This window comes from Camelus ferus, chromosome 6 (genome assembly GCF_009834535.1).
Source record: "Camelus ferus isolate YT-003-E chromosome 6, BCGSAC_Cfer_1.0, whole genome shotgun sequence".
NCBI lineage: Eukaryota > Metazoa > Chordata > Mammalia > Artiodactyla > Camelidae > Camelus > Camelus ferus.
In genome coordinates, this window is record NC_045701.1 from 57,092,055 (window position 1) to 57,154,574 (window position 62,520).

General features: G+C 41.1%; 1 protein-coding gene across 3 annotated transcripts; it reads right to left on the bottom strand.

Annotated features, from left to right (window-relative positions):
• Nucleotides 1–9,945: 9,945 nt before the first annotated feature.
• CCDC198 (coiled-coil domain containing 198) lies at nt 9,946–36,544 on the bottom strand. 3 transcript variants are annotated; one of them, XM_006180801.3, is made up of 6 exons: nt 36,176–36,544; nt 33,803–33,885; nt 21,092–21,178; nt 19,591–19,689; nt 18,667–18,826; nt 9,946–12,003 (listed from the first exon to the last, which is right to left on the bottom strand). In XM_006180801.3, the coding sequence occupies exons 1-6, from the start codon at nt 36,396–36,398 to the stop codon at nt 11,768–11,770; spliced, it is 888 nt and encodes a 295-aa protein (XP_006180863.1). In that variant the 5' UTR covers nt 36,399–36,544; the 3' UTR covers nt 9,946–11,767. The 3 variants fall into 3 exon arrangements, with proteins under 3 accessions (XP_006180863.1, XP_006180862.1, XP_032337992.1); XM_006180800.3 differs by having other exon boundaries at nt 19,591–19,692; XM_032482101.1 differs by having other exon boundaries at nt 33,756–33,885; nt 36,176–36,241.
• Nucleotides 36,545–62,520: the final 25,976 nt, after the last annotated feature.

The window sequence follows — 62,520 nt, forward strand, 5'->3', positions numbered from 1 at the left end:
TTCGTGTTTTTTTGGAGGGATGGGTGTTTTACAATGTAATTGTGTGTGTTACATTGTAAAGCACACTGAATGAAAAATGTCTCTTTTCAAATAGTTATGAAAATATTTACCAATTAAGCTAAATCAGTGTGTATCAAAATCAGTTGATCAACCAGTCTGTCCCAAAGGTCATCTATGAGTGAGGTGGTTATCTCAGTCCCTGTGGGAGAGAGTGTGGCTTAGAAGGTCCCTAAATTCCCCTTCAGTTCCAGTAATCTGTGGTTTAAGGTGCTCCACCTTGATCCCAAGTCTTACCTGCTCTCAATAAGTTTCCCCATGTTTCATGATCTGGAAACAGATGTAGAGAGTTCCCAACTTTACTGCAGTAGGGTAAGACTTGGATTATATTTTGGAGGAAATTTTGGGGGGAATCATGGAAGAAATGGAAGGATAACAGGAATATTTGAGTAAATCCATTGATTACAAAATATCAGATATTCTAAAATCACCTTCTGTTTACTTATGAAATTTGAATTCAATGTTAACATCTTTTTTCACTCCTGAGATTCTCCACATTTTGAGTGTATGCTGATAAATTCTGGGGAAAAATTATTTCTTCATTCTCTTGGAGCCATTTCATGGTAAAAAGTAATGCAGCAGTCCCCTCTTATCCATGGTTTTGCTTTCTATGGTTTCATTACCTACGAACAACTGTGGTCTGAAAATATTAAACGGAAAATTCCAGAAACAAACGATGTGTAATTTTAAAATTGTGTGCCATTTTGAATAGTGTGATGAAATCTCGCATCATTCTTCTCCTTCCTGTCCAGGATGTGAATCATCCCTTTGTCCAGCAAATTCTACCTTTTAGCTGACTTGATTGACTGTTGAGGTATTCAGTTCTTGTGTTCATGTAACCCTTATTTTACTTGATAATGGCCCCAAACCACAAGAGTTGTAATGCTGGCAGTTCGATATGCCAAAGTGAATCCGTGAAGTGCTTCCTTTACGTGAAAAGCGGAAAGTGCTCAACTTAATAGGAAAAAAATCGTATGCTGAGATTGCTGAGATCAATGGTAAGAACAAATTTTCTATCCCTGAGATTGTAAGACAAAAAAATTTGTGCTAGTTTTGCTGTCATGCCTCAAATATGTATGTATAGGGAAAAACATAGTATATATACAGGGTGTGATAGTATCCACAATTTCAGGCATCCACTGGGGGCCTTGGAACTGTCGCACATGGACTAATAAGCACCTGAAACCTCCTCTCAGTCTCCTCAAGTTGTTCTTGGGTAGGACCATGCTACTGCAGAGCTGTTCACCTGTGTGATGTGTATGGAAAATAGCCAGTCCCTAAGCGTCTATTTGTAGTACACATCTGCTGCTTTTTTTCAGTGTCTTTGAGTCTTTTTGGGAAACTACCCATCCCAATTTCATGGGACTCTGTGAGGCTCTCAATACCTGGCCTGCTTTCCCAAAGGGTGGGGTTGTGATTCAGCACAGTTATCAGGTTCCTTGTGGGGATTTGAGTTTCATGCTGGAGGGAAGGGTGAAGGGATTCAATGTGATCTTTTCTTTCTGTTCTTGCTAAACTGGATGAATATGTAACTTTGGTGGCTGATGGTGATGATTCTTGCTATGTGTTATGAAGTCTACTGTGCTGAACACTAATTGGCTTCTCCAGCTTTCTTTTGATTAATGTTGGCATGGTATGCCTTGTTCCGTCCTTTTACTTTCAACCTATCTCTGTCTTTATATTTAAGTTTGGTTTCTTAACGATAACACAGAGTTGATACTTGCTCTCATGTGAAATCTGACCATCTTTGCATTTAAATTGTGTTGTTGACCATTTACATTTAATATGATTATTGATATAGCTGGGTTTAAATACGCCACCTTGGTTTTGGATATAGGTTTTTTATCTCCTCTTTTGTCCATCTTTTCCTATCTTTTTTTCCCCTCTCATGGCATATTTGCCTGCCTGCCTTCCTCCCCCCTCCCTCTTTCTTTCTTTCTTTCTCTTTCTTTTTTCCTTTGCCATAGTATACATATCATAGACTTCATTATATATCGCAGTCTACCCTCTAGTAATATTAAGCCACTAATTTATAGTAAAAAAGCCTAACAACAGTATACTTCCATTTCCTCTTTTCTGGCCTTTATGCTATTGTTGTCAACACATGTCAATACACACATTTTATGTATATAAATATAACATAATATGTAATATTATTATAATGTATAATATACAATATATATTTTATATATAAATAAACCCCATAATACATTGTACTTATTTTTCTTTAAATTGTCAATTAACTTTTACAGAGATTTGAAAAATAAAGTACTTTATATTTGCCCACATATATTTACCATTTCTAGCGCTGTTCATGCCTTTGGATCCATACGTCCTTTTGATAGCATTTCCCTTCGGCTGAAAGAATTTCCTTTGACATTTTTTTCAGTGCTGATCAGCTAATGATGAATTCTTTTAGCTTTTGAATGTCTAAAACAGTCTTCACTTTGCCTTTGTTTATGAAATATATTTTCTCTGGGTATAAAATTCTAGGTTGACAGGTTTTTTTTTTTCTTTTAGTACTTTAAAGTTGTTATTGTCTTCTGGCTTGCATAGTTTTTGATGTAAAGCCTACTGCCACTTGTGTTCTTCTGTATGTCCTGTCGTTTTTCTAAGAAAGGGGAATTATTAAATCCATTATTCATGGTTTACCACTTTTACATTCTTGGAGGTTTTTTTGGACGAATTTTTTAGCTCACTGAGTAATTCTTCAGTGTCAGTTATGCAATTCAGCTCATTTATTGAGCAGCTGTTTTTTAAATTGTATTTTAATTTTCAAGATTTTGAATTGTCTTTTTCATCTGTTTATATTTATAAACACTTGCTTTTGTCAGCCTATTATCTCTGAAATTACTTAATATATTGAAAGTTTTTTGCTTTTGTAATGCTGCACTGAATGTCTTTGTATTCAAATCACTGTTCACATATTTATATCCTAAGGAATTTGTCCTATAAATAGAATGCTGGGTCAAAGAGAATAAATAATTTTGAAGACTTTCTTGGGAGCTTCTAATTTGCTCCTGGGAAAAGTAAAATTATTCCCACAATCATTTATCTATCCCTTAGTTCAAAATAATAGTAATTGAGTGTATATGTTATATCTGGCATATGGCAGGAATGTCTGTCTTACTGCACCTTGCAATGACTCAAACTATGTAAACTATATAAATTGTACCGGATCATCTCCTCATCCTACGCTCTAGCATATACAGTTGCTCCTCCAGATCCCTTTGAATACCTCTTGCCTTTTGGTGTGCCCTTTCTTTGGGGCAACTTGCTTTCACTCTCAGTGACCCTCATGTGGGACTCATCTTCAGCAGACTACCTTCGGGCTATTGGAGATCCTTGCCTCCATGAGCAGAGGGCTGGAAGTGTCAGGCAGGCCCACCCCATTAGAGCTTCCCTAGCCGATGGCTGGAGGTTATAGGGTTATGAATACTCAGCTTCCTGGTGTCAGTCCCAATGACTCTGAGGTCTCGATTATAGTCCAGAGTCTCCTGTGAGATGTTACCTTCTGCAGAACTTTGCCTGAAATTGTACCTTTATTTGGGTACTTCCTCTTCCTTATCCTGCACTCAGATCACCTTAGGGTCTGCTTCTGGGGAACCTGACCTAAGATATGCTCCAATCCTACCCTACAATAAATACTGTTAATTTGGAGTGTTTTGTCTTTTTCTTTTGCTTCTACATGTATAAACATGAAAAAAGTTATAACCTGTATATTTTATCCTATAGTTTGCCTTTTTATCATTTAGTAATATATCATGGGTGTCTAAGACAATCTATAAAAAATTCTCTAATTAAATAATGTTAAATTGATTTTATTGAGGTTCCATACTATAATTTTGCAATTAACACTGTAGATTGACATTACTTCAAAGTTTATGTTGCTACAATAACCTTGCAATCCTGGTTTTCAATAACAAAAGTCAGGTTCTTGAGAGAGAAGAGACTTTTGCATTTTAAAAAGTTCCCTTTAAATGTTAAAGGCCATGTCCCAGAAGTCTGAGAACATAGACCATAAGGCGTTTGTCTTCTGGACATGGGATAAGAGGTTGTAAGGTGATTACTCAGTAACAGATTTCCAACCACATAAAGAAAAATAAAATCCCTTCCTGGCTTGGAGGCAACTATTTTGGAAGAAACTGAGGAAAGAAAGCCAAAGAGCTTAGAAGCTCGTGTGGGGCCTTCTCCCTGGCCTCTCCTTTGGCGTGAAAGCCCGAGGGGTGGGATGACCTAGGCTCCAGGCAGATTCTCATTCAGTGAGTCCTGTTTAGAGGACCATGCAGAGCTGTTCTGATTGGTTGCTGCCTGTTCTCTGAGCAGTGGTTAAATATTCTGACCATCACTCCTGCCCTCAGGAAGATTTGGAAGCAGAAAAGCTACATCTCAGTCTGCAGGGTGGGTAGAAATATTTTCTGGAGGGGAGGGTGCAGGAGATCCTCTATGAAAAATAATAAAAATTATGAACCTTCCTTAAAGCAACATGGGGGGGAGCTGCAGCAGAGTAACAATATATGTTTCGATAGGAAGGGCCTGCACCCCGAAGCCTTGACTCCTGCAGGTAATGGAAGGAATATGTGAAAAATTTCCAAGGGCTCCAAAGAAGGATGGGAGGGAGCTAAGAATTGGGAGCCTTCAGGGATCCTTTGCACAGTCTGTGGGACGGACAGCCCACCCCAGGGACTGTACAGAAAATATAGCTGATTTTTGGAGGAAGAGTAAGCACCCTTCAAACTGAGATGGGGCCCAAGTCAGCAGGAAAAAAACCACAGAGCTTTTTTGTAAGCAATCACTATCTAAGGTCAGGCCAAGAGTATGGTGGGAAGTAACAAAGTGGGGGGCTTAGGGTGCATGCTGAGGAGAGGGAGATCGATGCCCAAGATCATTGAGATGAGTATCTTCCAGTCAAGGCCAGAGAGGACAGAGGACAGCACTGAGGAGCAGTTCCCCACACCCCACAGGAACAGGGCCATAAGCAAGGCCTGTACTTCCCTCAAGCTTGGACCCTGGCTGGGGAGAGAAAAAGGGGAGTGGAGGAGTATCTTAAGAGAATGCACTGTAAGCCAGAAGTGACTGAAGTACTCTGAACTGGTGAGAGGACAGTTTTGACCAGTCATGGAAACAGGAGCTGGAGAGCTAGAGTTACAGAGAGAGAAACAGCATTCCAAGACAGCATACCCTGAGACATTTCCCATATGTCTAGGGAACCCACCCTTTGTCCTTGAACATTTGTCTTTGCATACTGATGTTTTTTATCTCTGTTGGCTAAACTCTCAGAAATGGTTGGCAAAAGCTGTTGATTTTCGAATTTATCTATTATCCAGACCCCCATTTTTAATTCCATTATTCATTCTATAAGTTTTTCAGCTGTTTCCTTTGGGTAGTCTAGGCATATAACCACATCATCTGTGAAACATGGTAAATCCGTTTTTCCTAATTCCATAGTTACGTCTTTCTGGCTTTTGTTTCATGTCTTGTTGAACAGACCAGACTTGGAGAACCACAAAATAATTTTTTTCTCTTGTTTTATTCCTAATTTCAGGAGGAATAAAGCTGCTAGTTAACTGACAAGTATAGTGCAGTTATAATGCGTCAGGCACTGTTCTAAGCACTTCACATGTTTGATCTTGTTTGCGTCACAGCAGCACTGTGAGGTGGGCACTATCATCTCTCCGCCTACAGTGAGGAAACCAGAGAGGTTGAATCACTTACCTGAGACAGGAAGCAGCAGAGCTGGGATGTGAATTCTGGCTCCACAGCCCACTGGTCTTTACCTCTAGACAAGTATGCTGGTAAATGTTTAACATCCAGCTCTCTGGAAAAAAAACCCTGATGTGTAACATTTGCCAATTTTTGTGGTATAACTACTCCCACCACGGCGGATGTGGCATCACTGAATATGAATTTGGGAAGAGAGCCTGACAGTTCCTCTTGGGAACCAGGGCTGGCTACACTTGGCAACTCCCACAGCCTTCAGGCTTCCACCAAGGAGGTGGTTGCTGTGTGAGACCACCCGGCAGACATCTGCTGGTTGAGATTCTTCGGCTTTCAGACATAGAAATCAGGTCAAGTTGGCCTGAGCAGAAGGTGAATTTACTCTAAGTTTATAGTCTCAGAAGGCAGGACCTTCGCGGGGCTGGCCATGAGGGACAGGTGTGCTGTGGGGTCTCAGTGGATCCCTTGTCTCTGATTCTGTTTACCGCACGTCTCTTTTCTTGTTGCACCTCTGGCCCACGGGGCAGAATGCTACTGCCCGTCAGTCCTGAATGTACTCACTGAGGCTCTTGGCATCAGCAGGGACTGACGTCCTTTCTGACTGGCTCAGTTGAGTCAAAGGTCAGCCCCAGGTCAGTCAGCTGTGGCCGTATGACGTTAATGTTTGCCATAGGCTGTTTGCCTCGGTTCACGATCATATTGGAGATGTCAGTCTAGACTAGAACCAGTCCCTTCTGTCTCTGAAATTCTGTTCCACTTAAAACCTATTGTCACACCGTGGTCCTCTGGGCTTCTCACCATCCGTGTCTTGATCACCTTTCCAACGTCGTCCCTGTCAGTCTCCCCTGTGCTCACTTCGTCATCTGGCCTTCTTGTGGGTCCTCAACTAGTACGAGCTCATCTTACCTCAGGGCATTTGCATTTGCACTCATGGGGCTTCCTGTGGCTTTCACACACTTCATTCCAGTCTCTTCCCCAGAGAGGCTAAACCTGTGGGTCAAATCCATCTCACCTGCCTTCACTAATCAAGATCGCTTTAATCGTTGCTACAGAAGACTTGAATGTTCTCCAAGTGGCTCGTAGCCCACATTGTTGTCCAGGAACTTGGAGTCAGCTTTGTCTAGTTCTAGTTGAGCCGGTTAAGACTGGATAGGACCACTGACCCTCCAACTGGGCCTGCGCAAGTGTCCTTTCTGCTGTCAGAGGGCTGAGAGCTCCACCCTCAGACGCTGCTAAGCGCCTACTGATTTGAACATGCTGAGCCCTGGGTCTTGGTTACACCTGCACAGAATGACCATCACAGGACCTTTCTCTAGTCCCCTTTCCCTACAATCCCCATGCCTCAGACCCCCCTGCTCCTTTATTCTTTATCCCATAAATCCCCGAGCCCCCTGCCTTCAGGGAGGCAGATTTGAAACTTGTTCTCCTGTCTCCGCTGCCTTGAGAATAAACCTGCTCTTTTGCTGCCAACCTGGTCCTCTCTGCATTTTGGTTTCTTGTGTGTTGGGCAAAACAAACCTGCTTCCGTTACAAGCCCCTCTGTGAGCCTCCTGCCTCAAACAGTCCACTCTCATGTGCTCGTTCTTACCTGCTCTTTTTGCTACATCATACTTGGTATTACCTGAAATTGTATCATGTATTTGACTCTCTGCTCAAGATCTCCCTACTGAAGAGTAACCTATGGCTTGAGGGACTTTGTCTCGTTTATGGCTGTATTTTCAGTGTCTGGAACAGTGCTTAGCAGTTGGAGACACACAAAACCTATTTGTTGAATGCTTGATTAAGTGACTGAATGAATGAGTTGCAAACTTATTATGAAGTACCACATTTAAAATTAAACCTTAACTATTGGCTTCATTTTCAAATGTGTTTTTGTTTATTTGGTAGTTGAATGTAATAGCATTTCTTTAAAAAGGAGATGTAATTCAGGTTTTTAATGGTCTAACCTTCCCTAATCTCCCTCCTTAGAATATTTCCTCCCAACCCCTCTAAATTAGTGAGGTTTTGCAGTAATATGTGGAAAGAGGCTTTTGTTGTTCATTTGAGGCAGGAAATGGTTGATATTAATTATGATTTGATAATCAGTATGTTTTCCCGGTAAGAAAGGAAGTGACATAAAGAGCTGGTGTTTTGTTTTCTATTTTTAAAGGCTCTATGAGGGGGGAGGGTACAGCTCAGAGGTAGGGTGTGTGCTTAGCATGCACAAGGTCCGGGGTTCAATCCCCAGTACCTCTATTAAAAAAAAAAAGGCTCTGTGCAAGCAGAAAACATTATCCACTTGTTTACAAAACTATTTCATAGGTGACTCCTGCAAGAGTCCTCTTCAGTTAACTCCCAGTACAGTAGCTCAGAATTATCGTCAAAATAGGTAGATGAAGAATGGCCCTCAGCTTAAAAAAAATAATTGAGAAACTATATTTCCAAAAGTATGGTCCAAAAAAGACTTCTCTTCCTTATGAAAAATTCAGAGCAAGAAGAAAAATGTTATTTTCGCAAGTGAAAGCGTGTATTTGGCCATAGACAAGCTCCCCCCGCCACCACCCAACCACCACCAAAGCTGAGGAGATTCTTAGTTGGAGAAAATTGACAACTTTGCCTCAAGGCTTAATTTTAGAGTTTTTACCAGCAGCAACAGCAGCTGTGTTTACTGACAGCCCAGAACAAATTCAAGATTAAGTGAAGGACTGGTGTTCTCAGACAATCACCAGCGCAACGAACATTCTCTTCCTGTGCGTGGAGCTCCAGGCCTCATGTCTTTACTTTTTAAAAAATTACCTCAGAAGTTGTTGCTTTTAAAGATAGAAGTTAGTATATCTGCTCCCTAAATAGAATGTTTGTGCCCCCGAAGCTGTGGTTTTCACTTCAGCTGCACATTAGGTGCACCTGGGAGCTTGAGAGGAAAAACACCAACCTGGTGCTAGAACTCTACCCCAGGACAGCACCAAGTGGGCTTACAAGTCCCGCTTGTCACTGGGTTTGTGGCCACTTGCCAGGTGAGTCCAACCGGGGGCTGGTTCCAGGACTGCCACCCTCTGCCTGCGCCACCCTGTGCACCTGAGCTCCATCCTGGCTGGGGCTCAGCTCCCAGGCCAAACTGTGAAGATAGTTAAGTTTGCCGTTACCCTCTCACCCGTCCTTCTGCACCCCTCGCCCCACTCCTGGAAACTTCCCCTCCAGACATGTTTCTCAAGTCCTCTTACCCTGCTCTGTGCCCACAGTTACGCTCTCTGGTTCCAAGACAGTTCTTTCTTGCTAAAATAAAGCTCTCACCCTTTCCAGTGTAGTATTATCCCTCTCCAGAAAAAAATGAAAAAACAGAAGAGAAATGTGAAATGCTACAGAATGCGACTGGGCAGTTTGAGGTAAAACTAGGGAGAGGAGGGAAGTGGTCCTGGCTCCTGTCAGATCCCTTCTGGTAAGCAACAGTCTGCTCAGAAACACCCAGTTCTGCTCTGTGCCTCAGTTTCTTCATCTATAAAGTGAGGATAACCCATAAAATTGTTGCAAGGATTAAATATGTAAAGCATCTGAAAAGTGCTTGACACACCATAAGCAGTCAGTGCACATTAGCAGTTACCACCATTATTGTGATTATTATTTCAAATTCTTGAATTTAAAAATGGGTGAGGGAGAGTTCCACGTGGAGCAGGTAAATAAACAGAGAAGGCATTCTGATTGATTTTCTTTTGCAGCTAACACTCTGACTGAATTTCAGGAAATAGTCTGAGCTTCCTCACTGGCACACATATGTGTCTCTAGCCTGTATCCCAAAACAATGTCTAACTTATGTCACTCATTTAGATGGATAAATTCCAAGATCTTTGGAAAATTTTTCCTTTTTTTTTTTTAACTGTATAATCAACCTTATACATCTAAGACTCTTGGGAAATGATGAAGATGAGAGTAAGCAGCTGCGTAGCTGGAGAGAAACAAGTCCTTTTCTAATTGACTAGTTAATATATGAATTCCACAATGAATTCCACAAACATTTAATAATAAACTCTGTGCCAGACATAGAAAACAAACTATGGTTACCAGAGGGGGAAGGGCTGGGGAGAAGGATAAATCAGGAGTTTGGGATTAACACATACACATTACTATATATAAAACAGATAAACAACAAGGTCCTACTGTATAGCACAGGGAACTATATTCAATATCTTGAAGTAACCTATAATGGAATAGAATGTGAAAAAGAATATATATAAATGTATGACCGAATCACTTGGCTATACACCTGAAACTAACACAATATGGTCAATCAACTGTATTTCAGTAAACAATTAAATAAATAGACTGTGCCAGATGTTGTGCCAGGAAGCAAGGGGCTGGGGGGAGAGGTGGATACCACAGGGAGAAGGCAGGAGCCGTGCCCTCATGTAGCCCACAGTCCAGTGAGTGTCTAGAAGGAGGTGTCATCCAATTTCAAGTCAAAGACCAGAGCAATGAAGACACGCTTCTGTCCTGCTATCTTCAGTGTTGGGAGATGCCCATCCCACTTTGTTTCAAACCTTCCAGGTCAACCATAATATGAGGATATTATAAATAGGTTGAATTCATTTCTCCTCTCAAGGATCTTAACTTTTTCAAGAAGGCTGGTTGCTCAATCTATGCATTCTTTTGCAGGAAATCTGCTTGTAGCCTACCACAGAAAAGTAAGAATACTGCTTGCATAGAACTGGGTGTAAAAGTGCCCAGGATGACCTAATTAATTGCCTTCCCTCCTTGGAAGAAACATGAATGTTCATCCCCTGACACACCAGTCTTTTTATCTTCTTAGTGACTGATCTGAATGTGCTGAATGTCGAGTTCAGGGAGTGTATCTCTCTCCTGCTTTTTTTTTGAAGTTTCCTAGACAAGTCTTAAAAGGGTGTTTTTGTCTTACTTTGTTTTGAAGTTTGCTAAATTCTTAGAAACCTCTGGATGGCTTAAAAATATTTTTAGGTTATGCTAAAAGTAGGGTCTAATTTTATGCAAAAGAAGCTCTTAGAATTGCCTGAAAACCTAATTTTTGTGAATAGAGTAACTTTTGGATTGAACATTCCTAAGTTTCCTTTCAGTTTTAAAGAGCTCTAAGATCTATGTCATAATCTAAGAGATCTTCATTCAGTTTTGAGCTTTAACTCACAATGATCTTCCACACTTGACATTATTTTACTTCTTTCCTTGTAGCCTTTCTGTTCTGAGATAACAAACTTCTAACTCACCAGAGAGTGACTTAAGCTTAGTGTCTAATGTGGCATTGCTGTGACTTTTCTTTAAAAAGTCATTTTTATTTCTATCAAGTCTACTCTCTCATCTGTTTGTTCTATAAATTCTAATTTGCTGTAAGAAAGTACAGGGGGGTGGCGTGTCTCAAAGATGGACTCCAGGAGACCACACTTGGGAATGCAGGCCCTATGTAGCCTATTTTTTATTGCCTGTGACCTGGCCTATGACTTGCAGTAACCAGCAGAGTGTGGAGGCAGTGATTTGGGGCTGTTCTGTGGTCTAGACTTTAGAGGATTGGCAGCTTCCTCTTCCTCCTCTGGGAACATTTGCTTTTGGGGGACCTGGGCTGACATGAGAGCAAATTCATGCCCTGCAGGAGAAAGCACATGGGGAATCCATGTGAAGAGGCTCTGGGATGGAGAGGGGTGAGGTTCAGCCGTCTCAGTGTCCTGGTTGAGTCTCTTGATGACTCCAGTCTGACCTGCCATCTGAATTCAGCTACGTGAGAGACTTAAAAAGAGACCAGCAGAAGAACCACCCAACCAAGCCCAGCAACCCACTGAAAAATGGGACCAGAATTGGCTGTATTTAAGCCCCTAAGTTTTGAGGCAGTTAGTTATGCAACATAATTTACAATGTGCCTCACACCTTTAATCTTAGGGCTCCAAACGAAAAGAAAGGGAACTGGTGTCCTCCAAATACTTCATACACTAGCCTGAAGACTTCTTACAGGAGAGCAGGCTTTCAGTGCGCTTGGCATCTGCATTAGTGAATAGCAGTATTATTCTCGATCAAAAAACTCATCAAAGAGTGGGATTCTCTCTGTCCTGGTCCTCACCAATGCTCGTGGTTTCTTCTCGGCTTTCCCCAACTCATCTGAGTCAGAGCTGGAACTGTCCCAGGGAAGCTGTCTCCGAGCCTCTTGTTCACAGAGCCAGGTTTCCATTTTGCCAATTTTCCGGGGACCATAGTCACTCCTTGATTGATGTTCCAAAAATTCTTCATTCTGTGAATTTCCTGCAAAGAATTAAAAGTTCATTTAATTTATTTTTCCCTGGCAATGATCTATTTTTTTAAATCCTTAGGTTTTTATAAACACAGAATAATTTGCTTGGTGTTATTTCAAATATATATATATATATATATATATATTTATACATACATACATATAAAGGATTCCAACTGGTGTCTTTGTAAGATTTAAAATAATTTTTCTTGTTATTTAAAAAGTCTTTTTCTGATCTTCTGAAAGTTGCAAGAATGGTACAGTACATACCTGTGTACCCCAACCTATCAACAACATTTTGTCACAGTTTTGCTTCACACACACACACATATACACACACATACTTTTCAGCTGAATCATTTGAGAATTAGTTGCAGAGTCACTTCTCCCCAAAACACATCACCACAAATCTCTAAGAACAAGGGCAATTTTTCCTATGTAACCACAAGACAATTATTACACTTAGGATATTTAACATCGATACAATACTGTTTTCTAATATATGGTCCATATCAGATGTCCATGGTGACCCCAATAATGCCACTTTGTTTGCCTGTTTGTGTTTCATTTTTTAGATCCAGGACCCAACTACGATCATGTGTTGCATTTTATTTTCTTGTCTTTTAGTGACCTTTAATTCATGAACATTCCTCTATCCTTTTTGTCTTTCTTTTCTCTTTCCTTCCTCCCTTCCTCCCTCCCTCTCTCCCTTCCTTCTTTCCCCTCCTTCCTCCTCCTCCTCTCTCTCTTTTCCCCTCTCATCCTCCAGCTCAGATGGAGTCATCTGGAGGTTCAGGAAACTTTCATCCTCCTCCTCCACCTTCATTATCTTCTTTTTTTCCTGAGACTGACATTTTAAAGAATCCAGGCCAATTGTTTGGCAGAGTGACCCTAAATTGGGGCTCTGATTGTTTCTTTGTGATTAAATCCGTTAAACATTTTTGGCAAGAATGTTGCACAAGTGGTGATGCCTAGTGCCATTTATTGAACATTTACTATGTTCTAGGCACACTGTGTACACTTTTCCTAACCCTCCCATCAGCTCTGACTTTTGTATCAGAATCACCTATGGAGCCTTCTAGAAACACAGATTCCTGGGTCGCACCCCAGACCTACAAAACTAGAGAGCTCAAAGGGTCAGGGGCTTTTTTTTTATGTTCTATTTTTGGGGAAGAGATTTAATGTATTTTTTGGTGTGGAGTTTTATGCATGTATGTCTTTATTTCAGCTTTTTATTTAAGCAGTACCCAGAGCCCTCTTAGAATGCGCTACAGAACAACATGGCTTTATTCCAGGAAGGTGGCCTTAAGAAAACAAAATCTTAACGATCACTTCCAAGCTTGGAAAATCATCCTGGATGAAACATCCAGGTTTATCCCCCAGTCTGACGGAATCAATCAATCACAACTTTCTGAATGTTGTCTTAGCGACAATTGTTGATCAAATCTTATGGCATATTTTATTTAAGCCCAGGACATCTGAAGTTGTATATTGATATAAAAGAAAAATCAAGCATTTCAATATGAGGATTCATGCCTTGGGATTCAAGAGATTCCTTTCAGCCTCCCTGAAGGGCAACCTTGTTCTCCCTTTGAATATCACTGTACGTACTAGATTGTCTATTTACATAGCGCTGAAAGTGAACGATAGTGCATTTATGCCCTGAGCCCTAATCTGTCTCCTGAGCTTTGATACACTTTTTTATACAACTGGACACCTCCTCTTTGATGTCTCCTGGCAATATGTCAGCTGCACTATCTCTTTCTGTCACAAACCTGCCTCTTCTCCCAGTTACCCTAGTCCTGCAAATGGTCCTTCCTTTGCCCCATCATTTGTCTAGTTCTTCAGGAGAACCCATGAATCCTCTTGGCCTTCTCATTGTCTCCACACACCTACATCTAATTTATCACCAGATTCTGCCAGTTCTCTCTCCTAAATACCTTGTGTCTGGCTCCTCTCCCTCCCCATTGTCACCCTTCTCCCCTGGTCCAGACACCAGCTCTCACTCGCACTGCTGCTACGTACTAACAGCCTGTCTCCCCGCATTCTCTTGTGTCCCTTTTCCATCCATCCTCTGCAGTGCAAACAGAGTGATATTTAGAATACAAACCTGATAGTTCACTCCCCTGCCCCTTCAAAAGCTTCCCATTGATTTTAAGATGGAGTTCAAAGTCCTTATAGGACATGATTTATAAGACCCTGTGTGCACTGGGCCCTGACTATGTCTCCACAGTCATCTCAAGTCAATTCTGTCTGCATCTCTCTTCTCCATCCAGTGTCTAGCATCCGTCAGGCTCCCTCCCACTCGAAGGCTTTTGCACCTGCTGTTATTAATCACAGTTTTGAATGTCCCAGCACCCTGGTCCTTACACTCATGTGCTCACCTGCCCCCTTCCTTCAGCTGCTTCCTGTCTCAGCTTAAATATCACTTCTTCCCAGAAACCTTCCATCTCCTCAGATCATTAGATCTCCCAGTTAGATTCTCACTGGACTTTCCTTTGTTTGTTCTCTGTACTGTTGTGTAAGTACCACATCTACCCAGTTCAGCAAGTATCTGTTGAATGAGTAAATGAATAAATGAATGAACCAATGAGCCGTCAGAGAATTTTGAAAGGCAGGAAGTGTTGGTAATTGGGACCTGGGAAAGGCTTCATTCATTGGGGCCAGGGGGTGTCAATTATCTCTGCTCTACAAATGAGCCCAGAGCTACTAAAAGCACCACTCAGACTGGGAACAGGGATTTTCTGCCGACTAGAGGCAGGAGCTTTGAAACAGGAAAAGAATGTTTGTTAATGGTGGGGTCTAATGTAATATTAACAATAGTATGAGTCTCGCAATACTCTTGGTGTTATGATAATTCTGATCAGAAGTTAGTGGGTGAAGCAAAAGTCACATGTTCAGTTTTATCCTTGAAAATCCCGTAAGCCACTCATAAAACATAATATACAAAGTTTTATATACAAAACATTAAAGTTTGAGAACTTCCGAGCTAGATATCTTATTACTTGTTACATTTGGATAAATCTCCATTTGATTCTTTATGGTTGCTAGCTTTTAAAAAAAAAAGAAAAGAAAAATATAACCTTTAAAACCTAAGTGGTTTTTGGGTGAGCAAAGTAGAGGAAAGTGTATTCAAAATTAATTTGGGGAGAGAGGAAGGAAACAGAGGCCTATTGGGGAAAACAGGAAGTGACTGTAGGATCATACAAAGCATTAAAAAGATTTGATGGTTTTGTATTTTATAACATGTGTTTTAAAAAAATGTATTACCACTATATCAAACCCATAATTCCACAGTTAATTCACAGACAAGACTAAATGTTAAAAATAAAACAAGATACCTTAAAGGAAAATACTAAGTAAGTAATAGTATAAGTGACCAGAATTCTGAAGGTGACATTCAAATGATGTATGTAGAGTGACACCTCCCCTGAAACAGTTATTTTCACTATCAGACATCAGTTCCATCTTTCTTCAGTTTGGTCCATAGTCATATGGTACTTTACATTTTATATATACTTTCACACATTATTTAAATTTTACATAAACTCTACATAATGGACATAATGCATTATTCCCATTTTACAGATGTGGAAACAGATTCATGGAGGTCAGACGACTGAGAGTTAGCTATAATCTTTCTCTGTGTAGAATAAATCTATATGGACAAATAGAGCTAATACTTATTGAGAGGCTACTGTGTACCTCCTATCTACAGTAGGAACAAGAAAAGATTATAGCTCCCATGGAACTTAAATTTAGTAAATGTACTGTCAGGGCTCAAATAAAGGACTCTGATTCTAAGTTCAGTGCTTTTCTCCTCACTAGACTCATATCATGGCTTCTAGAAAGGGTAGGGGCCATGTAAACATGTTAAAGCTCATAGAGTTGTATGCCTAGAAGAGTGATGTTCCCTTTGTGTAAGTTGTACACATTGTATATGACACAGATATATGCAATTTATTATATAAGTATATGTAGAATATATGTAAAGCATGTGTGATTTCATTTTAAGGAGGCAGCAGAAAACGGAGACTAATTTTTTTACCTCACAAAAGACCTGAAACTCTCTACCTTCCAAAAGAGGGAACAAGAATATAGCCTTGACAATATATAGGACAAATATAGCTTTAAATAAAAGGAGCTGGGTACAGAGGAAACTTAATTACTAAAACTTCACTAGCAGAATGCTCAGGGAAGTCTATGATCTTGGCTACACTCCACTTTGAGGAGAAAGCAAAGTGAACTGCTTTTAGAAGACAGAGAAAGAAGTCAAAGATCCCACTTGGAGATAAGTCACAAGGAATTTTTCAAGTACATGCCTAGCAAGTGGTGAGGTCTGTAGGCATTGCAAAAGGAAGCCTTCTCTTGAGAGATAAGTTGGAAGAGTCACCATCTCTACGTTTACAGACTTTCCCAAGATTGTCCTGACAGAGCTCTGGGCCCCTGGCTCCTGATGAGGCTCTATGAGGGGGTGGGTGGGGGTGCACATGTTGGAGTCACAAAGACCCGGCCTTGAATCCTGACTATGTCACATGGGGGCTAATAGTAACTCCTACGTTATAGGCTGTGTGAGGCTTAAATGTGATAATTCATGTTAAGGGTGAAGCACAGTGCTTGGCTTAGAGTAAGCATTCGATAAACCTTAGCTGGAACAAAATAAAGCAGCTTTAATTTTTTTAATTTTGTTTTATTTTATTAAAAATTTTTTTGAGGGAGGGAGGTAATTAAGTTTGTTTGTTTGTTTATTAAAGGAGGTACTGGGGATTGAACCCAGGACCCCATGTATGCTAAGCACACACTCTACCACTGAGCTATACCCTCCCCTCAAAGCAGCTTTTAAAAGTATCAGGAGAGCAGAGGAAAACCCCTTCTCCACGTGCCACTGCCTCCCCTGGTCCCTCCAGACCTGGGGCATCTTCCAAAGGCTTCACCAATGCTGGCTTTTTTGGCCTAATCTCAAGCAATGACCCTTAGGTACCTAACTTCAGCTGAGGCGCTTTTCTCATTATTTTGCCCGTATTTTTTACATGGCAAACACGGTTTATCTGTGTGACTACACAGCGTATCTCATTCTGGAACTTGGGAGTGTGGGTTCAGTAGATGCCCCAAGTAGATTTTCCATTCTTCAGCTTTTTCTTACTTAATTAACTCATTGATGAAGCATCTTGCTCCTTGAGCAGGGGCAGTGTCTCAGCTGGCGACTTGGCCTCTTAGAAGCTCAAGACCTCCAGAGACGCAGCCAGTATTTCCGTAGATTCCACCAGTGGTCAGTCTCACTGGCGGGGGACTTGGCCCGCAGCACAGCAAGCTGTGTGTGTGAGCAGTATCAGACATTTGCTAGCGGTGGGTTTGCTCTGAGGGGACACAGACAGGGAAAATTTAATGAGACTCTAATTGGTGGGGCAGCACAGCGCAGAGTTTATGAAAGCAAATGTCTGTTAGAAATCACAGAGCAGTCTGAGGCCACTGAGCAACCTGGCCTGGCTGAAGGGTTAGCGCATCGGGGTTAGGAGTTTAGACTATGTCCTCAGGCTGATGGAGACTCACTGAAGGATTTTTTTTTTTAAGCAGGAGAGTGATATGGTCACATCTACATTTCATAAGATTATTCTAGTGTAATTGCAGTGCTTCTAGACCCGTATTGTGCTTGAGAATCGCCTTAGGATTTTGATAAATGTAGGTCCTGATGTAGGAAGTCTGGGGTGGGGCCTGAAATTCTGTCTTTCTGACAAATCCCCAGAGATGCTGCTGGTCTGTGGACAACACCTGGATGACCAAGTGGAGCAGTGGTTCTTAAACTATCAGGGCATGAGAACCATGGGGGCGAGGGGCTGTTAAACTTGGATGGCTGGGCACCCCCCTGCAATCACTCCAGCTGGAGCCGTGGCTAGTTCCCACGTAAGGCTGGTGCTGGTGGTCCGGGGCCTGCACTGAGGACCACCGAGGTGGACGGTTGATGGACAGAGGGTAAGGACCTGAGGGAGGAGTGCAGTCAGGAGGCTGCATCAATAGCCCTAGTGTGCATCACGACCTAAGGGTGGCACAGGGAACAGGGAAAGAGGGGAGGTTTCAGCACCAGGCAACATCAACATGACTTTGTGGCTGACTCTCTGCAAGGAGAGGGAGCAGAACGGCTGCAAAGGCGCACTGTCTCTGGATGAGTGACAACAGCACTTGGAGGCCACGCCCACTGAGACAGCGGGAGGCAGCATGAACAAGCCTGGAGAGGGCAGTGATGCTGGATTCAGTTTTAGACGTTCTCTAAAAGGGAAAGGGTGGGTGGGGAGAGTGTCTGCACACAGCACCAACCTGGCTGATACGAATTTGCTGTTTACTGTATCTCCCCGTGTTTCATTCTCTTTACCCACGAGATGAGGCTCTTTTGCCTTTTCTCCTCCAAGGGATGGTGCAGGGATTGCAGTCGTGCATGTACAGTACAGTGTTTTTCTAAAAAGAGACACCTCACCACAGCGCTTAAGCTGCTGCCTTTTCCTCCCGGCCATCCAAAGTTAATGACAACGTGCCCATTATACCCCAGGGAGCAGAAAAGCAGCGGGAACCCAAGGATACCTATTTGCTGTCCTTCCCTACTCCACCTCAGAAGTTTATTTGATAAAGTTTTAAAAACACTTGAAATATATTTTTTTAACTAATAATATTACGTGACTCACCTGGACTTCTGTTCAAGGTTTCATCAGGCAACAAGGTGAAAAAGTCCCCGCTGTCATTTCTTGGGATGCTTTGAAGGATTTTCTTGGCTTTATGGTCCCTCTGTTTTTGCTTATTAGTTCTTGCATCCCTGTGAAGACTTTTCTTCAACTCCACCTGGGCCTGAAAATGATCCACTATAATCAGTTAGTGTCCTCCCCTAGAGCAGAACAGGTCAACAGATCAGCCACTTTGCAGACTGTGTGCTTATCTGTAGACATCTGTGGTCCCTTCAACAGAACACAGTTCTGTGTTCCTCTTAGATGGTGTGGACACTTTCTTCATGTGCAGGTTTGTTAGGAGAAAGGGGAGCATGCTTACAGTCTCAAAGAGGTGAGGACCTTTGTAAGAAACATTTCTCCGTTGGCTAGCGGATATATTCAGAATTGCAGAAGACAGTGACCTCAGGCTCATTCAGTAGGGTGAGGAATTTGGAATATGACATTTACAAGAGACATTACTGTAAAAGGGTTTGTTCTCAGAGATTTTTCTGTAAGATGAGTCTATGGCATAAATTGTAGAGAGATGCCTCGTTATCAAAATAAAGATCAACTCACCCCCCACCTCCTTTTTACTAAAACAAAAAAAATTAACCCCATTTTCCTGCTGAAGCCAGAATGTCATAGAAGCAACACATTTAAAGGGGGGCCTTGAGACATAGATACATCCTTGAGCTGACTGAACACAGAGAAAAGACTCAGCAGGGCTGGTAGCAGGAGGGACCTTGCTGTCTCTTCTCAACTCCAGCAGGTGAACCTTTGGCTCCAATGACTAAATTGAAAATGCTAGGTAAAGACTGGAGATGGATGCTGAACTATACTAGGTACCAGGGCAGTGATTATGCAGAGTAAATTTGATAAATATGACACTCTTCTCCTCGTATTTACCTCTTGTCTTTTACGGTTCATTTCCAGCATCTGCATCTTGTGTAAATACTGCCTTTTCCCAGAAGGATGCATTGGCATTTGCATCTTCTTTTCCAGTTCCTGCTATGAAAGATGACACACTCATTAGCATGGGGTAATTATTTACTGACTCTGCAATCCACGATTTGAAATCCGTTTTGGAACAGAGGGAGATCTTAATCAATCATTAGTCAAAATCCATAGAGATCTCTTGTGCTGTCAAAGGTGGACAATTGCAGCTCCCTGACGAGTCCTTAGTGCAGCTTAGTCAGTAAATGAAGTCACAATTTGCTATGTGTATAATGTAGTTTTTAAGGTTCCTATAGAGTTTTGCAAACCTTGAATGGAAATATCTTCCCGTATCTCACTTTGGCAAGATATCACTTCCTATCAACAGATGCTTTTACTGTCATCCTAGAGTTGTGTTCTGGTTGGATGAGACCTGCTTCTCTCTCCCTGCCTCTTCTGCCACTGAATAGTTACCTGGCTATGAAATTAGAGGGGAGCCACTGCATGGTTAAATGGAACCTATTTCTGTAGGGTGTACCCCCATATTCCAGTATAAGCGCCGGTACACTGAAGTTTAGGAAGGATCTAAAGTTGATTATTTGTGACTTGGGTGACCTCCCCCAGTGCATCATAAATTCCAGAAGCACAGTGTGGACAGTTATTGAGGGCAGCTGGGGTGAATATACCCTCATTCATCACTTGCTGTGGCCATGAAAGGGAAGGGACGTGGTAGCCAAATGGTCCAGTGATACTTCTCATGTTGCCCTGTGGACAGTGATCGTGTTGGCTGATATGAGCCTCAGGGAGGGGCCCGTCTCCGAGGGTGCTGTCAGTATCACAAACATGGCCTTGAGGATCTAAAAATAGCTGGACATCTTTTATCAAATCAGCCAGCCACATGGCAGCATCTAGATGACTCCAAAATGAAATCAGGAGAGGAAAGTGTTGAAAATCTACTCCTACCTCACAGTCCTTATTTCCACGTGAGGGGAGTTTTCTCAGCAGAGTGTGGCAAGTGTATAAAAGGAAACAGCTCTACAGAAGACCCTTTCCAGGGTTACTTTTTGGTGAGGTTGTGGTCTATAAGCCAGGACCCACTCATAGATAGGATTTCCCCTGGAAGCTGAGAACAAAGAGCAAGTTTTAAACCGAGAGGAAGAATGAAAGGGGATAGTTATGCTGGATTTTTCACAAAAATCACTTGTAGAATCACCAGTGTCCAAACAAAATTCTTCTCTCATCTACATCTCCCTGTTTGCACCAGGCAGCAGAGAAAGGCTCAGAGTTCATCAGAGAGGCAAGAGTAATTGCCAGTTGGAGGTAGGCCCAGGAGAGAATGGATAGCTTTGGAAAATTCTACCTCTGAATGACTTAACGGCTAGCTTTGCCTTTGAAGTCTTCTGTGCAGGGAGTGTGGGGAAAGCAAGGCCCGCCCCCCAGTTCCTTGCCCCCTCCGGGTTCTGCTGCTGCTCACCTTTGCTCTGTGACTCCTCCCGGCTTCTTGCTGGCTCAGGAGCCTTTCAGAAGTAATTACTTGTGGCAGGTCAATGGGTTCAAGCTTCTAGAAGTCCAACATTTAGAGCACTCAGCATTCCTCATGCCATGAGATGATGAGACATAAAAGCCAGACATTAAACTATCTTAACACCCTGTATGTGTCCCCGAGAGCACACATGGGAGGCGATTCCCACACGATTACCATCATGTCTGTGCAAAAGGCTCTTCAGCCTATCTGGGTTCTTTAGTGTCTGTTGCACTCCTGCCAGTGACTCATTGATCCAAATGTTGGTCGGAGAGTCAGAGGACTAAGAATCCTTTTCTGTCTGCACTGAGGGACCACATCCACGGTTACCAAATAGGGGTCTTCGAATTTTAGAGACAAAAGAGGCACTGGGAAGTTACGTTACTTTATTCATCCCTTAACTACCCAGGTAAACTGTTCTGGTCCTTAGGAAAGTGACCTGTTTTTAAGATCTCCAGAGAAGCTCCCTCAGCCTCCTCAGTGATAATTCCTGGTGCTTATGAGGCACATTGAAAATGAAAGTGCAATGTGCTAACGAGCCTTAGTCGTGGATTTTTCTAGCAGAGGCTTGGCTTTATGGGGGAGGTGGTACTAGAGTTTCACGAGGTCACTAAGACTAGGCAGCAGCTGATGAACTAGTAGATCTGCCTCCAGCCCCACTTGTCTCAGACGACTCAATGCTGGAGTGCTGGGAAGTGGCTGTGGAGGCTTGGGACACCAAGGCTGGTCTCTTCGCATTGACATGCAGTCAGGGACCTAGAGGGTCACAGAGTTTGTTCACTAAGTACTTTTTGAACGACTGCTACTTGCCAGGCATTGGGGTACAGTGGTTCATAAAAATGGGCATGGTCTCTCACGGAGCTTACGATCTATGGGGAAACATACACTTTTGCTTGTGTGATTATTTGATTAATTACAAACTGTGTGATTAGTGCTTTGGAAAAATCTACCATGATAATATATAACTAGAGGGCTCCATATTGGAAATGGGGGTGTTACGAGTTAAACTGTGTTCCTCTCAAATGCATATGTTGAAGTTCTAACCCCCCACCCCCATCCCACACCCCTTGCTGGCCGCCCAGTACCTCATAGTGTGACCGTATTGGGAAAGAGAGATCTGGCGGATAAAATTAGTTAAGATGAGTTCATGCTGGAATACAGTGGGCTCTCAGTCCAATATGTCTGGTGTCTTCATTAAAAGGGGAAATCTGGACTAGACACGCACACAGGGAGAACCCCAAGTGAAGATGAAGGCAGAAACTAGGAATGATGCCCAGGAATGCCAGGTGGTCAACAAGCCACCAAAAGCTGGGACAGAGGCATGGAACAGATTCTTACACATGGCCCTTAGAAGGAACCAATCTTGCCAACACCTTAATTTTGAACTTTAACTTCTAGAACTGTGAGACAATACATTTCTATCGTTTTAAGCCATACAATTTGTTATACTCTATTATTGCAGCCCTAGAAAATGAACTCAGGGGAGAGAGGGGCTGAGGAGGTAGTCCAAGAAAGTTTCCTGAGGGAGTAATTTTTCAGCAGAAGTTGGAAGGTTGGGAATTTTTAGGGGACTGAGGTGTTCCAGGCAGAGGGAACAACGTGAACAATAGCCCTGAGGCAGGAGAGAGCATGATCTTTTGAAGCAAGTGCAAGAAGTCAGTTGGCTGCAGTTGAGAGTGAGAGGAAGAGTGGCTCAGGCGGGACTGGGCAGGTAGACAGGGGCCGATCCACGCACGGCTGGACGGGGCATTCCTAAGACATTGCCTTCTTAAATGCTGCGGGCAGCCATTGACATGTGTTAAGCAAAGTAGTGACACGATTACATTTGCTTCTAAAAAATGGTCACTCTAGCTGCCTAGGAACTAGACTAAGGAAGAAGCAATTACGGATGTGGGTGAGCAGTTAGGAGGACAAAGGTAATGGGCTGGAGGCTCATTGGGGGAAATGGATGGGCGTTACAAATATTTAAAACTGACCAGGCAAGATTCATGATGGTTACTGAGGAGAATGAAGTGCCCAAATGACGTCCAGACACAAGGGACGGGTGGCGCTGTCATTCGCTGAGACGAGGAATCCCACAAGAGGGCCAAGTTTGGGTGGAACAGAGAGGAGAGGTCTGTGCTGGAGATGCACGTTTGGGAACCATCCCTGGGGAGAGAATGACTGAAACCGTAGGATAAGTGAGGTCAGGAGTGAGAAGAGCAGAGCCAAGGACTGTAGACTTGAGGAGCTCCAGCACTGAGAGGCTGGTGGATGGGGATGAGTTGGCCAGGGAGACTGAGAAGCTATGGCTTGAGAAGCAGGAGGAAAACCAGGAGGATATGATGTAGCAGCAAACAGTGCGAGCACTGCTCCCACCTTAGTCTGATACTAGAGGCAAATCCTAATATATTTGGAAATTATTGTTCATTGTAGTCTGACTTGTTGCATTGGCTAGGGATAGGCCTGGCAGTCAGCTTGGCTTTCAAGGTGACCAGGGTGAAAAGAGAGGGAGAGACCATGGAAAATGGATGCTGAGGGTCCAGCATTCATAATGGGGAGCACGAATGGTGCCTTGTGCTCCATACAGAACAATTTCCTGGTCCCTGGGCGGGGCCTGAGCTGCTGGAGGGAGAACAACCAGCAGTCCTTTCTGGCGGAGCAGCCACAGGGTGACCGGGCAAGGAAGGGAGAAGCGCCAAGGATGTGGAGGCAGGAGGAGAGACGAAGGGGGAAGAAGTCATCTTTATGTTACATATGTGCCAGGTCTTTACACTTGTGGAAGGACGAGGCTTGGAAGTGGTTGTTTTTTTTTTTTTTTTTTTAAACAAAATAGCCAAGAGGTAATCAGTACTAGTTAGAAAGAGGATTATTGTTGTCCTGGCTCTCAACTCTGCAGAGCACGAAGATGCAGGGCACATGAGACCTGCTGGCACAGGAAGCAGCCGCTGATCAAGTCAGCACCCTGAAGGAATGGAGAAGAAAAGGAAGGCGGAGGGAGGCTAGGGGGAGGGATCTCCAGGGAGGGAGACTCAGTAATGACCGAGGTGGGGTTTCAGGGTTAAGGAGAGAACAAGGAAGTGTTTGTGCCATGCATCCCCTGGACTTGGTTCAAGATTCGGTTCTCCCTGGTGATTAAGCCCATACACCTTTGCAGACACTGCCGCCCATCATGTCATGCTCACAATGTGTCATTCAATCCTCCAGTGAACCCTGTGGATAATTATGATGATTCTCCATTTCAGAAAGGTTAATGGCTTGTGCAAGTCTGCATAGTTAGAAAGGGCCAACTCCAGGATTCAAACTCAGGTCTGCCCAATTCCAAATCCCATGCTCCTTTCTCCATACTTGTTTCTAAACTTGGTTTATCATCAGAATCTCCTGGAATTGAAAAAAAACAAAACAAAACTTCCTGGGCTATTCACTGGGGATTGAGATTCAACAGGTCTGGGACATGTCCTGGGAGGACGGAATATATATATTTATATTTATGTAGATATATTTGTATATATTTACATGTATATATATTTAATTAATAAAATTTATATTTTAGAGAGATTTAGGTTCACAGCAAAACTGAGTAGAAAGTATAGAGTTCCCATATACCCCCCACACACAACCTCCCCACTATCAATATCCCTCACCAGCGTGCTACGTTTGTCACTGTCAATGAGCCTACATTGACACCTCATTATCACCCAAAGTCCACAGCTTACATTAGGGCTCACGCTTGGTGTTGTACATTCTCCGAATTTGGACAAATGTATAATGACAGGTATTCACCATTATAATATCATACAGGGAGGAGTTTACCTCTCCCCCAAATTCTCTGTGCTCTGCCTGTTCATCCCTCTCTCCCTCCAACCCCTGGCAACCACTAATATTTTTATCAACTCCACAGCTTTACATTTTCCATAATGTCATATAGTTGGAATCATACAGGGTATGTAGTCTTTTCAGATTGGTTTCTTTCACCTAGCAATATCTGTTTAATTTTCCTCCATGTCTTTTCATGGCTTGATAGTTGGTTTCTTTTTGATGCTGAATAATATTCCATTGTCTGGATGTATCAGTTTATTTACCCATTCACCTATTGAAGAACATATTAGTTGCTTCCAAGTTTTGACATTATGATTAAAGCTGCTATAAACATCTGTGCGTAGATTTTTGCATAGATGTGAGTTTTCAATTCATTTGAAAAGTATTGGCTGCTAGATTGTATGGTAAGAGTATGTTTAGTTTTGTAAGAAACTGCACCCTGTCTTCTACCACTTTGCATTCCTACCAGCAATATATGAGGGTTTTTGATGCTTTGTACCCTGGTCAGCATTTGGTGTTGTCAGTGTTCTGGACTTTGGCCATTCTAATAGGTGGGTAGTAGTATTTCATTGTTGTTTTAATTTTCTATGTCCTAGTGACATAAGATGTTGAACGTCTCTTTGTTTGCTTGGTTGCCATCTGTATATCTTCCTATCGTCTCATTTTGTTGACATTGTCTTTCACAGAATAGAAGTTCTTAATTTTAATGAAGTTCAGCTTATCAATTGTTTCTTTGACATATATATTTTTCAAAACTCTCCAGAAGGTTCTGAAGATTTCCTATGGTAGGTTCCACTGGCCTCCATACTGCCTTGACTCCAAAAAGGAATTACATCAAAATAAATCATGGAGGATTTGCTTGTGGAGCATTATTGAAAAGCTGAGTCTGAAAAAGCCAGCTATTTAAATACTCTCAGCTATTTAAGTTAGGCTATCCATAAATTCTAGGGCCAGGTTTTTCTTTGAAAGCATGAATATATATTATTCTACTTTCAGCCTCATTTTATTTGGATTCACAGTTCTGATGAAGGTTAATGAGTAGGTATCTTTAAGTACTCTCTCCAAGCAATTACTTTCTTCCTGGCCTTTGAAAAGAATCTAAAGAACACTATACTTCCACAAAGGGCACTAGATGGCAGCAACTAACATTGCAAAAAGAATCCCTCTGTTACATCATTTGCATTTGGCCTGAGAAGCACTGCAGGAAAGAAGTGTTGGAAAATTGGCTTCTCCAAACCAGTCAAATGAAATTGCCTTGGAATTCTGGGTTCATATCAATGTTCCTTTTCCCTCCCAGGGAAACAAGATGCCTCACTTTATCATCTTCAGAGAGAATACAATAGGAGGAAATACAGGAGAATTGGCAGAATGACACCTTTTAAAATTTCATGATATAAACAAATAATTACTTGTCTAAAGATTTCTGGATTATTTGGCTTCTCAAGCAAAACAAATGGTCAGGATAATCAGTTGGAGTGTCAGCTGGGAGTTTCAGGAAAGGAGATTAAATCAAGCATAAGTCACAGATCTTGGTGACAAGCATTAATCTGAGATGATTGCTTCTGTTTACTAGCAGGAAGAGAAAGGTGGGCAGGAGCAACTCAAAGACACTGTAAAGTTTATTTGGCATCATGACTTAAGAATATGTCCTTAAAGTTTCTGGGGAATAAGGTCAAGGTGTCCAAGTCAGATTAGAGCAAGGAATCTTAAGGCCAAGGAGGAATTTCTGATCAAGGCATTGCAATGAGTTCTTATTTCAATAACACTATTTGCTTCAAATATCTAGCAATGAAAAATAAAACATAAAACCAGGGACTAAGTTAAACTTAAAAGCTTTTGCACAGCAAAGAAAATCATAAACAAAACAAAGCAATAACCAGACTGGGAGAAAATATTTGCAAGTGATGTGACCAACAGGGCTTAATTTCCCAAACATACAGATAGCTCATATAATTCAGTAACAACAAAACAAACAACCCAATCAAAAAAATCAGCAGAAAATCTAAATAGACATTTCTCAAAGAAGACATACAGATGGTCAACATCACTAATTATCAAAGAAATGCAAGTCAAAACCACGATGAGTGTCACCTGACACCAGTCGGAATGGCCATAATCAAAAAGACTGCAAATAACAAATGCTGGAGAGGGTGTAGAGAAGAGGGAACCTTCCTACACTGTTGGTGGGAATATAAATAGGTGCAGCCACTATGGAAAACAGTATGGAGATTCCTTTAAAAGCAAAAATAGTTACCATACAATCCAGCAATCCCAGTCCTAAGCATGTATCTGGAAAAGACAAAAACTAATTCAAAAAGATAAGTGCACCCCAATGTTCATAGCAGCACTATTTACAATAACAAGACACAGAAAGAACCTAAGTGTCCATCAACAAATGAATGGGTAAAGAAGATGTGGTATGTATGTATGTATGTATGTATGTATGTGTACACACACACACACACACACACACACACACACACACACAGTGGAATATTACTCAGCCATAAAAAGAATGATATATTGCCATTTGCAGCCACATGGATAGACCTAGAGATTATTTCATGCTAAGTGAAATAAATCAGAGAAAAACAAGTATCATATATATGTGAAATCTAAAAAATAGTACAAATGAACTTATTTACAGAATAGAAACAGACTCACAGCCATAGAAAACAAACTTGTGGTTACCAAAGGGGAAAGACGGGGGAGGGATAAATTAGGAGTATGGGATTAACAGATACACACACACACACAAACACACACACAAAACACACACAACACCATGAAACCAAAAGAGGTGGTCGGGCTTTAATACAAGATAAATATCTCTATGGGCTAGAAAACAGAACAGAAAACTTGAGGGGAAACTGACCCACAAGGCATTTAGGGCTCCTGATAGTTGTGAGTTATTACTGTCAGCTAAAGGAGACTTTTAAAATGCTCCATATGAGAACGGAAGCTAGAGCCAGGCTGAGTTGTTCTCATCTCTTTAGCCAGTACAAAAGCTGCATCAAAATGTAAGCTGAAAGATTTGTTTTACAGGCATTATCAAAAAGTTGAATATGAAGAAGCTAAGACTTTATAACAATAAATTCAAATCATAGATAAATGAATAGTTTTCTGAGAAGTATAAATGAGCGAAATTGAATCAGGAAGAAGTAAGATACCTATATGATGCGGGAATCAACTGAGGACCATAAAAGAAATTAAGTTAGTAGGAAAATTTCTCACTCCCCCCAAAAGTCCAAGTGGCCAAAGATGATTTCATAGGCCTGTTTTACTAAATTTTAAGGAACAGATAACAAATATTTTAGAGAACAGAAAAGAGGGAAAGGTAATCAAACTCATTTTACAAAACTAGTACAATCCTGAGAACAAAGAGAAAAAGACAGCGTAGGGAAATTGTACAACAACTCCACTTATGAAAATATATGCAAAAAACTTAAGCATATACAATTGAGCAATGTATTTCTCATGACCAAATAGGATTTATACCAGGAATGCAAGCACGGTTCACATCATAAAATCTATTAGTGTACTATATTGTATCAGCTAGTTAAATCCATGAGATTTAATCTGTAAGATTATTTTAATAGATTATTTAATAGATGGAGAAAAAGAATCAATAAAATTTAACACTCTTAGCATACTAGGAATAAAAGAAATGTCAATAATTTAGTAAATGGCATTGTGCCAGGTATCTTCCACTTATTTCTCTGGATCCATTTGCCACATGTCCCTACCCTGTTCTCTGCCTGTAAGGACTAAGCACTTTCTCCTGCCTTCTGGCTTCTCATTGACTTCATCCACGGAAGAGCCCTGGTGGGAAATCTGAGAGAAGAAAGAGAATGAGGTCAGGCTATTTCTTCCTCTGTTTCCCTCCCTGCAAGGCCATATTGGGTCGGCTGTGTCCCACTGTTCCTCTCAAAGCATCTTCTTCTACCTCAGTCTCCCTTTCTGGGTTCGAGGAGTCCCTTGGTCTAGATGTAGTTACTTCTCAGCTGCTACCAGTGGTTACTGCAATATCTCCTGTGGTTCCCCTTATCCAAACCTCCATAAAGTTTTAAAGAAAACTTCCTTGAATTATCCTAGTTTGAATGTGCCATCTGTTTTGGGACTCTGACCAGCATCTATCAAAATCCTGTTGCAAATGTATTTTCTTTTAAAAATCAGTCTTATTAATGTTGTAGGTAAGACAAGGATGCCTGTTACTACTGTTTATGTTCCACATTGCAAAGGAAGTCTTAGTCAATGCAAAAGTCAATAAAATCAGTACAAGGGACAAGAATCGGAAAGAAAGAGAAAAAAAAATTCTTGTTTATAGAAGATATTGTCTATGTAGTCTAGAAGAATCTATAGACAATTAGAATTACCAGTATATTTCAATCAAGTGTGGAACACAAAATTTAACACACAAAAATCATTAGCTTTCTTATTAACCAATAATAATCACTTAGAAAATTAAATGGGAAAAATACCTCATTCATAAGAGAGTGAAAAAACATGTTTTGTGTCAACTTGGCTCGGCCACAGTCTCCAGTTATACAAATACTAATCTAGGTGTTGCTGTGAAATTCTTTGTAGATGTCATTAAGGTCTATAATCAGTTGACTTTAAGTAAGGAAGATTATTTTAGATAATCTGAGCGGGCTTGATTCAATCAGGTGAAAGGCCTTTAGAACAAAGCTGAGGTTTTCCTGAAGGAGAGAATATATTTCTGGACAGCAGCTTCAACTCATGCCCTACAGTTCTAGTCTGCCCTTCCTTAAGGCCTGCCCTGTGATTTCAAAGTTGACTTGCCAGCCTCCACGATCATGTAAGCCAATTCCTTGCAATAAAGTCTCTTAATATATATCTATTTCTATAGGTTCTGTTTCTCTGATTGAACCCTGACTGATACAGGTCCTGAGAAACAAACATAAAAATATCTCACACAAGGCTGTGTGAGATTTCTCTCACTGTGGAGAAATCATGAAACATTATTGAAAGATGTAAAAGAAAATGTGAGTAAATGGAGATTTATGCCACGTTCATGGTTTAAAAGACTCAATGTTGTTAATGTGGTTAATTTTCCCCAAATGAATCTATGAATACATTCCAATCAGAATACTGACAAAGTTTTTTTGTGGAACTTGACGAGAAGATCCAAACTTCACGTGGAAGAACAAAGGACTATAAATAGCAAAGACAATTCTGAAGAAGAATAAGGTGAGGGACTGACCATATTAGATATTAAGACTTAGTTAAAGGTACATAATTAGGACAGGGTAGAATTCCTGTGGATACACAAATAGACCAATGCAACAGAAGAGAGAGCCCAGAAACAGACTCATGAAGCTCTGGATATTGGATATATGGCAGAAGTAACATTTCAAATCAATGGTCAAAGAGTGGATGATTCCATAAAGAATGTTGGGGCAATAGATTAATCAAATGGAAAAAAACCCATAAAATTAGATTCCAACTTCACAACTGCTTACAAGTGATTTTCAGATGGATTAAGACCTAAATGTGAGAAGTTAAAGATTATACACTTTAGAAATAAGAATGTCTCTAAGAGCTTGGAGATAAAAATTTCTTAGACAAAATATGAGATATAAAACATAAAGTTCAGGTTGAGAACTTTGACAACGCTAAACACTTTGTGTATACACAAACACACACATACACACAAACAAAATGAAAAGGCAAACTATAGATAGGAGATACTTGCAACACATATAACTAACAAAGGACTAGATCTAAAATATATAAAGAACTCTCACAAATCACAAAGAAAAAAAGATAACAGAAAATGGGCAGGAATTAGAAAAGGTAAGGAAAGGGAGTAAGTTTGTGACAAACTGTCTTAAGACCAAAAACAGTATCATGAAACCATCCAGGTCAGAATCACTCTCCTTATCTCTCACTAGCTGTCCTTATGCTCAATTTTCTCTCCTCTCCATTCATTCATTCAACATTGATTAATACAATCTGACTAATCACCTGTTGTGTGCCAGCTACTGTTCTAGGCATTTGGGTCTATTAGTGAAGACAACAGACAAAAGTCCCTGCTTCTGTGAAGTTTATATTCTACCATTGGGGTGGGATGTGGTGGGGAGGTGGTTAAAAAAAAAAAATCAAAAACACAATGAACATAATAGACAAGCAAATTTCTTGGTGTGTTAAATAGAAGTAAGTGCTCCAGAGAAAAGAAAAGATAGTGAAGGGTCAGGGAAATCTGGAGTCCCAGGGTAAAAACTGCAATTATCAATAGGTTGTCATATAAGTCTCACAGGGAAGGTGAGATTTAAGCAAATCTTTGGAGATGCCGGAGTCATCCAAGGAGATCACCTGAGAAAACTCTATGGGGTAGGAGCAGGCACAGGGCACCATCTCCACCTTAGGCTGGACCTGACGTGGTTGGATGAGAAGGTGCATCAGGCCAGAAGGAACAGTGATGATCAACTTTTCAACAGTGGGGCAGGTACCTTTGATTCAGGGTGCCTGGCCGAGCTTCTCACATCTTAGCAGTGCCAACTGGAGAACCTTAGTTCACGACCTGCTCCTTACTTGAGGAGTAGATGTTCAGGAAGTGGAGAGTGCCAAATATGAAACTCAAATTATTTAGGATGCAATTAGATTTGGTTTAATAATTTAAAATACTTTTATAATTTTCTTTGGCAGAGGTTGGACTATTAATTAGCATGTCATGGGAACCCAGCATTTATTATTCTCTCAAAAAACCCATTTGTGGTGGAAAATGTGCTGAGCTTCATTTGTGAAGATAATTATAGTTGAGATCTTTGGGAGCGTCTGCCAAGTTCCCAGTGATTTCCCTCTTTTCTGGAAGCTGCCTGTAGAATCTACAGTGAGTGACGGTTGGTGGGGGAGTTCCCCTGCCCGCATTTCTACTGTGTGAGCATGTTCCCTTGTCATAGCTCACTGGAACAGAGCAGGAATCATGAGCAAAGCTGAGCCAAGTAATATCTTTCCTCCCAGGAATTTGGAATTGGAGCCAAGAGGGCCAGGCTAGTCTATCTGTTTGGAACTGTAAGATGCAAATTCAGAGTGGCCATATTTCATCAAGTGGTGCTGAGGATCAGGGAAAGTTGATCTGCAAGGAGAGATTAAAGCAAATGCACATAGAGAGTTCTGCCTTTTAGGTTCCGAGGCACAGCTCTTCACTGAAGTCTAGGTGCCTCCCAGCTCTTGAGCTCAATAAAATACTCCTATATCCTTGAAATTTATCTCATTGGTTGCTTTGACTAGCCACTTCGACTTCCAATACAGTGATGCTACAGGTCTGAAGTAGCAGGGAGTGGACTTTCATTAATTTTTTTCCCCACCAGGGATAACGAGTCCCATTCATCCCTCTGTTCATTCATTCATTTATTCATAAACTCTCGTGGGATACATATAGTTAGTAACTGATGATATAAACTGAATGAGACATAGTTTTTATGCTCAAATAATTCATTTGTCTTGATTCTTAATTTTTAAGATGGCTGGTTAGGATGTGGGCATGCAGTCTTTGACTCTGAAATACTAAATTTCTCTTTCTAAGTTTGATTGACTTGAGAGCATCAAAGCCTAACGTTAGCTTATTTAGAGTTGGCAAATATAAAAAGTACTTTGTGAACTATAGACTGCTACACAAATATTTTTCACTGGTTACAGGAATATCTTCTGTTTGAGTTATTGAGCTTAGAGGCTCTGCAGGAAGATATATTAAATGAGCTCCTTTGAAAGGATACTTTTGGTTTAGGAATAAAATACGAGTTTTAAAATTGTCCACTTTAGAGATATGCTCAAAAATTTAAAAATTAGATATCATTTTCATAGAATTACACTTTATTTTCCATTAACTAAACAATATTTTGAGGTTTCTAATATTTTGGGAAAAGTTGCTTTTTTTTGTGACCAAAAAATATAATCACTTCAAATAATGACTGTGAGCTTCTGGAGGAGACAAGTAAATAAAAACCAACTGAAACAGAAATAATCCCCAGCAAATGAGCTCAAATACCCTTGGGATTGTTCCAGACATCTGAGTGAGTTCTGCAGCAGGTGGGGTTTGGCTCCAAGTCCCTTTTTCAAATGTCAGTGATAGACCCTGCTCACAAGAGAGCCCCAAACCCTCCTTTAGCTGATGCTCATTTTTAAGGATCCACGCAGATCTCTTTCCCCTTCTAGGATGAGTGCTCTTAAAATTTATAGTCCTCTACAGGGAATTCATTAAATATTTATTAAGGTGAATGCATTTAAAGCTCTTGCTTTGCTGCCTTGGAATCCAATGTCCTCAATTTCAACACTCAGTTAGCATTTGGAATGATGAAAGAAAGGTTAGGGATAGCAGGGCTGTAGAGATCACTATACTGATGGTTAAGAGCACAGGCTTCGGAGGCCTGGTTGATAAGTGGCCTCTGTTGTCCTTGGGTAGGTTACTTGACTCCCTGAAGCACACGTATAAAACAAAGATAATACCTCCTTTCTCACAGAAGAGTATGAGAATTAAATGGATGACATAGATCAAGTGGCCTAGAGTGTATCAGACTTGTAGCAGGTGGTCGTTAAATAGCAGTAGTGGTTGTTGTAATTATTTATTACAGTGACTTCCCTACAGTCACCCAACTAATCAGTGCAAGATTCAGGCCCATCATGCCTATGTCTTTGGTACTATACTCCCTTCTTTTGGTGGTAGTCTTAAAAGTGAAATCATTACAGAAGGAAATCCTAAAGAAATATGGTCTTGCATTGACAACACTGTCATTCTCGTTAGCTTAGTCATTGTCAGTATCCCTCTTTTATGCTTATAGTTGAAAAGGGATGTTACCATTAAATCCAAGAAATTCCTTATGAAGCCTTTTAAATTCATCTTACTTGAAGTCTTCTTGGTGGATGCCTTTTAATAATACTTGTTTCCCTCTGTTCCAGTGGGATGTCAAAATACATGGCCCCAGGCACTTGAAGGATTGGGGAGAAACAAAAACAAACCATTAGAAACAATTTACTCTTAAGTTAGACTGATCATTAGTTATTAGAAGTTGTTAACACAATCTTGTATCTTTTCAGTTCTGTATGTCTAACCAATAGGTGGAATGTGGAGTTGAAACATGTAAAGCAGGGGCCCTACGTAAATAATAAAATATTCTCTTAGACCCAGGATTTGATTTCTGCTTTCCTCATTTCTTCCCCAGATTAATATCCAGAGGACGGGCTGAACATTTAACAGTGTATTGACTGCAAATATTATTCAAACATAGAATTTGGCCTGGAATATAGAAACGTAGTATTGATTTGTTTTAATTTCATGAAATTGCCCCCAAATAATATAGGAAATCAGAGAAAAATATAGCTCTAAGAAATGAAGGTAAGTTCTCTTTTCAGGTGGAATAGATAAATAGATGGATAGGTATTAGGTAGAGAGGTGATAAAGAAATGGAGCTTTAATGTATCATAGGAGTATCTAATGCTTAGTGTTGTATGTTCCCAATTAAATAGTCCCCCTAACTAAGGAAATGAATTCCCACAATTGTTCCTATAATACAACATACCAGTAATCTTCCCTGATAAAACAATCCAGGGCTACAGAGTTAAGCCTCATTAGGAAACAGGATCAAGAGATCCATGTGGACTTCATTTTTCAGCTTGGTTATCCTGGGTCCTTGAGACGACTACCAGGACCAGTGCTGCATGAATGATGGTCTTGTCCTTTTCTCTTAACAATCTGGAAGCATTCTGATTTCTAGATTGTTATGTAGACTATCCTAGAGTCCCCCTTTGCATTTTAAAAGGCAAAATCCTTGGGTAATTATGTGTTTCTATCCTTAAGACATTAGCATGATCACCTTAAGGGCTTCTCTGTGTCCTTATTTTCTTTCAAGACCACTGAGCAAGTTGGGTCAGGCAAAAAAGTTGGATTTAAAAGTGTAAATTTTTTCAGCAGAATTTTTTCCAGCAGTCTGACAACTCCTTAATTTTGTGCCATGATTTGAGTAATATCACTCCATTAGTTAATTTGATTCTCCTGAAATGGCATAGGCTGTGTTATTTTTACCCCTGATTTATCAGTAAAGAAAATCGATGAAGTAACTTGCCTAAAGACATACCATTTGGTATTTGTTGGAGCTGGGGTTAGAATATGGGCCCCTTGAAAATAGTGGTCAGAATGCACATTATTTTTAATGTGATTTTGCAGTTTCAAAAATGAGAACATTTCCCAGTTCGGACCTTAGAGTCAGCTTTTACCATTCAGTACCAAAATCTTAAAACTCCAGATGGAAGATTTGGATAAAAAAGGAGTTCTTTGATGAAACTAAGAGGAATATTCCTACTCACATGCTTAGGAAGTTGAAGAACATAAAAATATAGGCCATAGAGAACCAGTCAAAGGTTGTCAGTTCTACAGCAAGTAGCCATGAAAATCATTCTAGGTAAGATCTACTAGGTACCAAAAGAGAACATAGCTTCCTGGTCAATAATGGGAGCTTATTTGTGTTAATGATCCAGAATGTGACGAAGAGAAATTAACATGCACGTATACATGTGTATACATCATATATGTATATGTCTCTTCCCAAGTTAGAATGTCTGTTTAAGTATCATCATCATCATGGCTGTCATAAAACATGTTATATCTTGTAAAGTATTCCAGGAGAATTTACAGTCACTTCTGCCTCAGGGCTGCCAATCATAAAGGGAAAAAAATTCTCCTAGTTCTGCAGATGACCATGCAGAATATGGGGTTAGGGAGAGGATGTCACATCTGCTCATCTGTACTGCGATAAATCAATCCAGTTTGGTGTGGTTTCCAAATTCACATTAGAATGGATTCACTGCTAAAGCACTGCATTCAACACAGTAAAGCCTGATGCATCAAATGATACTGGAGAGGATGATTTAAATTTAGAATCTAATTGCAACATACGATTGTCAAAATTTATCACATCTTTATCTATAGAATTTTAATTGTCTGGCAGAGCTATGTACAGACATCAAAAGCACTATACACCAAGCTGACACAAAATGGTTTCCTTCTCATGTGGAATGGTGAAAAGCCCTTAGTACAGTTTACACACCCATCCTAATGTAGCCAGAATACTTTCAGTTGACAAACATTGTCTCCCCTCAAAAGATGGCCCCTTATATTTTAGTAATTTAGAAACTTTCTGAAATTATAGAGCTAGTCAGGAAAATCTATCAGTAGCTCTCCTTGGCCCAAATCCATTAATTCATGCTGGATTTTACATTTACCTGCAGAGTATCTCCCATACCCGGTCTCTCGTAGAGGTGGCAGCTGCCGTTCCAAAGCTTTATTCCGGTCCTGCGGTCTTGCGAATGAATATGAACTCTTTTCTTCCATATTCTGAGTGAATGCAAAGTCCACAGGGCTGGCCGAGGGAGTCTCTTCCTCTTTGTTCTGCAAAGGTGCTACCTTGGTCACCCTTGGGTGAGCCTTAGCGTGGCTCAGGCCCATTTCACATTAAAGATACTCAAGGTAAAACCATGTGTGTGTAGTGGTTTGGGGCCTTTAATGTAGCTTATTTTAATCAAGGTATTTCCAAAGTTAACCCAGCTCTACAAAGCAGTCGTTTCCTTCATGACATTTCTGTAGCTTTATTTCAACACACTCTAACCCTCTGGCCACTTCCTGGGAGGCTGGTTTCCATGGAGACTTCCCGTCAACTGCTGCTTTGCCATTTCAGACCCAAAGAATCCAGTTAAACATTGACTTGGTTACGCTAATTTCTGAAAGACTTAGTGGTAGGAAGAGAAACCGCTATTGATCATTAAACAAATCTCTAACACCAGGAGGGCCATTAACAGAGATAGAGAGCAGAGGTTCAGAGAAGTCTTAAACTTGACCCTTTCATTGTACATACCTATAAAAACCATCTGACCAACAGGGAGGTCACCTTTGGAAATGAAGGGAGCTAATCATCCAAGGCTTTGTTAATCTTTCATTTTAATTGAAGAATTCATCTTCCAAATAGGAAAAGAAACAGCTGACTAGCTAAAATAATTTTATTTTTCTGTCAATAATTTGAATTCTCTTTGAAGAAAATGAATACATTACAAGAGGGCAGGGGGCAGTAGGACTTTTCCCCTGGGGATGAGGGGACCCACTTCTTAAATGGTTCAAGTAACCTTGAGTTTTCAAAGATAGCCCACTTACTATGTTTTAAAAAAATAGAAAAAAAAAGAGTGAAAAGAAATGTGTTGAAATGTTGAGTAGTGATTTTTGAATGGTGGGATTATGGGTAATTTTTATTTTATTTTTTATACTTAGAACTCACTTTCAAGTTCTAATTATTCCTGACCACAGATTATTTATGTTTTCATCATATCACTACAGAGATACAGAGAAGCTCAAAGAAATCTATTTTTCATTTTTGCAAAAGTCATTTGCTAAGAGGCTAATATGGGTTTGGAAATTCTAGTAAGCCAATACAGTTCATCTAAAAAGAAGTCTGAGTTTAATTTTCTCCTACTTACTCCCTTTGCATTTTACGCAAAATTTTCTCTGTGGCAGAAAGACTTGTAAGAAAGATTCATATATTAATAGTCTTTGCAAACAAAATTACCTCTGGTAACTAGAGACTGGTTTAATTATAAAGATTAAAATGCTTGAATAGTATCTAGTCAGATTTATTTTTGGATGCAATTAGTTTAAGCATTTCTAAGGGCAAGGGAAAGTTTTACAAACTAACAAATGAACTAGAAATTGCACTGAAAACCATGAACTTCATGGATCTGGAAGAGTGAGAAAGATTCAACTCTGATTTTTTTCTTTATTATTTAACTTTGAAAGAGATATCTGTGGAGAATATGAGTCTTTGTAGAGGAATTTTGTTAGTTGTTGAGGAAATGATTAAAGGAATGGAGATTTGTATCACATTTGTTCCTCTTTATTCTTAGCCACTTCCAAGCTTTGTTAACTCATGCAGATTACTTAATCAGTCCATGCCTGAATTTTCTCATCTGTAAAATGGGGATAAGGAATGCATCAACTGATTCCATTTATAGCTTTTAGAATAGTACCTGACATATAGCTAGCTTGATATAAACATTAGCCAGTATTCTTCTCCTCCTGAGGAAGTATTGCTACATGTCTGCATGTAATAGGATGGTGCTCATTACCCATTGGTCAGAATCCACTAACATAGACATATTCCTGTTTAAAAGAGTTTATGCCTAAGCAAAGAAAAGACCAATGAAGGAAGGGCCTTTTAAAAATAAATTAAATTAATTGGACCTTTCTAACTAGGAAAACAAATGTGCTTAATGTCTATTATTTTAAGTCTTCATGTGCTAAAGGGATTTCATTAGAATGATTGTGAAAAATAATTTCAATTTCATTAAAAGAGGAAAAGGAGAATTTAATTTCACCTATAGAGTTACATATAAAATATAATTTCTTAAACACAAGAGTTGGAAAACATTAAAAAGCTCTTATTCATAAAGTCTTGCCAACTCCTCAGACTCTCAGTGATACTTTATAATGATCCTTCCCCAGTTCAAGAAGGGTTATGAATATGCATTATAGTGTATAAAGATGATAAAATACGTTGTTTGTAATAGTCAGAATTCATGAATATGAAATGCGAATCTAAGTTTATAAATCTATTAAGATGAGGTGGAGAAGGGATTAGTTAAACTTTCTAGAGCTGAAGATACTGCCCAGAGAAAACTTTATTAAGACAGAGAGCACAGAGAAAAGAGAAGGTGATGAAGCACTGAAAGAGATGGAGAGAAGCAGGCACCAATAGCCGGGTGGGCCTATTTCCACATGTAATGGATAGAAGCCCCAACTTGGAGCAGCTCCACAGGCAAACTGACCGTGGAGTTCCCAAGGAACATCCTTGCGCAAGCGCCAAGTGAGAGCTCAGATCTTTCTCAGAACACCATCCTTTAAGGCACAGAGTAAGCCAAGTACCTGTGAACCCCATTCCTAACCTCCTCTTCAGCCTTTAGATCCAAAGGCAGGAAGGAGAGGAAAACAAATGTTACGAGGCTGCTTTTGCAGCAAGAAATCTCTGCTTTTGTTCTTGGTTCACTCTTATCTTGGGTAAAACCATTAAGGAATCTTGTTTAGTGGATTTAAATTCTATAGAAATTCAGTGAACATTCATAAGCGATATGTGGATTTTCCTGTTCTCTAATAAGAGAAAATTTTGCATTTGAATGACGGAGGGCTGCATTTGGTAACAGAGAGCATGTCAGGTGCTCTCTAAGTTTCCTTGCAACCTTTTATAGTCCAGTTTATACTACAGTATCTCACCAGAACAAGCAAGATTACAACTTTTTTTTTTCTTGGGTGGGAATGTTACTAGAGAGTAGATTCTTGTCTCATCACAGAAAGAATTCAAAGATGAGATATGGAGGTCAAGACTAGTAAGGCAAAGATTTATTATTAGGTGCTAATACACTCTCAAGGAAAGAGCAGAGGGACTTGGGTGAGTAGCTGTGCTGAGTTTCTTTGGCAAACTTCTTATTAGGGTATAAAAATGAATGAGTGAAATATTATTGGGGAGGGAGGCGTTTGGGGTCATATTTCCTGATTTTCATCCTATCTCCACCTTCCTGAAGGAAGGAGGGATTTTTGTCCTTATTTAGTCTTGATCAGAAGTGTCATAGCATAGGTGCATGATCGGTACTTCTAATCTGCAAGGCTACTTTCATTGTAATGAGGGCATAATAAGCAAAAGGTTACATTTGGATGCCAGAGATGGCTGCCTTTTCCCACCTTTCTTTATCTGCCTCCAGGACACTCGTCAACCCAAAATGTGTGGCTTCTCATTGGTCCAGAGGTTCCTGCTTTTCTTTGCCCAAGGACCCCCGTTGTTCACCAGATGTATGGTTTCCTGCCATTTGATCCATGCCCCCCTTTCCCTGCTCATATTTAGCTATCTGCCTGCTTTAACAGAAACATTGCCTACCTTTGTTCATAGAATTGTGATTTGATAGCTCTTGCCATAGTTTTGACGGACTTCCCACACTCTCTTGGCCCCCACCTTGTTAAAATGGCTCTTGGAGATCAGGGGTTGCCATGAAGAAAGGCAGATTTTTCTGAAGGTAACTCACCAGGTACTGTGTGAATCTAGTAGAAAATGGTGACTGCAGCAGCAATAGGCTTTAAGCAGCTACAAACAGAAAGCCATACAAATGCTCAATGGCTGAGGATACTAATGAGTAGTAAAATTTAAAATGTAAACATCCTAATATTGGACAAACAAATTTATTTTTTAATGGGCTATGGGTTTATCCATTTGGATATTTTATATTAAACAGATGATGAACACTAAGGTGATATTCCTTAGAATAGGATGGTGGTGGTCTGGAGTCAGATTGATTCAACTGCCCTTTTTGTGTATATATATATATATGTTTTTATTGAAGTATAATTAGTTTACAATATTGTGTCAATTTCTGGTATACAACACAATGCTTCAGTCATACATAAACATACATATATTCGTTTTCATATTCTTTTTCACCATAACTTACTACAAGCTATTTGAACCTTCTGCATAGTATTTTCTTGGAAAACCTTCAGACAGGATTAAAAACAACATGTTTATAAATATTCCTTAGGGTTGGATTTAATTTCACACACGGGTTAATTACTATGCCTTGGCCATTTAGTAAGTGGGGTTTAAATCCTAAATGTTTACAGGATTCCTAAATTATGCATTTAATAAAGGCATAGCCTTTTCTGCAATTGATCTGTAATGGATAAGCAATCACGGGATGCTTTTCAGCCATGTGAATTATGTGTTTGGATGCCAACTAAGCAGCGTTGATGTATGACCCAAACCTTAGTTTTCCTCCCAGTGATTATTTCTTTCTTTATTTATCCATACTTCGGGTGTGAGGGTGACAGTGGAACCAGACCTGCTTGGTTTGGAAGTGCTGAAGCAAAGCAAATGGAAAAAAATGTGAATTGAAGCTTCTCGTATAAAGTATTAAATGAGATCAACTGAATAAAATTTATATCTCTGCCTTTTAAATATAATCTGCAAGTGCATCACTGAATTAAATGCTAAAACCAAACCATCACATACCTGCTACTCTGAAGAGAGCCAGTGTGTGAGTTTCTTAAAATGCATTGCTAAAAGATTTAACTTAGGTCAAAGAATTTTTGTCTATTTTATCTCTCACTGGGAAAATACCAACTTTTGGTTATAAACATAATCCTTTTTAAGACATCTTTAGAAAATCATCTTCTTTCTCCCCTTCCTTCCTTCCAACAAGATTTCATCTTAACTGTTTAGTCCATAGATGTTTATCTCAAGAATTCACACTGAAATGTAACTTTTAATACATGGTCTCTATCTGGTCTAAATAGTCACTCAGGATATTGGCCTAAATCCAATAATACGCATTTTTCTTTTCCTGAGGCTCTTACAGATGTCTGCTAAAAACAAATTATAGAGTTCCTCTTTTTTTTTTTTTTTTTGAGAACTTTAAGTCGTGAACCCAGAGATGAAGATGTGAGCTTCTAGCGTTCAAGGCAGCATAAGAACTGGGTGGAGGGGAGCATGGTGAACCAGGTGTCCTAAAGTTCAGGGTGGGCCCAGGTGGCCTCAAGTGAAGCCTGAGCTGGTGTCACTGAACTAAATGCTACCTGGCCAGTGCTAGTGCCCCTGCTCAGGAATCTCAGTTGTCAGCCATGTGTTTTAAGGTCCATCTGCTCTGGGGTCTGCCCAAATCAGGGATGTCTCCCTCTCCGGGGACAGTCTATACTTTGCTTCTTTAAAGATTGTACTGAAATGAAATTTAGAGGATACCAATTAAAGAGACTTTGCTCAAAGATTTCCCTCTCCCTCATTCCCTCCTTTATTACCTTTACTTCCCATCAAATATGATACCCAGCAATACTGAGATGCACCCTCACTGCTCTGTCCCTCTACCTGACAGACTCTTCACCTGTCCGGGTCGCCCAGGAACCCTGATCCAGCTTAGATCCTGTTACCGGAGGCTAAGCTCCTGCCAATGCAGTCGGGTGACCACGCTGGCCTCATTTATTACTTTCCTTGGGGCAGAAATTATGTGGCCATGATGATACCCAGTCTTAACTATGAGTTCTGTGAGGATCTTTACAGGGCACTTTGCTGCTTTTCTTTTTTTTTTCCTTCTTTTTAAAAATACAAACAGAAAGCACATTAGTGGAATTGCTAAATAAAAGGATAGAGGCAAAGGATTTCTCAATCATAAATTTATTTACTTGCTACCAGTTTGTAGCCTAGATATAAATCTTGGAGTATCTTGTTTTACAACAATAGACTAATAGAACAATAAGCTCAGTCTGTTTAATCCATCTGCTCCTCATGAGGAGGGAAAAAAAATATTACCCAGAAGTGCTGTGGGGATGATCTCAGGTTCTACTGGAAAGATCTTCCCAAGGATCTTCCATCATAACACCCACCTGGACCTATACACTTTCTGAAGTAGTTCCAAGAGCAGTATGCCAAGCCTTGGCGCTGCGCTGGCCAGCAGCCTGGTCTCACTGCTTATGGCTTGATCTGGTCTCCTCAGCATGCTCACGGGCGCTGCCCCCGAAGCAGGACAGGGGGCTTAGGATTCCCTTTGTTAGAGCAGCGCAGCTTCCCACAGCTCTTTCCCTGGGCTCGCTCATTTATCCCAGGGAAGGCAGGTCCCCTGGCACTAGACCCGCAGGTAGCCGGATGCTTCCTTAGATCTTCAGCCTTTTAGAAGTTTCTTGCTATAAGTGGCATGATGTCCTCTGCAGGACTTTACACGTAAACTTCAGACATCTCGAAGTGGAAAGCAGCAGTAAATTTCTATGTAATTGTCTGCAGCTAAGGTGGCTACAGTGCACAGGCTCTGTGTGGCAAGGCCTCTGGAGTTACTCCAGCCTCCGTACCAGTTATTTCTGTTGGGAAGCAGGGTGGAGAGTCTGCTGTGAAGGAGAAGCTGGAGGCAGTCCACTGTGACAGGCACTCCATGGGCAGTATCTGACGTTAGTGAGACACCATACTAATTACTCTTACTGAATTCAGAGTCTAGCACTGATGGTGGAAAGTCCGGAACTGGGTTTGGATTTCTAGAATGATACAAATATTTGCAGTTTAACTAGTATTTCAATAGCTTCCTGCTGCCTTAGGGTAAAATCCAAACTCATTTATGTGGTGTCTTAATTTGGGTTCCTTTGAACAAAGCTTCCAGTGCAAAGTGGTTTATTTGGGAGATGATCCTAGAACACACAGGTGGTGGGTGGGGAGGTAATTCAGGGAAGGGAAGAAAGTTAACGGGGGAGGGTGTTATCTAGTTTGTTTCAATGTGTCTGAGTAGAACTTAATCCTGCCATGGATTTCTGGGGAACACTGTAGAACACATACCTCATAGATATCCCAGCAGAGGGGTGAGGGAGCTGGGATATCTATACCCCAACTGTGTGGGGTCACTAGGGGAGAACTGCAAGGGGGTGTTAATTCCCTGGCATTTCCAGCTGGCCACACTCCTGAGGTCAGAGCAGGCTCTAGAAGTCCGAGAAAGCCCTGGGACAGTGTGATGAGTGCTGGTGGCATGCCCTGCAATGGTAAAGGCCCAGGAGACAGGGTGAGGTACCGACAGTGTCTGTTCAACACGTTCTTCATATTTCTGCACTAGTAGGCCTCTGGTGCCTTTTCTGGCCTCAACTCAGGAAAAGGTAGTATATGAAGGGGTGATATATGGGAGTAGTATACGGGAGGCGATATTGCCAACAGGTTAGGCATCATTATGTGGGGAATCTGGTAAGTGGTAAGCAGGGAGGCCCGGTAGCATCAGGCTGCAGGGTGCTCCATAGGAAAGCTCAGTTAATAAGCAGCTCCCTAGGATGATGCTGATAGCTGCTGTGTTTGAGTGCACAGTATGCCCAGGCCCTGTGCTAAAGGCTTCATGCGTTTTCCTCAATTAATCTTTACAGCAGCTCTGTGACTAGAATGCAGTATTCCCTTTTTGCAGGTAAGGAAATAGGGCTCCAAGAAGTTCAGTGAATTTTCTAGGGCTACATGCCTATAAGTGGTAAAGACCAAACGTAAGTAAGCCCTGCCTGTCCAAATCCACAGCCCTTTGCTTTGTTCTTTTTTTTTTTTTTCTTTTTCCTGGTTGGTATATCTCTAAAATGTCAAATCTTGTCATCCAAAGCAATCCCCCCCATCTTTTACATGCCGCTCCCTTGCAGAAAAAGAATCAGCTGTCCCATGGTATGCGTCATATTCTGGTTCAGATTGTTTCCCCCTGGTTTCATTTAACACGTCCCTCCAGACCCTGGGTTTTGTGTAACTGGGAGTTAGCTCAAAAGGCTCATTAGATGCAGGTTCAATCCTTTAGTGACATGGATGCTAGCTGGCCCCATGCACAGCATGCTGCATCCACGGGGAGGCTGGATGCCAAGGTTGATTGGTGGGCTCAGGACATGACAGCGGATTCCTCCATGCCAAGCTGCTTTTCCACCCTTGCAATCAGCGAGTAATCCAGGCAGTGATACTTTCAATGCCTGTGCTCTTAACCGTAATATAATGGAGCCCCCTCAGCCTGCACGTTGCTAATTAGATGTGGCCATGATAAATCTGACCACACCAGGGTCTTGAGCCTGAACTGACAGAGAAATCTCAGACTTCAGACAGCCCTTCGTTTAAAAAGAAATGGACTTTATATATGTATATAACTGAATCATGATAATGTACACCAAAAATTAACACAACACTGTAAACTGACTATACTTCATTAAAATAAATAAATAAAATCAAATCAAATAAAAAGAAAGAAAGAAAAGAAATGGAGAAGTGGCAGGCTGTGCCCTCTTAGCTCTTCCGTAGACCTGATCTGTTCAGGTTCAGGATGGAGATAACAATTGGACTCTTGAGGGCTGAAGAGGCATCAGGAGGTCAGGACAGGAGATGGTGTGGGGCCCACGGCACTGGCGCGGCTCCCACCTTCACGTGGTAGGGGCAGCCCCTCCTTTCCGGCACTTTCCCAGATTGATTCGAGATGATTCTGGGCCCCTCTGTCTCGCGTACCAGCCACCACGGATTCCAAACAAGCAAAGAAACTGCCAGCTTCCACTTCCAATTATGTCAAATGGGCCTATTATGCAATCAGATCTGGTCTAGCCCCAGAATAGACCCCAAAGCACCGAGTGATTGGATGACATTCCCACGTACTCTGCTCTCATTAGCACCCTGCCGGGCCTGGTGAGCTGCCCTACAGCAACCAGATGTGTCCTGAAGCTGGAGCCTTGCGGGAAGCACCCAAGGCTGAACTGCTGGGCTGCTCCCCTGGGAGCCCTGAGGCAGTCCCCTCTGGCAGTGCCTGTCATCGCCCCTCCCTTGACATCCGGATCCAGGGGAAAAGTTCATGGCCCTGTCCATTCTGAAAAAGGGATAATGTGCTGTGCCCTAAAGGGCAAGCACAGGGGCTTGAAGCATGTGAATGCTGGGCTACCCCACCTAGAAGGGACTCCTAACAAACTCCCCCCACCTCTCAATCTTGCAAGGTCATCAGAGGACACACGGAAATATCCTAAGAGAGGAAAGTAGTTGCCCAGACTTCTGGTCACATTTCTGTTATTACTGTGTTCCTGGAGGGCAGGAAAAGAATCTGCATGAAACAAGCATTTTTTTTTTCTTAAGAAGAAAAGATTTTAAGGCTAAATGAGGATGCAGTGTGAACAGTGGGTAACTGGCATAGGCAGCCCTGTGGTCGGGGAAGCAGGGACGTTGTTTAGAAGATTAAGATCCAGGAAAACTGCTTTTGCATTCAGAAGGACATGACCCTAGAAAGCAAGGCTACGAAGTCAGATCCGGAGCTGAGGGTGGCTAGCTCCAGGACACATTGGGGTTAGGACAGGTAGCAATCTAGAGACTTCAGGTAGCACTGAAGAGAGAAGTATCCTTATTTGCAGAGAGCTTATAGCTTTCATTCTTGTCAAACGTTTTCTGCAACTTCAAATCTTACAGGGGACCAAACCTCTCCAAAGTACATTCCTATTCAGAACACTGCATTTTATCTTTATGAATACCATGATTAATGTGATTCTTACCTGCTTTGAGTTATTTACAATAGTAACTAACATGTAATGAGTTCCAGTTAGGTACTGGAGACTTACACGAAAGTTCTTAAATGCAGTATTTCATTTCTTACAACAACATGATGATGACAGCCTATCACTGTCTGCATTTTACCAGCGAGGAAGCGGAAGCTTGGAGAGACTAAGTCACTCACCAGAGTCACAAAGCGTGGATTCACTGGGCTATGAATTCAAGCTCTGTGACTGGGCTAGAGTCCTAGCTCTGTCTTCTACTGTGTAGTGAATCATAAGTTCATGAAGAGGAGCGACTATTCCCTACCCTCGTCTTTGTACCAACTCTCATGCCCACCCCCTGCATAATCCAGAACCTTCTGTGTAACAGGCCCCTGTAAGTGTTTATTGGAAGAACGAGTTACCTTTCTGGACTGCCCCTCTCTTCTGTCCCAGGCTCTGGGGAAAGAACTCTGGGTTTTTAATCAGTGCTAGATCTTTGGAATAACATAAAGAAAAAAAAATCCTGAAATTCTCATTAAGCTCCTAATGAGTTTTATTACAGGCACAAAGAAGAAAGCCATGTACCATTTTGGGGCTTGCAGCTGTAGGTCTGTAATTGTCTCTAGTGTCACGTACATTGTGAAGACTCCAGTGAAGCATTTTGAGTCCTCCCATTTGAGGAGAATCTTGGATACAGAAGCTGCTTTTTATTTATAAAAGTTTTAAGGGAGATACTGGGGATAGAACCCAGGACCTCAGTGCATGCTAAGCACGTGCTCTACCACTGAGCTGTACGCTCCCAGCTGCTTTTTGAAAGACCAAATGCGTGTTGGCGAGAATGTACCATGAGGACCGTGGCCTGTCCCCTACCCAGAAAGCTGCAGGACCACTCCCCTCCCGTGGTTGGTCTGTGCTGCACCTACCCCAGCTGCTCAGCTGCAACCTTTACTCCATCTCTGGCCCTTTCACCAAGACCCCTGAGGGGACATCTGTTTTGTCCAGGTGGAGACTTTGTCACTTAGAAGGGGAAGGAGTGCTCCAGTACACTTCACTGCCTTTAAATCGAGATGATTTTCAGCTGCCGCTGAGCTGGGTGGGCCAGCCTGTCGGAAAGCCAGCATCATTTAGAGCTACTCTGTCCTGTGTTTGAACACTCAGGATGAGGTACCAGAATGGAAGATAGAAAAATCAGTTGTGTTGCAACTATCAAACTGAGTGAAGAATCTCCACATAACCAGAAAGATTACCAAATGGTGAATCATGATCCCCCTGTATTAAGCAATACTTGACTCAGCCGGATTCCAGTAGAACGAAAGAGGTTGGAATACACCCTTGAAATGGGGTTTGACCTGTGGGCCATGAGGCCCCTATGCTTGGAAAGTTCTGAGTTTTCTGTCATTCTGAGACATTTGGGGCTTGATTTCCTCTGTGGGGACAGTGGCTGTTTCTTTTTGTCACTTTTCCTCCTCCAGGGTGGTTCCGAACAAGATGACCAATGCGGTGTCATGTAAAGGAGTGATCCTGCGTGCCGAGCAGTGCTAGCTCTGTCTCTAGCCAGCAGTTACGGTTACTGTTCTGTTCACCTCTTCCCACATGCAAGGCGTTGTATCGGGCACTTCACATGACCTGATTTAGCGGCAGTAGCGAAATAATTAAGAGCTTGGACGCAGAAGCCAGCCTGTCTGCTTCAAATCCTGGTCCTATCACTTTCTACCTGTGTGAGTTAATGTCTCTCTGTGCCTCAGTTCTGCATTGTAAAAAGGGAACACAAATGCTTACCTCATAGGATTATTATGAAGATTAATGAGTTAATATGTGTGAAGCAGAAGAGGGCCAGGCATGGTAGGTGTTTATAAGTGTTTATCAACATCATAGGGGTGGAAGTCAAGCCTCACAACTCTATGAAACAGGCAGGTTTTTTTTTTTTTTTTTTTTTTTTTAATGTTTCACAGATGAGGAACTGGTGGCTCAAAGCAGTTACTAAGTTACTAAGAGTTGGAGTCTGGATTCTAAACCATGATCTTACCCACCACACTGCCCTAGGCCTCGGTTTCCTCAACTGTAAAATAAGGGGGGTGGGTGGCTCTGAGGTTCCTCTCAGACCCTAACATTCAGCAAACCCACTGCCCTCTGGCTCTGTGCTCTCTTCAGCATCTGCATTTTCTCTCTTTCCAAGGGCTTTTCCCTTCCAACTGCAAGTATGCCTGGATCGCCCTTAGTCTAAAAATCCTTCATGGTACCTTTCTGTCTATGCCAGCCTCAGCATTCCTCCCCTGTCTGTGAAGTTCGAAGGCAGAGAGACCACTCCCACTGCTCTCTCAACATCTCCCTTTCTCTGCAATCTTTTTCTCACCTCTGCTGCTCAGCTGGTAGTGCTCTCATGAAGGTCGGTGATGACTTCCTTCTACCCAAATCCATTCACCTTTTCTTACTTCTTCCCTGACTTGGCATCTTTGCAGTACAGAAATTGTCAAGACGTAATGCTCTGGAATGACAGGTTTCTTCCCTGCAGAACCCTCTACATTTGGCAGACCTCTTTCTCTCTCTTGCTTTCTCTCTCTCAAAGACATAAACAGTTTCACATAGTTTATAATATTATGCCACTCCCCCCACCACCAAAACTCAACAATATGTACTGAGATCGTCCCATGTCAGTCACTAGGAACTACATTGTTATTTCTGGTTGCTGTGCATTATTTCAGTATGGCTACACATACTCAGTTATTCCTTTATTGATGGACGTGTTCTTTGATTGCCAACAATGCTTTAGTGAGCATCCTTGAATATGCTTCTTTGGACACAGGTGTGAGTATTTTTCTATAGTAAACCCCAAGATGGACTCGTTGGATTATAGTATATTAAATGTTAATAGATTAGTTGTCCTTACTTTAGCTGTCATCTTTTAGCTCAGCCCAGCTCAAATCCAGGATTAAAGCATGTTCCCACAGGGAGGCTCTTCAGAGATCCTACTTCAGACCCTGTGATTCACCTGACTAAGCTGGTTCTGCCGCGGTGCCACCTCTGACCATGGTAACTCATCGTCTGAGCTCCTGCTCTTGTGTTTCCTTCTTTCGCTCAGGGACTTGCCCTGATTTCCCCCGTGTCTGGGTCTCTGAACCCTGTACTTGTATCTCTGAGACATTCAGTACCTACCTGTCAGAATCTCCACCAGTCACTGCTCTTCTCTCTTCCCTGCACACTGGCCTGGATGGAGTCACCAGGTCTCGGCCTCTGCTCTGACCTTGACTTGTAGGATTCTGATCTCACCTGTCCTTTTCCCTTAGTCTAGTGTACTAGTGTCACAGGCCGCATTAGAGTCCATATTCTTCAGCTTAATTATGATATTAATACTGTAAAATGGCCCTTTTTTAGGCCTCCTGCTCTGTGCTGAAATTCTGTCTGGTCTCAGCTATTTCCTGGCCTGGTGGCTGCCCAAGCTTACACACTGTCACCGGGTCTCTCAGTACTGCACGAGACTGGTTATTTTCCATTTCTAACCATATCTCTGTTTTTTTTCCCCAGTGAAAAAGCTTCCTTTCTTTGCCCTTTTGTTTGATAGTCTTCAAGACTAGGTCTTTGGTCTGCTATCTTTTTTTAAACATGCTATTTATTATTTTTAAAAATTTTTTTGGAAGGACAGTAATTAGGTTGGTTGGTTGGTTGGTTTAATGGAGGAACTGGAGATTGAACCCAGGACCTCGTGCATGCTAAGCATGTACGCGACCACTGAGCTATACCCTCCCTCCTCGTCCTGCTATTCTTTCTAAGCACCTGCTTCTTCAATATTTTCCTGTTCTCACTTACCTTAATAGACTAACATACAGTTTATTCCCAAATCTACATGTGCAGCCTTTACCCTTCCCTACACTCCATTACTGCATTTCCAATTGTCTACATAACATCTCCATTTGAATGTTTCCCATCGCATCAATTTCAATATGTCTAAACCCAACAGAACCATCTGCTACCATCTCACCCCATCTGTTCCCTTTCCAGTTTTCTCTGTCTCTCTACATGACATCACATTTTCTTGATCACCCAGACTAGAAATCTTGAAATTATACCTGATTTCTTTCTTTCTTCACCTCTTATAGACAACCCGTCACTGAATCCTGCTGAACTTTTCTCCTTTGAAAATAACTTTGTGAATGATTTCTGGATGAAAAGTGGATTGCGTATATGCATTTATCTCTCTACTCTTTCTGAAATGTCACTAAAATGGCAGTCAGGGTATGTTTTAAAAAGCAAAACCGCATTCAAGACAGGAAAAGGAGAAAGCCACAAATTGGACAGTACCTGGTGAATGATAACTTATTTGGCACACCCCTGAGAAAGCTAAACCGTAAGCCAAAAGCCAAAAAGATCCTGAGCATCCCATTTTTTTCCTCTTTGAGCAACTCAGTGACTCAGAAAGTTGGAGGTACAAGGTACATTGAGAAGTGGCGGTGAGGGCAGGGCGAAAGAGCAGGAAAGCTTCTGAGTCTTTTCAAGGCAGTTAGAAACCTAGTTGCCCTTCCTCGGTCTTCCCCACTCCCAGAAAAAGACTAGAAACTTATTCTTCAGAATAATGGGGACACCAGCAACTGTTGTAGGTTAGTGCTGTATCGGAAACAGGGTGATCAACTAAAAGTTAATATGCTGAGTGCTGGGAGCATTGATTCTCTTTCCCTGCTAACCCCCAGAGCTCAAGCTTCTCTGAGGCAGGAAATGAAGGATACCTCTCAGGGAGTCTGGCCAGATCAAGAGAAAAAAACCTAGAGAGTCCCCAGTGACATGGCTTGGCGAGATTTCTTTAGGATGAAATCAATGCCTAATTTCTCCTGCTCCCCATTTGTCTCTTTTTCCTCCTTCTTCTTCCTTCTTCTTCCTGTATTATACTTTGGTTCCTTTAAAATTTTTGCTGTAAAATATTTTCCCTTTATTTATTTTAAAACTACTACTTGATCACTATAACAAATCAAAATACTAATAATAGTTAAATTAATCAAGTCTCTGCTAAGTGTCAAGCACTGTAAGGTGTATTATATAAAGACTGAGAGAATCTTGATCCCAACCCTGTGAGGTCGGAAGCCTTATGACCTCCACCCACAGTAAGAGAACAAGGCACACAGACGTTAAGGACCTGCCCAGAGACACACACAACAAGTGGGAGGGTTGGGATTTGAACCTAGTCTGACTCCTGAGTCTAGGATTTTGACTACTGTGCTAAGTTTTAAAGGAAATTTAAATTCTCCCCCATTGCCTCAAATCCATGAGGTACTTTTCCATAAAAGTTTGGCGTGCATCTTGCCACATTTTTCCATGTTTATATGAATATATGGAGTTCTTTTCTTTTTTTAAAAAAGATGGAGCCATATTGCATGTTTTCACTTTACTTCAATTACAATTCATTGAATGCACATTTTGTGCTTGGCCCTGTGCTAGGTATTGAGATGAAATAAGAGTCAAATAGTCCCTGCTTCTAAGGACCTCCTAGATGAATAAATTGAATATCTTGGGTTATGCAGAGTTATTATCATAAAACATTATTTTTTCAAAGAATTAGAGTAAAATAAATATATTCAATGTTAAATTAGACTAAATCAAAGCTTTTCTTTGATTCAGACACCACTTTACTCTCTTGAAATACCTTTGTCTTTTTAGTATGAACATCAGGTATCTTTGAATAATAGAGCAAAAAAATCTGTTATTTGAATTTTCAGGTGTTAGCATTCTGGAGAAGTCTATACTATGCATTTAATCAACCTCTCTGCCAACCCTCTTCTCTTAAGTGCCATCCTCTCTGTGGCCTCACGCTGTGCCAATTTAATATCATTTTCTTGATTCCAGGACAGATCCCATGTAAATTTTTTAAAAAGCCCTAGATAATGTTGTCTAGGTTGTTGGTATGTCTAGTTCTTGGACTAGTGACAAACTTTATGGTCTATTTAACAGAGATTTTGCTTCTTGCCTCACCCCTGAAAGGATAAATTGGTAATAACTAAAAAATAAAGCCTATTTAGTCAAAGACAAATTGTTGCCTCAGGATGATGCTTATGATAGGGCTGAGTGTAGCAAGGAGAGAGTAGGGAGTTCTTGCAACAGATTTGTCTTGGAAACTGCTAATTGCTTGCTTCTTGTATGCATTGGTGAAGCTCGGGTAGAGACAGAGCTTGAGTTACAGCTATTTTTACTGGAATTTGAAGATTGTTTGGAATGACTTGTCTCAGGAGGTGATCAGCCACCTTTAAATCTGAGTACAAATCTGAGTACACTTCCTCATTTGTAATTTTTATCTTGCATAGCTTTCCTACAGCCTTGTATTTTGTCTGACAGCAGGAGAAAAAGCATTGATGTTAAACTGTGTAAGAGAGTAAGATAATAGATCAGTCTCCAGTTCTTTGTAGAGTGCAGTATTCCATTGTAGGTGGTAGTGGCTTGTTTAAGGTCAGGGAATATATCAAATCCCCCAAACAAGAGCTGAAATATGACCTCTTCAGCGTGACTGATGTTCCAGCATCTGGGAGCGTGTTTACTGGCTGTAATCCAGTTCCAGAGGCTGCTGCGGAACAGCTGTGATTGCAGTCCAAGAGTGATTTGTGAAGAGGGATGTTTGAGCATGCTGGGATCACAACGCTTTGTTCTGCTTTTCTTCTCTGATCAACTTTGCCAAAGTATAGTTTACAAAAAATAAAATCTGTAAATTTTAGGTGCACATTTCAACAAGTTTAGGTAAATGTATATGCCTATGTAACTACCCCCTAAGTCAATGTATAGTGCTTCCATCTCCCCAGAGAGTTTCCTGTGCCCCGTGCCAGTCACTCTTCTCTCCATTCCCCACACCCCTAGCCTCAGGCAACTGCTGATCTGCTTCTGTCACACTGGAGACTGGATTTGCTTCTTCTAGGGTTTCATGTAAATGGAATCATATGGTACCTGCCCTTTTGCATCCATCTTCTATAACTCAACATAATGATTTTGAGACCCATCCATGTTGTTGCACGCATATGTAGTTTATTCCTTTATAAAAAAATTTTATCTGTTATTTTGTTTTGGAGGGAGTTAATTTTTTTTTATTTACTTACTTTTTTCAATGCAGGTACTGGGGATTGAACTCAGGACCTCATGTTTGCTAGGCGCGTGCTCTACCACTGAGCTATACCCTCCTGCAGTTTATTCCTTTTTGATGTTATGTAGCATTCTATTGTATGAATATACCACAATTTGTTTATCCCTTCACCTGCTGATGGAATTGTTTTGCATTTTTTTCCAGTTGTTGGCTATTATGACTAGAGTTGCTAGGAACATTTAAGTACATGTTTTTTTGTGTAGTTTTGTTTCTCTTGGGTAAGTGCATAAAATAGAATTGCTGAGTCATATGTTGAATGTATATTTCACTTTTTAAGAAGCTGACAACTTGTTTTTCAAAGGGGTTTTACCATTTTACATTCCCAACTGTATATGAGAGTCCCAGCTGTTCCACATTCTTGCCAACATTTAATATTTTCAGCCATTTGAATTTTAGCTACTCTGGTAGGGATGTAGTGTTATCTCATTATAATTTTAATTTGGATTTCCATTTGCTTATTTTGTATCCATCTGTCTTCATTGGTGAAGTGTCTGTTCATATCTTTTATCCATTTAAAATCTTTATTTACACATTAAATTTTTTTTCGGTTTTCTCTAAGGAAAAATTCTTATTTTTGAGTTCTAAGTGTTCTTTATGTATTCTGGAAGAAAAGTCTTTTTATCAGATACATGCTTTGCAAATATTTTCTCCCAGTCTGGGCTTGCTTGCCTTTCCATTTTCTTAAGATTATCTTTTGAAAAGCAGTAGTTTTTTAAACTTTGATGAAGTCTAGTCTTTCAAATTTGTTTGTGATTTTTGCTTTTTGTATTATGAGAAATCTTTGTATAACTGTTCTATTACTTTTTTATTGAAGTATAGTCAGTTTACAATGTTGTGTCAATTTCTTACGTACAGCATAATAGTTCAGTCATACATATACATACATATATTTGTTTTCATATTCTTTTTCATTATAGGTTACCACAAGATATTGAATATAGTTCCCTGTACTATACAGTATAAACTTGTTGTTTATCTATTTTACGTATGTTAGTATCTGCAAGTCTAGAACTCTCAATTTATCCCTTCTTACCTCCTTTTCTCCCAGTAACCATAGTTTGTTTTCTATATCTGTGAGTTTGTTACTGTTTTGTAAATAAGTTCATTTCTCTTTCTTTTTTTAGATTCCATGTATGAGTGATATCATATGGTATTTTTCTTTCTCTTTCTGGCTTTCTTCACTTAGAATGACAATCTCCAGGTCCATCCATGTTGCTGCAAATGGCATTATTTTATTATTTTTTATGGCTGAGTAGTATTCTATTGTATAAATATACTACAACTTCTGTTGTTGGACATTTAGGTTGTTTCTATGTCTTGGCTATTGTAAAAAGTGATGTTGTGAACATTGGGGTGCATGTAACTTTTTGAATTAATATGTGGATATATGCCCAGGAGCAGGATTGTTGGATCATATGGTAAGTCTATTTTTCATTTTTTAAGGACTCTCCATACTGTTTTCCATAGCAGCTGTACCAAACTACATTCCCACCAACAGTGTAGGAGGGTCTGCTTTCCTCCACAACCTTCTCCAGCATTTATTGTTTGGACTTTTGAATGATGGACATTCTAACTGGTGTGAGGTGAGACCTCATTATAGTTTTGATTTGCATTTCTCTGTTAATTAGTGATATTGGGCATTTTTTCATGTGCCTGTTGGCCATTTGTATGTCTTCATTGAAGAATTGCTTGTTTAGGTCTTCTGCCAATTTTTGAATTGGGTTGTTTTTTTCTTATTAAGTTGTATGAGCTGTTTATACATTCTGGAAATTAAGCCCTTGTCAGCCTCATCTTTTGCAAATATTTTGTCCCATTCCATAGGTTGTCTTTTTTTTTTTTTTTTTTTTTTTTGCTTATGGTTTCCTTTGCTGTGTAAAAGCTTGTAAATTTAATTAGGTCCCATTTGTTTATTTTTGCTTTTATTTCTGTTGTCTGGGTAGACTGCCCTAGGAGACCATTGCTGAGATTTATGTCACAGAATGCTTTGCCTATGTTTCCTTGTAAGAGAGGTTTATAGTGTCATGTCTTGTCTTATGTTTAAGTCTTTTTGAGTTTCTTTTTGTGTACATGTGAGGGAATATTCTAACTTCATTGATTTATATGCAGTTGTCCAGTTATCCCAATACCATTTGCTGAAGAAACTGTCTTTATTCCATTGTATATTACTGCCTCCTTTGTCAAATATTAATTGACCAAAAGCCTGTGGGTTTATTCTGAGTTCTCTCTTCTGTTCCATTGATCCATTTGTCTGTTTTTATACTGTTCTGTTACTTAAAAAAAAAATTTTTCCTTTTGCTGATCAAAATGTTGATGGTATAGCTATGTACCCAGAAAGACCAAGGCAATCAACTTAACAACTATGAGAGCTAATGAGAAAATTAAGGTGACCTGAATGAGATTCAGATCGCAACTGCTTTGTATTAGTCAGGGAGCTGGCAGGATGGCCCACATACTCAAAAGAGGTGACTGAAGGGACTGTTTATACAGGTGTGAGTAGGGTTAAGTACTCAAGATCTAACTACAGCAGGAAGCCAAAAGGTCAAAGGAAAGCCGCATTTTCTAGAACTCAGGGAGACTTAGAGCTGTGTGAGAGGTCCATCTAATGGGAGCTGAGGTTTTTGGTACAGGAATGCTGCCCCATCAGCCCATGGCCCAGCAGGGAGGGAGTCAAATGAAGAAATACTTCAATGTCTCTCTCCTCCCATCTTTTGAATCTTCTGCCAATGCCTCCCATTGGCCAAAGTCAACCGAAAGCCAGATGGTTAAGGAAGAGCAGTTGATGGAGCCAATAATCAGCCTTGCAGAGCTGACAATTGGTTCATTGGCACAAAGAACCCAAATTGACTAGAGGGAAATCCCAGCTTCCAATTTAATGGAACATCGACTGTGTTCACTGGTGGAACCACTTCTCCCTTGGGCAGGATGTCTTTCAGAACCATGAAGCTCAAGGTTGCAGCATCAACATAGAGAGTCAGGACTCCTAAAGTGGGTTATTAAATCTAACAGTGAGAGGAGACTCTTCTGCTTCCACCCCTTGCTTTCCAGACATGAGCACTCTGGCCATGAGGAGGTCGCACTGTATGTTTACCTTGGATTTATTGCCTATATTCTGTCTTGCAGAAAGGCACTCCATCTGCAGAATTAGACTCTAGGTTTGGCTTTCGGAAATCTCAGCTCTGAGTCTATGGGGATATGGTTTCTTTCAGAGAAGTCATAGGAGCTTTCTGATAACTTATACAAACTTTTACCTAGAAATGCAAAGCCTAAGCTCATCAGTTTTTTTCTCCAAGCACTCCACCTCACTTACAAGTAAGCAACCACCCCACAGTTTATACCTTATTTCCAGTAACATGTTCTCCAACAGCAACTACTTAGTCATCCAAAGCCTTTACCTTCTGTAGGTTCTTGACTCTAGGTGACTACAGAGAGTACCTTAGGCAACTGTCTTGTCACTGTATGCCATGTGTACCTTTTACCAATAGAAATGGCCATGAATGCCTTAGATCTAGTGAATCAGAAAACCAATTCCAGATTCCCATCCTTACTCTTCTGCTTCCCCAGAAACGTTTCTGGTATCAGTAACTTTTTCAATCTAGGCTTAGGCGGGAGAATTAGAGTCCCTGTGAGAATGCTGGGACAGGGATTTATCACAGGAATTAGACCTTATGTAATTATGGAGGGAGACACAGAAGTGAAGATCAGGAATTGGCAGTGCCTCCTAAGACAACAGCCTTTCCAGTCTTTACAGTAAGTTTTATCCATCCTCCCTAAATATTCTTGCATTGCAAATCCAGCCACCAGAGGGAACTGTGTTTTGTTTGTTTCCACAGCCAAATTAAAGACTCTATCCATGAGACAAAAGGACATTGTTTCAACCTGCTGCATATTATTGAATCTGTTCATTCATTCAACAAAATATTTCTTAGGCACCTACTGATCTGGGGACTGGAGATACAATAGTCAACAAAACAGATAGAAAATGCATGCCTCATGGAGCTCACGCTCTAAGAAGGAAAGACAATAAACTGGGCAATTCAATTGTTACAGGAGGTTGGGAGATGAAGGGAAGGGCTAGCAAAAGGAAACTGACAAGGTTGGGGCCCAAATCCCCCAAACTGGGCGTTGCTGCCTCTGGCCTTGCTGGTCTCCCACAGTCCTGCCTAACCTCACCTTATGTACATAGTCTTTCACTGCACCCCCATACTAGCCCCACCTTCCTATCAGATGACTCCTTTCTCTCTGTTCTTGCAACAGGCCTCGTCTTTCCTGAAAATTGAGCATCCCCACACCCTCAGCAGTTTCTGCGGGAGCTGCTCCCAGCGCCTCCCCGAGGCCTCCCTCTTTGCTTCTGGGCTATGACGCATTCTCAGGGTGAGTCTGCAGCCTCATATATTCCTGGCACATCTCCTTCTGCTGCAGGACCCCTTCGCCTCTTTCACAGGCACGCAGCATCAGTGGTACAGTCACCGCCTCTGGTCCTGATTTGCAAATTTACATTTTCCATGGGGTGAATCTCGTGCCGAGTGAGCAAAGGGAAGCAGTATCCCACTTGACCAAAAAAAAAAAAAAAAAAAAAAAAAAAAGTGTCAGGTTGCCAGGGCAGAGAGAACCTGCACAGTTGGGAAATCTAGATAAGAAGGGCTACAGAAAATAGACTGAGGTTGGGCAGGGCGACAATTTGGAAGTGGACGTCACATATTTTGCCTTGGAGAAATGGACAAATCTTACCTCCCACTCATAACAGGATTGGGGTATTATTCTGCCTCCGGAAGAAAGGGTGATTGTCAGGGTGCAGCTCAGACACTCCTCCTGGGGATGTTGACGTTTCCCAGTGCTGAGGACAAGGGCAAGCTTAGTCCTGGTTTCAGAACACATGTCATAGGACCCACCCTTCCTTTTACCCAGGGGCCCAAGGGCATGCTAGGTGTTGTGTGTGTGCGTGCTTGCAAAGTCTAGAGGCAGCATGTGGTCTAAAGCTTTGGAAATTGTGCCCCCAAAGCCTAGAATCATGCTTTGGATCCTGTCTGACCCTGTTACTCAAGGTGATTAGGGGCCAGCACTGCCTGCTGAGCACACCAGCAGAGGGTGGGCTGTGAAGCTGGTGTGGAGCCGACTCAAGCCTCACTGACTGTCCAGCTCCTCCAGCACAGTCAGTCTTCAGTGGTCACATCACCTGCTGTGGGGGTCTAGGTTTCCAGGCAGAGTGGTCAGGTTACTTTTGAGTAATCGCTGGTCTGATTTTTCCAGTCAAGGCTGATTTCTATTCCAGAGTCAACTCTCAGTAAGTTCTCCTGGGAGTCTAAGGAAACAGTTGTAAAGCACTTTTCATGCCTACAGCCCTGAGAGTGCTTCACAGGTGAGCAACAGGCTCAAAGAGGTCACACAGGAAGTGTACGGAGGATTCAGATATCCTGACCCCAAAGCTTGTATTTTCATACTACATTTTGCCCAGTGGACTGCAAAATATTTGTCCAAAAGATTTTTTGAGTTTATTATTTACCTGGGAATTTGTTTGTAATTCTGATGTGATGGAAACCTTTCTGTAGAATGGTACAAGGCAGCATATTTTATTGGAAAGAGCACTAGATTTAAACTCATGAGCCTTAAATTCAAGTCCCAGGTTGGCCACTAGATGGCTTTGTGACCCTGAACCAGCTTCTTAACCTCTCTGGCCTTAGAGTCTATTATGTAAGGGGCTCAAACTTGACATTTGTGCTGTTTTATAGCTCTCGGATTCTCAAGGGAATCTCATCCTATAGGGGAAAATCATGCAGGTGCCACTGAAGACAGACCTTCTTTTGATTTTTTTAAACAATTTTTTTAAGGTACTAAGCCATTATTTTATTTCACTTTTTTGTTTTTTTGAGGGGGGTAATTAGGTTTGTTTACTTATGGAAGTACTGGGGTTTGAACCCAGGACCTCCTTGCATTCATTTTTTGGGGGTTCCTTAAATGAGATTTCTTTGCTTTCTCCATGAATTACTAAAGATTTGATATCCAGGCTGCCCTCTTCTAACTGGTTCTGCAATCTTATGCAAACCTCCCTGAGTCTCACTTTTCTCATATCTAAAATGAGGTTAAGAGAAGAAAATCTCTTGCATCCATCCCAGGTCCAAAAGTCTATAATTCTTTCATATTATATTGGTTCAGAAAATGGGAAAAAGTACTTCATTCAAATATTTTCTAAGTTTCAGAATCTGTTTCTCATTGTTTGAATTTTGGAGTTTAAACCCTCCTGCTACAAGAAAAGAAGCAATCAGTCATTCTTGAGACACATGGTTGGGAAGTTATGCTTGAGCTGAGGAAGTATACTGCCTTGTGGTAGCTATTGAGTGTGGGCCCCTGTGGCCAATTTTTATGCTACACAGCCAAATCTTGGAACAAATGGAAGTTTGGGGAATGAGAGAGTCAGAAACAGCCTGTGGGCTTATAGAGCAGGTCAACTATTGAAAATATAGTTCATTTAATAGATTACAAGATAGACCAAGAGACTTATACACTTGAAGGTTGTTTCTAGGCACTTCCTGAATATTCTGCAATGAATGTGAACAGGGACCTAGTGTCTGGCATCGAACTGATACTTAAAACTCTGCTGAGTGAGTAAATGCACGAATCAGTGAGCGACCTATGCTGATTCATTCGTCTTTTCTACTTAATAGGATTGAATCAATTGCATCTTCTTCATTCTTTCTCTCTTCTTCTCTCCCCTGGTTTGAAAGTTATGCATACTTTTCATATTCTTTTAGTGGCTGCCCTTACTTCTGCTTTCCACCAGACACAGAAGATGTACGTCTCCTTAAATTTAATTCCTGGTCCCGTGTTCCCCTCCAAAGAGGCAGCCGCTGTTAGACTCTCATTATTTTTCCTGAGATATAGAGATAGATTTTCTATGGGGCAAATGAAGCTCAAGTTCAGGGTCCCTCATTTGCACACTCTAACATTTTAGTACATATTTTCCAAGAGTGAAGTTAATTATTATCTCCACCCTCCTGCCATAAAGAGATGCAATTCACACATAAAGAGTTGCATGATCTTTCTAGTTTATATGGACAGAGGTCTGGAGAATATGTGTGGGAATGGATATTGACAGAGTGTAATTAAGGTAGAAGGAATATAAAGTTGAAAAGTCTTTAAAGTGAGGCTGAGGTTTTGAGAGGGGGAGCGGATAGAGGAAGGAGGAAGGAGGAAGGACAAAGAGAGAAAAAATTCCACCTGTGCACAGCCATCTTGGTGCATGCCCATGGCTTCCAGGCTTCTCTTGATCTTCCCATCCTAACTGCCTTTCCTATGGATTTTGAACTTGTTTAGCCAGCCCCTACCATTTTATAAGCCAGTTCCTTGTAGTAAGTCTCTTAATATGTTATCTCCTATCAGTTCTACTTCTCTGGTTGAGCCCTAGTGTTCAGTGTGTCCCCTGGTTTCAAAGTGCACGTTTCCAAGTTGTTCTGTTCCTGCCTTCCTGATGGTTCTGCTCTGAATTTATCTCTTTGAACATTTTGCAAATTTTTATTTGGGAGTCTTTCAAAATGATTCCCTTATTTTGAGTTCTTGGTTGCATCTTCTCCCCTCTGCTGGATTGATACCTCTTTATTCATGTGCCGTGCAGTTTTTGAGTATGAACTTCGCTTCAGCAGCAGTTGTTCCTTCTGAAGACCTGCGTGACTTGGGTCATGAAGTGTCCTCTGGTTGAATTGTCCCTGTAGTAACGTTTCTCTGAGTTTTAGAATCCCAGCCTCAGAGGTTCTGGGCTAATCTGACAACTTGGTGAACTATTTGGATCCTGTTTCCTCTCACTCCTCTAACTTATAGTTGATTCTTTATTTCTGACTCCAGAAGATTTATCTTTTCTGGTTTCGAGCTTATTGTAATGCAGCATTTGAAGAACAGGGAGATTTCTGACATCAGTTTAATCCACCACATTCACTAGGAATGACCCTTAATGTAGTTTAAGAAAAATTACAATACATCCTTAGTGTAGTTTACGTTCTTTATGTCCAGACTCTCTGAACAGATTCCCCATTTATCCTTAAAGACTATTTCAAAGGCTTCCTTGGAGAAGACTCCTCTCCTCCCCGCAGAGTCTGCCTCTTTGTCCTCATACAACACTCTTTTCATCTGGAATTTACTCCTTACCCTCAGGTAGGCAAAGATATGTAGTTTATTTTCTGCAGTGAGTATGACCTTCCTCTTTTCCCTAGTGCCCATTTTCCCTAAAATTGGGAAGGAGAGAAGGCAATACTCTGGTCATCTGAAGAATTTAAGATTTATTTCATCCTTAGTGAAGTGGTCAATTTTGATTCCATTTCACTGAGTAGCCTGAACTATAATGTTCTTTATTTCCCTCTTTGTTTGTCAAGGCAATGGCAGGGAAAGGGATGCTGAGAAGAGCAGAGATTGAGAGAGGAGCTGTTTCTATTCCTTCCCCTCTGTCTAGCCTCCTGCATCAGCCTCTGCCCAGTTCCCTGAATATAGACCCTCTCGTGCTGAATGAGGCTCATTGAAATGTAAGTGACTCAGCAGCCTGGAGTCTTAGATGGAGACTTTTTTATCCCTTCTGTTTATCTCCACATGGAGATTGTCACTTACAAAGGCCATGGAGATAGGAGAACCCTTAAAATCTAACAAGACTAGGAAGAAGATGGATATTCTTACCAAAATGCTTTGCAGAGATGTGCTGGCTGGGGTTTGGTCATTATAGCTAGAAAGTGCTGGTTGTCTTTCAAACATTCCGTCTGAGGGATTTTGCCTCTCCTTTACTACAGTGAGGATGTGAATTGATCCCTTTTCTTTCTATTCAGGGGCACCAGAGAAAGATGCAGAATTACTTATCACTCACAATGAGGGGAAGACCCAGGAAAGGCAGGACTTTGAGGAAGGAAAAGATATGGGGAGGCAGATGAAAAGGACTGAGGACCCAGGGGTGGTGGGAGAGACGGAGGGTGTGAGGAGCAGGGAATAAGGGAATCTGCTGATGGGAGGTTAGTTAGGAGGTTCTGATCAGGGGCCTGGACCAAGACCCCATACCAAGGAGAGAGTACTTAAGAGACATGCTGAACAGACAAGAGATGTCACCCATGGATTGTCGTGGTTAGGAACTTTTCACTGGACTAGAAGTGAAGACTGGCCAAACTAGATTGTGTGTCCCTGCTTCACTGGCTGACAGTAAGATCATTTTGTTTTCAATTAAACCACCCCTCCCTTTGCAATCATGAGCATAGCGGCAGGATTCCAGTAGAAAAAGAGGAGTCATATGTTAGAGTAAAAACAGCCATAGATTTAGAAGATTCCGACTTAATCACACTGCTTCTGACATCGTCCTCTTGATTCTCTCTAGCCCCACCGTCAACCGCAGCAAGTCAGATTTCATGGATATGAGCAAGTAGCATTGAGCTATTTTCACAATTTATTAACCCGCTGCACCTGCCAGCAGCATCATGAATTATTTGTGTTGCACTTAAC

Coding starts and splice junctions, on each gene's coding strand:
- CCDC198 (XM_006180800.3), bottom strand. CDS start 36,398: ATGGGCCTGAGCCACGCTAAGGCTCACCCAAGGGTGACCAAGGTAGCA. Junction 21,179..33,802: donor ATCCACCAAGAAGACTTCAA/GTAAGATGAATT, acceptor TTGGACTTCTAG/AAGCTTGAACCCATTGACCT. Junction 12,004..18,666: donor AACCTTGAACAGAAGTCCAG/GTGAGTCACGTA, acceptor AATTCTTTGCAG/GAAATTCACAGAATGAAGAA.